This window comes from Chiloscyllium plagiosum, unplaced genomic scaffold, assembly GCF_037043375.1.
Source record: "Chiloscyllium plagiosum isolate Xiang-an unplaced genomic scaffold, Cpla_swu_hap1 HiC_scaffold_27, whole genome shotgun sequence".
NCBI lineage: Eukaryota > Metazoa > Chordata > Chondrichthyes > Orectolobiformes > Hemiscylliidae > Chiloscyllium > Chiloscyllium plagiosum.
In genome coordinates, this window is record NW_028270165.1 from 54,685,620 (window position 1) to 54,757,708 (window position 72,089).

The 72,089-nt window shown below is 46.5% G+C and overlaps 2 non-coding genes across 2 annotated transcripts; both read left to right on the forward strand.

Annotated features, from left to right (window-relative positions):
• Positions 1 to 30,217: 30,217 nt before the first annotated feature.
• Positions 30,218 to 30,289, forward strand: trnae-uuc (transfer RNA glutamic acid (anticodon UUC)). Its single transcript has one exon. It is a non-coding gene; the product is annotated as a tRNA-Glu (tRNA).
• A 17,942-nt stretch (positions 30,290 to 48,231) lies between these two features.
• On the forward strand, positions 48,232 to 48,303 carry trnae-uuc (transfer RNA glutamic acid (anticodon UUC)). Its single transcript has one exon. It is a non-coding gene; the product is annotated as a tRNA-Glu (tRNA).
• The last annotated feature ends 23,786 nt before the right edge of the window (positions 48,304 to 72,089 follow it).

Below are 72,089 nucleotides of genomic sequence, written 5' to 3' on the forward strand. Positions count from 1 at the left end.
TCGAGAAGCATGCGCAGTATGCCCAGTGGAGATGCTGGTCCAACTGCCAATCGGAGAGAAAAAAAGGCTGGAGCCAGACTTGTTTGTTTTCTTGGGGCTCAACAGTTTATTCCTTTTGCATTTTGTCTGGCTGCTCAACTTTTGAATGTCGTTTCCCCAGGGTAGAGGAAAGCCAAAACTGGAGGGGCAAAGGTTTAGGGTGAGAGGGAAAAGGACCGAACTGGTAACATTTTCATGCAGAGCGTGGTATATGTATGGAATGAGCTGCCAGACACAGTGGTCGAGGCTGGAACAATTACAACATTTAAAAGGCATCTGGATGGGTATATGAATAGGAAGGGTTGAGAGAGATATGGGCCAAATGGTGGCAAATGAATCACCAGATTAATTTAGAATATGTGGTTGGCATGCACCGAAAGGCTTATTTCCCTGCTCTGCAACTCGATGACTCTATTTCTAATTAATCTGATCCAACTTCACAAGACGAGGAATTGGCCATTTCATCCTGACAGCCTGTCCTCAACTGTGGCCTAATTGCACAGATTTTAATGCAAGTTTCAGAAAAATGCAGCTTTTTAAAACAATAATTGAATTTGCTTTCAAACTTTACTGATGTTTTTGAAAATATCATTTTAGCGATTCTCAATGTTAAAGATCAGCCATTTCTCACACCACACCCTCCCATCTCCCAGGTGGAGTCATCACCATCCACGCTCTCTCTATCCTTAGAAGGGCTGATACAGTGATCGAAGAGGGCTCGAAGCACAAGAAAGGATGAGGATGGGGGTGCAGGTAGAGAAATTGGACGGGAAACAGAGGCTCGGGGGAAGAGAGAGAGAGAAATGGACCCGGGGACAGAGCATTGGAGTTAGAGAAACACTGGGGGTGCACAGGGTGGGGGCAGAGCGTTTGACAGAGAGAGAGAGAGAATGGACGTGGGTCAGTGGGTGGGGAGAGAATGGAAGGGGGCAGAGGGTGGGGGAGAAAGAGAGCAACAATGAATGTTAGGAGAGGGTGGGGGGAGAGAGCGGGAATGGATGGAGAGCAGAGGGTGGGATAAGTGAGAGAATGGAGGGGAGCAGAGAGTTGGAGGAGAGAGAGAATGAGTGTGGGGAGAGGGATTGGATGGAGGAAGGCAGAGGGTGGACGAGAGACTGGACTAGACAGGGGGAAGAGGGTATGGAGATAGAATGGACGGAGAGGATGGCATGTGTGTGAGAGGGGGGACGCTAGGGATAGCGAGAGAGAATAGACAGGGAGCGCTGTGGGCATGATTCGGTCTTGATTGAATGGGGAGTTGATTATTGCGTCCCACCCACTCCCAGCATCCCCTTCTTTGCACAAGTGAAGTGCAGATTATTGTGAATGACGCGAGAGAGAATCTGGAGCGTGAGCGCAATTCCCCTCAGATCCTGGCATCAGCAAACCACTGCCTTTCTGTTTTAAATACTAAATAAAGATGTGGGCAATATACTGGGAATGGCAAGAAGTGACCAAGAAACTGAACCGAGAGTCAGCGCTTTCCGGTGAGGGGAGCTAGGCAAACACAGGAGAATGGAAGGATGAATTCGAGTTGGAATCCATTGAAAGGTGGAGGAAATGGGAGACAGAGATTTCGGGTAGGAGATAGGGAAAGCTGCTCGGTACAAGCTAGAATTCTCTTATCCTATTTCCTGCCCTGCACTGACAGCAATGATCTGTTTTCTCAAGGTATCAGCAGAGAAGGACTTGCTGTTCAGGCGTGCACAAGAAATTTACTCTGGGCCTGAATATCAGCAGTATTTGAATCCAGAAGGGGAAATTATTTCGAACATCAACGTGACTTGAGAAGCCCCGTGATTACACGCATGGGAGTGTTCCAGGGTTCTGACTGTGCAGAGAACTTTAACCCTGTAGCGAAATGTGGACTAATGTTCTCGCTGTAGACAAGCCCTTCTTTGGATCGTTGAAGCTGCTGAGACGCAATGACCCCTGCACCGTGGAAACTCTGTGGAAGCAAATTCAATTCCCCAAACGGGCTGGAGTGTCACCAGGACTGGAATGAAGTCAATCGATTCCTTCAATCCAAGACTGTGGGCGGCGCGGCAGTAGCTCAGTGGTTAGCATCGCTGCATCACAGTGCCAGGGAGTTGAGTTCGATCCCACCCTCAGGGTGATTGTGTGGAGTTTGTACTTTTCTACCCCCTCTCCCTCCCCCTACCATCTCTGGGTGCTCTGGTTTCCTCCAAAGGTGTGCATCTTAGAGTGAATTGGGCATTCTAAATTCAGGGATTAGCTGTGGAGGTTATTGGGTGGGATGCTCTAACGGGGGTCAGTGTGGATTGTTGGGCCAAAGGGCCTGTTTCCACAGTGTAGGGGGTTTGATGATTCCCCCAACGTGTCTGCAGCCTGGCGTCCAGTTGCATCTCATTGAGCTGAAGGTTCTCCAGCATGTGTTTTCCCTAGTTTCCAGCAGCCAGAACCTCCCACCTTCTGCAAATCGAAAGACAAATCCCACCCTGCCCTCTCCAATGTGTGCGATGTAACTGCTTATTCAGTTTTAGTGGCCCAGCAGAGGCTGGTAGCCAAGTTCAGAACACATGAGGATGGCCTCAAACAGGACCTTGGGTTCATGTCACATGACAGGTAACCCCACTTCACTGTCACGCTCTCTCACACACACTCAAAGCATACACTCTCACACACGCTCACATTCACACAGATCACTCTCTCAGACACACACACATATACACCCTCTCACAGGCTGATACTCTATCACTCACACACTTTCTCAAGCTCGAACACAGACACACATACTCCCATGCATGCACACTTACATATAAGGCTTTTGTGTGATTTTGAATTTGCAGAATTATATTTGCAGATACATTGTGCGCTTTTTGAGCAAAATACAATCTGCAGGCAGTCAATCCATGTGAGATTTTATAAATTCCTACTTTGGAAACAGAACCAGTCTCACTCAAGATTGGGATACAGACCTTAAGTTGTCCCGAGAATGTGTCTTCAAACAAGTTCTTGGATTTACATATTAATGAACCAAAACCTGCAACCCATTCTAAAAGATGAAAGACTTCACAACAATCTAAGTTTGTTCGATATCATTTCTGTTGCATGAAACTGCGATCTTTTGCTATAAATTCTCCTATGATCCTGCGCCACAAACACCTGATGAAGGAGCAGTGTTCCGAAAGTTAGTGCTTCCAAATAAACATGTTGGACTATAACCTGGTGTTGTATGATTTTTAACTTTGTTTCTCATGAATACATCGCACACCTGCCGGTGCTGCCAGTAAACGTTACAATGTCGATGAAATGATGCAATACCTGCAGAGATGAAAAATTTACAATTTCTAACGATATTAGCTACTCATTTACTGCTCCTTCTGATACATGACATTGGAAACTTAGTGCAAGAGGTTGAAAGGAATGAGCAGCTTTAAAACAAAAATCTATTGGATCTCATAGCTTTCATTGACAGTCTGAGACTGGGGTTAAGTTCAAGTAACCTTTATTGCCACCCAACTTGGTTACAGCTTCAGATCTCCCCAGCAAAAAAAAAGTATGTGAAAAGAAGCTTTTTTTTTAAACATCTCAAAGCTCACACACTCCTCCCAACTCCACTTCCTTTACTGCTGGTCAGCGCCGAGTTGTCCCTTTATAATTGGATCCTTGGTACAGCCTTAAGCTAAAGGAAGTATTGCCTCACTCAGCAATTTAAACCCGCACACTGTATTCATTTAAGTTACTCCCACTCATTTGCCATGGGGGGGGGGGGGGCAGTCAAGAGTCAACCATGCTGCTGTGGGTCTGGAGTCAGGTGTAGGTCAGACCGGGTAAAGGATGCAGTCGAGATGACTGAGTGAATCCTTTCCCACAATGGCAGTTTCCTTTCCTAAAAGGGACATAAGTGAATTAGATGGCAGTTTCTCCCCCCAAAAATGGATTCATTATTAGATTCAGAACTCCAAATTTCTGACCGAATTCCAATCTCACCATCTGCCTCGGCGGGAATCAAACCCCGGGAATCCCCGGAACTGGGTTGATAGTCCAGTCGACAATGTCACTCAGCCGTCGCTCCTTCAATCCCCCTGCAATGGCACATGAACTCAATAGACAATAGGTGCAGGAGTCGGCCACTCTGCCCTTCGAGCCTGCACCACCATTCGTTATGATCATGGCTGATCGTCCTCAATCAGTATCCTGTTCCTGCCTTACCTCCATAACCCTTGATTCCACTATCCTTGAGAGCTCTATCCAACTCTTTCTTAAACGACTCCAGAGGCTGGGCCTCCACTGCCTTCTGGGGCACAGCATTCCACACAGCCACCACTCTCTGCGTGAAGAAGTTTCTCCTCATCTCTGTCCTCAATGGCTTACCCCTTATTTTTAAGCTGCGTCCTTTGGTTCGGGACTCACCCATCAGCGGAAACATTTTTCCTGCCTCCAGAGTGTCCAATCCTTTAATAATCTTATACGTCTCAATCAGATCCCCTCTCAGTCTTCTAAACTCAAGGATATACAAGCCCAGTCGCTCCAATATTTCAACATAAGATAGTCCTGCCATTCCAGGAATTGACCTCGTGAACCTACGCTGCACTCCCTCAATAGGCAGAATGTCTTTCCTCAAATTTGGAGACCAGAACTGCACACAATATTCCCGGTGCGGTCTCACCAGGGCCCTGTACAGCTGCAGAAGAAACTTTTTGCTTCTATACTCAATCCCTCTTGTAATGAAGGCCAGCATGCTATTAGCTTTCTTCACTACCTGCTGTACCTGCATGCTTGCCTTCATTGACTGGTGTACAAGAACACCCAGATTTCTTTGTACTGCCCCTTTACCGAACTTGACTCCATTTAGGTAGTAATCTGCCTTCCTGTTCTTGCCACCAAAGTGGATAACCATACATTAAACTGCATCTGCCATGCATCTGTCCACTCACTTAACCTGTCAAGGTCACTTTGTAATCTCCTAACATCCTCCTCATATTTCACCCTGCCACCCAGCTTTGTATCATCAGCAAATTTGCTAATGTGACTATTAATACCATCTTCCATATCATTAATATATATTGTAAAAAGCTGCGGACCCAGCACTGATCCCTGCAGTAGCCCACTGGTCACCGCCTGCCATTCTGTAAGGGAGACATTTATCACTAGTCTTTGTTTCCTGTCAGCCAACCAATGTTCAATCCAAGTAAGTAGTTTGCCCCCAATACTATGCGCCCTAATTTTGCTCACTAACCTCCTATGTGGGACTTTATCAAAGGCTTTCTGAAAGTCCAGGTACACTACATCCACTTGGATCTCCCTTGTCCATCTTCAGAGTTACATCCTCAAAAAATTCCAGAACTCGCTGGTGGCTCCGCAGGTGGGAGGAGCGGGTGAAGCCCTTTCCACACTGAGAGCAGATGAACGCCCTCTCCATGATATGGACCCTTTGGTAGATTACAGTGTAGATGTCTGAGTGAACGCCTTCCCGCACACAGAGCATGTGAACGGCCTCTCCCTGGTGTGGATCGGCAGGTGCCTCCACAAGTTGCCCACATGACTGAAGCTCTTCTCGCACTTAGGGCAGGTGAACGGCGCCTCTTTGCTGTGGACCTGCTGGTGGGTCAGCAGGGTGTAAGAATCGACAAATCCTTTCCTGCACTCAGAGCAGGTGAACGGCCTCTTCCCCAGGTGAACCCGCTGGTGTTTCAGGACGTGGGATGCATCGATGAATCGCTGCCCACACAGAGAGCAGGAGAACGGCCTCTCCCTGGTGTGAACCTGCTGGTGTGTCTGCAGGTGGGACGACTGAATGAATCATCTCCCACAATGGTGGCAGATGAACGGCCTCTCCCTGGTGTGAACTCGTTGGTGTGTCTGCAGGCTGCACAGCCAACTGAATGCCTTCCCACACACTGAGCAGGAGAACAGCGTCTCCCCAGTGAGAACGCGTCTGTGAGTGTCTCGCCCCAATGGGGAAGGGAACCCTTTCCCACAGTCCCCACATTTCCATGGTTTCCCCATGAGGGGAGCATTCTTTGTGTCGCGCTGGGTTTGAAATTCAAAACAGAATGGATACATAGACTCTCCCCACTGTGAGGGTTGAGATTTTGATCCCCCAAGCTGAGTAAATTGTTTGACGCATTTTTCACAGACTGGTACTGAATCTCCCTCACTCGGGTGTCTCAGTATTATTCCTGCCAAACGAGTATTCAAAATCTCTCACACAGACAAAAGCAAACATTTCTTCTTGAATTGAATGGCTGCTGATATTCAAGCCCCAATGATTCAAGTGGCTCTGTCAGAAGATGACGTATCATTTGTTTTCAGATTTCTTTCTGCATGTCTTCCTCCAAAAAAAAATCACAAATTGAGTGATCACTGTCAGTACTGTTAAATGAACATAACATCGGTGGCAATTCCTGTATATTGCCAGATGAGTGCTGACCATATATTATGCAGAACGCAGAAAACCCTCATGCAACAAGATAGCCTTCAGTGTGTTTGGAGGAAAACTTAATTTAGATTGCAATAACCTGGAACAAGCTGTCGACAAAGGTGCTGGAAATGGAGCTGAATCACGAATATGATAATGAAATGTCAAGACTGCTTGGGAAAAGAAAGCCAGTGAAGTTACTGAATGACTTCCTGCTGTCCTAGTAAATACAAAAGAGACAAGAGATATAGAACGTAACTCTATTTCTGCATTAGAAGGTGAAAAATCAGAGCCACAAAGTTTTTATAACAGACAACAATATCAGATATACACCATATGAAGCAACAGATGTCTACATTTGAAACCAATGTGCCAATCCCTTAAATACTGCTCAGTTCCATGAGAAACGACCCTTATAATTTTGAACATGAGGAAAGAAGTAAACCTTTTCCAGGGTACAAACTCTCTACGTGCCAAACCGAGGGAATACACAAGGAAAATGTCTTTGAGAGGGACAGAGAGCATCTGAGCACCTTTGGAGAGCCTGCTCCCTCCATGGAGTCACTCCAGTTGCTACAAGTGAACAGTCTCCACCCAACACAACCCCCCCCCCCCCCGCCTCTCTCTCTCCCCCTCCCAGGATGAGGAATAGAAAGGGGGAGACGTTGCTATGCTCCCAGATGTTGCCCAGAGGGAGGGAGTATCACTCTGAAATTGATAGGGCTACCTCTACGTTGAGACGTCCACAATGGGGGAGGGAGGGCACATTGGGAGGGGAGGACACTTTGCAAACTCCTTTCGCTCTCCTCCACGTCAATGCAGTTTGAGTTCAAGCAAAGCACAGGGTTTAATTTTAGCTTTACACTCTCAGAAAACCTCCACCTCTGTGAATCCAACGCTTTACTCCCCCCTCCACTCCATGGAAATATCGATTTGAGAGATTCCAGAGTTGGACTTGATACCATACCTGCTGTCGGGGGTTTAGTAAAAGCTGTTTATTTTAATGAACCATTTCAATTCAACCTCATGCTTGCCATTCAAATACTAATTTTACACAGAGGGTGGTTGATGTGTGGAATGAACCTCCTCAGGAAGCGGTGGATGCGGGTACAATAAAAAGACATTTGTTTTAGTACATGAATAGGAAAGGTTTGGAGGGATACAGGCCAACAGCAGACAGGAGAGACTGATTTATTTTGGGATTATGGTTGGCATGGACTGGTTGGACCAAAGGTCCATGACCATGCTGTATGACTCGATGGTAAGTTCAGAGTTCCTTGAAAGGGGAGTCGCACATAGACAGCATAGTGAAGAAAGTGTTTGATGTGCCTGCCTTTATTGGTCAGTGCACTGAGTGCAGGAGTCGGGAGGTCATGTTGCGACTGTGGAAGACATTGGTTAGGCCACGTTTGGATTATTGCAAGAAATTCTGATAACAGCGATCCCACCCTGACACACCATAAACCAGAGATAGTCACTGAAATTGACTCTGATACAAAATCAAATCATTAAATCGCTGCAGTGCAGAAAGAGGCCATTTGACTCATTGAATGCATTGTGTACAGGAGTTGGGAGGTCATGTTGTAGCTGTACAAGACATTGGTTCACTTACTTTTCGATTCTTGCATTCGATTCTGGTCTCCCTACTGTAGGATAGGAACGATGTTGTGAAACTTGAAAGTGTGCAGAAAAGATTGTTAAGGATGTCGCCAGGGTTGGAGCGTTTGTGGTATAAGGAGAGTCTGAATAGGGTGGGGCTGCTTCCCTGGAGTGTCAGAGGCTGAGGGGTGATCTTATGGACATTTATAAAATCATGAGGGGCATGGATAGGGTAAATAGGCGAGAGGAAGTGGTGGAGGCTGGTACAATTACAACATTTAAAAGGCATCTGGATGGGTGTGTGAATAGGAAAGGTTTGGAGGGATATGGGCCAAATGCTGGCAAATGGGACACTAGATTTATATAGGACATCTTATCAGCATGGATGTGTTGGATCAAAAAGTCTATTTCCGTGCTGTATATCTCTATGTCTATTTGATAACAGATGCTTTATTTCTGTTGATGTAAATATTGTTAGGGAGAGGGAATTCCTCAAGTCGGGGACGATAAGAATCCTGGGACACCCCTCATTCTGGTTTACTATCTAATGAACACACTTTAAGCACCAAATGTGCATTTATGTCTCATTTTGTTTCATTTTTCTTGTTTTATTCCCTGCTCCGATGATTCTCTCAGTCTGGATGGTTCTCAGGCTGAGAATATTGTGGATTGGGCCTTGATCGACTGAATGTTTTCTTGCTCTGGAAGGTGTAAAAGGGGCTCAAAGTTTCAGCAGAAAGCCAGCTGAGCTGAGAACAGACAACATCTTTCTCTGGGAACAGGGGGAAGAGGACAGAGAAATCAGGACCTGAAATCGGAGCTGACACCAGAGTCCCATGTTATTAGTGCTTTGATTAGCAGTGCCAACCCTCGACCTTTACCTCACTTCTTATTCAACTTGAATGCCACGTACCCCCTCAATATTTAGATCCAATCCTTGTCATCCTGAAGCCATGTCCCTGTAAGGAGTCTCAGATCATAATTATTCTCTTCAATGTGTGCAGCCAATTCATTCAGTTTTGTTACATTGCAGCACACATTCAGCCATACAGTCTTCAGTTTCAATTCTTGTGTTCTGTAGAATCCAGTTTTGATTGATTAGATTAGATTCCCTACAGTGTGGAAACAGGCCCTTCGGCCCAACAAGTCCACACCGACACCTGAAGAGTAACCCTCCCAGACCCATTTCTTTCTGATTAATGAACCTAACACTATGGACAATTTAGCATGGTCATTTGACTTGACCTGTACATCTTTGGACTAGGACATTTACTTTCCGTGTCCCTTTCTATCATTCATGATGTTCATTTCCACATCACTACATTGCTCACCTGCCTTGATACGGATTGGCCATAAAAAATGCATGTTCATACATTCCCAGTAATAGAAGCAGGAGTAGGCCATTTGGTCCATCGAGCTACTCCACCATTCATTAAGATCATGGCTCATCTATCCATCGTCTCAGCTCCTCTGACCTGCATTATCCTGACTATTCTAAATTCACCTACCATACAAAATCCCATCGAACTATGTCTTGAATATGGCTGCTTCTACTGCTTCCTTGGGCAGAGAATTCCAATGATTCACCACTCTCTGGGAAAAGCAGTTCCTTCTCCTCTTTCTTAAACCTACTCCTCTTAATCTTGTGACCTAGTCTCACCCACCATAGAAACAACTAGGTAGGGTGGGTCTGGGTGGCATGCTCGTCGGATGGGTCAGTGTGGACTTGATGGGATGAATGGCCTGCTTCCACACTGTAGTGATTCTATGATTTACCGCAGTTGTGTTTGCAATGGACCACAGCACCAGAGCCTCCCACCTTCTGCAAATCGAAAGACAAGTCCCACCCTGCCCTCTTGTACATGTGTTATCTAACTGCTTAATCATTTCTAGTGAATCCAGCCCACGCCTCCCGCTGCTGCCAGTAATCTTTACAAAGCTGATGAGACAATGCTATACCTGCAGTACTGAAAATCATAAGGCTTCTAACGATACCAGTTGCTGATTCACCACTCCCACTGATGGACAGCATTGGAAATACAATGTTGGAGGCTGAAAGAAATGAGCAGTTTAAAACAAAATCTCACATAACCCTTCACCAGGCTCCCTGCTCAGCACACTTTACTTAAATCACTTCAACTCCACATTGCAACAAATTCCCACTTTCCACCAATATCCTGAATGTCCTCACTCACTCAGTTGCTGTCTCACAAATGAAAGATTTCATTGTAGCTTCTGCTCCCAGTCAGGACAAAACATCTTTGAAAGCTGCTCTGAAAGTCCAGTCTTCACAATGACACTTCTGCTTTCCTTCAGTCCAAATTGTCCGTGCTGACCAGATATCCCAAATTAACATAGTCTCATTTGTCAGCACATAACCCATACCCCTCTCAATTCTCCCTATTACCAGATGCCTTTTGAAATGCTTTAATTATACCAGCCTCCACCACTTCCTCTGGCAGCTCATTCTATACACACAACACCCTCTGCGTGAGAAAGGTGCCTGCAAAGTTCCTTTTAAATATTTCCCCTCTCACCTCAGACCTATGACCTCTAGTTTTGGACTCCCCTACTCTGGGGAAAAACTTTTCGCTATTCACCCTATCCATGCTCCTTATGAACTTCTATAAAGTCAACCCTCAGCCCCCAATGATCCAGAGAAAACATCGCAGTCTATTCAGCCTCTCCATATAGATCAAACCCTCCAACTCTGGCAATAGCCTTGTAAATCTTTTCCAAATCCTTACAAAGGTTCGTAACACTTTTCCTGTAGCAGGGAAACCAGAACCAAATACAGTATTCCAAAAGTGGCCTAATCAATGTCCTGTACAGCCGCAACATGAGCTCCCAACATCTGTATTAAAATGCATTGACCTATTAAAGCAAATATACCAAACACCTTCTTTGCTACCCTGTCTACCTGCGACTCCACTGTGAACCAGCACTCCATGGTATGTTTATTCAACAACACTCCTCATTAAATGTGTAGATCCTGCCCTGATCTGCCTTTCCAAAATCCATATTTCAAAATGGGGTCGAGAAACGTATAAGCCGTGATTGAATGGTGGAGCAGATCTGATGGAATAAATGGCTTAATTTCTGTGCCTATGTCGTATGGTCTCTTGCTGTCCTGGACACAGTGAGAGAATTGGAAGCAGGAATAGGTCATTTGTCTTTCCAGCTTTCGCCAGTATTGAACAGTTCATAACTGGATATAAATATACCTGCATCTAGATGGATAGGCTAGGACTTTTTTCACTGGAGCATCAGAGGTTGAGAGGTGACCTTAGAGAGGATTATAAAATCATGAGAGGTATAGATGAGGTGAACGGCAGGTATTCTTTCCCTAGTGTGGGTGGTTCAAGATGAGGGAGCAAATTTTGAAGGTGAAGAAAGAAATATTTTATAAAGACATGAGGGGCACCTTTTTTTAAAAAGATAAAGAGTAGTTCGTTTGAGGAATCAATGTCCAGAGGAGTTGCTGGATGCAGGTACAGTTACAATGTTTAAAAGACATTTGGATAAGTACATGAATAGGAAAGGTACGGAGTGATGTAGGCCAATCATTGGCAGGTGGGACCAGTTTAGTTTCAGAACACCGCCAGCATGGACTAGTTCAACTGAATGGTCTGTTTCTGTGCTGTATGACTCTGTAACTGTTCTGTACTGGTTTTCAAACCATTTTCTTGCCTTCTCCCATAACTTCTTTGTTCTTCAAAGTCACATGAATTCAGTCTTGAATACATTCACTAACCGACCTAACTGCAGGAAGATAGCCCCACTTCTGAACTCAATTCCTCTTGCTGATATACCACTTGCTTTGCTCATTGCTTGCTGCACTTTCTGACAACTGGCAGTGACTGGTGAAGAAGGACACTGAGGCCCCTTGGTCTATCCACACATCACTCCTGATGAAGGGCTCGTGCCCGAAACGTCGACTCTCCTCCTCCTCAGTTGCTGCCTGACCTACCGTGATTTTCCAGCGCCACAATATTCAACTCTGATCTCCAGCATCTCACTTTCGCCACATCTCAACAGATCACCATTTAAACAATGCACCTCCTTTCAGCTTTTATTTATACTGCAAAGGCTAGAACTTCACATTGTGGTACTGCATTTTCCATGTGTTTGCAAGTTGACACACAGACCAGGATCAACTTTTCCAGAGTCTGGCCCCTCCCTCGGTTCACTCTTGAACCCCAGAATGAAAAGGTGGTGAGAAAAACACTGTTGTACTCACAAATGTTAGACAGAGGAAGGAAGTTACAGTCTGGGGTGAAGTTTAACCTTATGCAGAGAGAAAAGAGCAGCAGCAACTTCAGAGCTCATGGTCCAACCTCCGCATTTCCACAATGGCCTGCTCTGATTGGCAGGAGGACCAGACTCCAAGATTGTCCACTGCTCCACGGAAAGGCGCTCGCCTGCCGTTTCTGCGTACTCCCAAGAGTTTCTGCAGTGCTTTGCTGACACTGGCGGTCATGCGCAGTGCTTGCTGACACCGCGGAGCATGCTCAGTGTGCAGGAATTTGTTACAAATTTAAAAGTTAAAAATCACAAAGCACCTGGTGATAGTCCAACAGACTTATTTGGAAGCACTAGCTTTCGGAGCCCTGCTCCTTCATCGGCTGATTGTGGAGTATAACATCATAAGACACAGAATTTATGATCTTACGATCTTATATTCCACAACCACCTGATAAAGTAGCAGCGCTTCGAAAGCTAGTGCTTCCAAACAAGCCGACTGGACTGTAACCTGGTGTTGTGTGATTTTTAACTTCGTACACATTAGTCCAACACGGGCACCTCCCGATCATGACAAATAATAAGCGTCCAAATGCGAATACGAGAGAAAAATGTCGAAGCTATTTTATTTTGCTGATTTATTTTCCCTGTGCCTCGACATTTTATTTCTTTTGCATTTTGTCTGGCTGCTCAACGTTTCTGTCTTTTCCCCTGGATAGAGGTATTCCAAAACTAGAGGGTAAAGGTTTAGGGTGTGGGGAAAGATTTTAAAAGATCTAAAAGACTAGGACGAGAACATTCACCCCTTACTGGGGGAAAGTGAGGACTGCAGATGCTGGAGATGAGGGTCGAGATTGTGGAGCTGGAAAAGCACAGCACGTCAGGCAGCATCCGAGGAGCAGGAGACTCGACGTTTCGGGCAAAACCCTTCGTCAGGAAATAGCCATGGGGAACTGCAGGGCTGTAGCGTAAACGAGTGAGTCATAGTGGGATGCTGTTGGGAAGGGCTGAAGAAGGGCCTGTGCCCGAAACGTCGAATCTCCTGTTCCCTGGATGCTGCCTGACCTGCTGCGCTGTTCCAGCAATAAAGTTTCAACAAGGGCTGAAGAAGGGCTTATGCCCGAAACGTCGATTCTCCTGTTCCCTGGATGCTGCCTGACCTGCTGCGCTTTTCCAGCAACACATTTTCAGCTCTGATCTCCAGCATCTGCAGACCTCACTTTCTCCTGCTGTTGGGAAGGTCGGTGTGAATGGCCTGTATGGATGATATGGTTCCACTGCCTTTGCCACGCGTATTTTGAGAAATGTGGGAAGAGTGGTTTCCAGTTCGTGGGACATTGACACGAGTCCTGGAGAAGGTGGCATTTGTGCTGTCTCTCTCTTTACATTCTGCCCCCTGTCTATTTTCTCCCCATCCACTGCCCCTGCCCATTCTCTCTCCTCACACTGCACCCTCTATTCTCTCCCCCAACCCTCTGAACCCCTGTCCATTTCCCTCCCTTCTCCACCACCATCAGCGACCCCCTCACCGCCACCTCCCCCCCGACCCCCACAATCGTCCTTTCTCGTGCCTCAGCCCTCTTTGATCGCTGTATGAAGTCTTTCTCAGGGAAGAGAGAGAATGGGTGGTGATGACTTTACCTGGGAAACACAGCATGTGAGAAATAGCTGATTTTTAAAATTGAGATTAACTAAAACCATATATTCAGAAACTTCGTTAAAGTCGGGAAGAATGTTATTTTTTTTCAAAAAAAAAGCTGCACAAATCTTTCTGAAACTTGCATTGATGTATGTGCAGTTAGGCCACAACAAAGGACAGGCTGTAAGGAGTGAATGAGTGAATAAAAGACAAGTCCAACCTTGCTCTCGAGGAGAAGGTGAAAAATGCAGATGCTGGAGATCAGAGTCGAGAGTGTGGTGTTGGAAAAGCACAGGTCCGGCAGCATCCAAGGGGCAGGAGAATCGAAGTTTCGTGCATCGACAATTGGCATTCGGCCATCGCTACTTCAACCCCCCTGTGATGGCGCGTGAACTCGCTGGTGCCTCCGCAGGTGGGAGGAGCAGGTGAATCCCTTCCGGCACTTAGAGCAGGTGAACGGCCTCTCTCCAGGGTGGACCCGCTGGTGGGTCAGCAGTGCAGCTGACTGAGTGAAACCCCTCCCGTACCTGGGGCACGTGAATGGCTTCTCTCACTTGTGGATTCACTCATGCGTCTGCAGATGGCTGATCCGACTGAAGCCCTTCCTACACACTGAGCAGGTGAATGGCCTCTCCCGGTGTGAATGCGTCTGTGAGTTTCCAGCAGGGATGGGGAAGGGACAGACCCCACATTTCCAAGGTTTCCCCTTTTGAGGGAGCTTTCCTTGTGTTGCTCTGGGATTGAAATTACAAACAGAACGGGTGTATAGCCTTTCCCACCTTGAGGGGTGAGACTTTGATTCCTCCAAGCTGAGTAAATGGTTTGAAGCACTTTTCACAGTCAGCGCACTGAATCTCCCTCACTCGGTGTCTCAGTATTCTTCCTGCCACAGGACTGTCCAAAATCTCTCAAACAAACAAAAGCAAACATGCCTTCTTGATTGGAATGGCTGCTGATATTCAAGTCCCAATGAATCAAGTGGCTCTGTCAGAAGTTGATGTTTCATTTGCTATAAGATTTCTTTCTGCACGTCTTCCTACAAAGAAAAATCACAAAATAAGTGATCACTGTCAGCACAATTAATGAACATAACATTGGTGGCAATTCCTGAAGATTGCGGGATGTCTGCTGATCACATATTAGCCAGGCCACAGAAACCTGAAAACCCTCATGCAGCCAGATAGCCTTAGCTGTGCATGGAGGAAAACTTCATTTCAGTGACAATAACATGGAGCAAACTGCCGACAAAGATGCTAGAAATGGAGCTGAATCAAGGAAATGAAAATGAAATGTTAAGGCTGCTTGAGAAAAGAAAGGCAGTAAAATTGCTAAATGACTTCCTGCTGACCTATTAAATAAAACATTATGACAAAAAAAGGACGTAACTCCATTACTACATTAGAAGGTGAATAATAATTACAAAGAAACTTTTACAACTGCCAACAATATCAGATATACACCATATAGAACAAAGAACAAAGAAAGTTTACAGCCCAGGAACAGGCCCTTCAAGCCTGAGCCGATCCAAATGTACTGTCTGAACCTGTCGGTCAATTCCTAAGCATCTGTATCCCTCTGCTCCCCACTCACTCATGCATTTATCCAGACGCATGTTTAATGAATCGACCGTGCCTGCCTCTACCACCTCTGCTGGCAACGCGTTCCAAACGCCCACCAACCTCTGTGTGATGTAACACGCGTTTTCGCTTTGAATAAGTGCTGCCCTTGCCGCGTTCATTGTAACGGGAGCTCTGCCCCATCCGTTATTCAGGCAGTCGGATCTCGTTTCATGAAGCTGCTTTTTGAGAGTATTGACTGGCCGTTTTTGCACAAGGCAGTATAAGAAATAAGGGCTCGTCGGGGATTTGAACCCGGGATCTCTCGCATGCCCACGCACAAGAAGGCCCGAAGCGAGAATCATACCCCTAGACCAACGAGCCACAGGCCCCAAGTGTCCTACCTTTTTTGAGCAATGTGCCAATCCCTTAAATGCTGCTCAGTTCCTTGAGAATCTAACCTTTTAGTTGTGAACATGAGGAAAGGAGCAATTCTTTTCGAGGGTGCAAACTGTATACGTGCCAAACTGAGGGAATACACAAGGAAAATAGCTTTAAGAGAGATAGAAAGTATTTGAGCACCTTTGGAGTGTCTGCTCCCTCCCTGGATTCACTCCAGTTGCTACAAGTGAACAGTGTTTCACCCACCCCTACCTCCCCTTCCCCCTCGCTGCTGGAGGATGGTATATGGAAAGGGGGAGACATTGCTTTGCTCCCAGATGCTGCCCAGAGGGAGGGAGTTTCACTCTGAAACTAATCGGGCGACATCAGCATTGTGACGTCAACAGTTGAGGACGGGCCGGACAGCTGCCCTGCAGTTGAGGCACGTGTGGAGGGGAGGGCACTTTGCAAATCCCACTCTCCTCCAAGTCAACGCAGCTTGAGTTCAAGCAAAGCAAGGGGTTTAAATATACTTTAGAAAACCTCCTTTGTGCCGTGGGAGAACTCCTGCCGCCGGAAATGCAGAATTACAGATTCATAGTAACAGAAGCAGGAGTAGAGCATTTGGTCAAGCCTGCTCCGTCATTCATTAAGATCACAGCTCCACCAACCTGCACTATCCCGACTACCTTTAATTCCCCTACCATGCAAAAATTAAACAAACTGTGTCTTCAATATACTTCATGAAGCTGTCTCAACTGCTCTCTTGGGCAGAGAATCCCATGGAGTCTCAAAGAGTGACACAGATGTACAGCACGGAAACAGACCCTTCATTCCAACTCATCCATGCAGCCCAGATATCCTAACCTAATCTAGTCCCATTTGCCAGCACTTGGCCCAAATACCCATAAAACCTTCCTACCCTCCAACCTCCAACCCTGGCAACATCCTTGTAAATCTTTTCTGCACCTTTTCTAGTATCACCACATCTTTCCGATACGAAGCAGAACAAAATTACATGCAATATTCCAAACGTGGCCTGACCAATGTTCTGTGCAGTGGCAACATGAGCTCCCAACATCTATCCTCGATGCTCTGACCAACAAAGGAAAGCACACAAACGCCTTATTTACTATCAAATCTGCCTGCGTCTCTAATTTTAAGGAACTATCAACCTGAACTCCAAGGTCTCTTTGTTCAGCCACACTTTCAAGGAACTTACCATTAAGTGTAAAAGTCCTGCTCTGATTTGTTTTTCCAAAATGCAGCACCTCATATTTATCTACATTAACCTCCAACTGCCATTCCTCAGCCCATTGGCCCATCCGATCAAGGTCCCGTTGTGATCTGAGTTAACCTTCTTTACTATCCACTACACCTCCAATTTTGGTGTCATCTACAAACTTGCTAACTATTCCTCCTCCGTTTACATATGAATCATTTATATAAATGAGAAAAAGCAGCGGACCCAGCATCAATCCTTGTGACACACCATTGGTCACAGGCCTTCAGTCTGAAAAGCAACCCTTCATCACCACCCTCTGTCTTCTGCCTTCTAGCCAGTTCTGTATCCAAATGGCTAGTTGTCCCTGCATGCCATGAGATTAAACCTTGCTCACCAGTCTCCCATGAGGAACCGTGATGAACGCCTTCCTGAAGTCCATATAGATCACATCCATCGCTCTGCCGTCATCAATCCACTTTGTTACTTCTTCAAAAAAACTCAATCATGTTCATGAGACATGATTTCCCAAGCATAAAGCCAGGCTGACTATGCCTAATCAATTCTTGCCTTTCCAAATACATGTAAATCCTGTCTCTCAGGATTCTCTCCAAAAACTTGCCCATCACGGATTTCACGTTCACTGGTTTATAGTTCCCTGGCTTTTCCTTCCCACCTTTCGTAAATAGTGGAATCACGTTAGCCACCCTCTCGCCTTCAGGCACCTCACCTGTGACTAATAATGATACAAATATCTCAGTGAGAGGCCTAGCAATCACTTCCCCAGTTTCCCATAGAGTTCTTGGGTACTCCTGATCAGGTCCTTGGGATTTATCCACTTTTGTGCATATCAAGATATCCAGCAATTTCTCATCTGTAATATGGGCATTTTTTCAACATGTCACCATCCACTTTCTCACATTCTATATCTCCCATGCCCTTCTCCACAGTAAACACTGATGCACAATATCCGTTCAGTATTCCGCCCCACACCCCCATCTACTTCAGCTCCACTCAAAGGCCGCCTTGCTGATCTTTGAGGGACCGTATTCTCTCCCTTGACATCCTTTTGTCCTTAATGTATTTATAAAAACCCTTTGGGTTATCCATGACTCTATTTGCCAAAGCTATCTCATGTCCCCTTTTTGCCCTCATGATTTCCCTCTTAAGTATGCTCGTACTGCCTTTACACTGTAAGGATTCACTCGATGTCTCTGTCGATACGTGATATATGCATCCTTCTTTATCTCATTTTCTCTAATCATTCAGCATTCCCCAACCTACCAGCCTTTCCTTTCACCCTATACTGTCTCTGGACTCTTGTTATCTCATATTTGAAGGCTTCCCATTTTTCAGCAGTCCTTTAACTTGCGAACATCTGCCCCAAATCAGCTTTTGAAAGATCTTGCCTAATACCTGAGTCTTCTTCCAATTTAGAACTTCAACTTTTAGATCTGATATATTATTTTCAATCACTATTCAAATGTTAATAGAATTATGGTTGATGGCCCTTAGGTTTTGCACTCTCGCCAGTATGTACATCCACATTGTGAATTAGAAAATGTCCTTGTACACACTAAACAAATTCCTCTCTTTGGCAGATAGGTAAATGGGCAGGAGTTATACCTTGGGTCCACTCTTCCTTCATTCCCATCAACCCTAACCCCATTCCCACCCCAATAGTCCACTGGCACTTACCACTGCAACTGCCGAATGTGTGACACCAGCCCATTTACCTGCTCCCTCCTCACTATCCAAGGGCCCAAACTTACCTTCCAGGTGAGGCAGCACTTTACCTGCACTACCCACAACCCAGTGTACTGCATTTGCTGCTCACAATATGGGTTCATCGACATTGGGGAAAACGAAGCATAAACTGGGTGACTGCTGCACCGAACATCTACGTCTGCCTGCAAAAAAGACCCTGAGCTTCCAGTTGCCTGCCAATTCCACACCCCACCTTGTTCCCTCGCCAACATCTCTGTCTCAGGTTTGCTGTAGTGTTCCAGCGAAGCTCAGCACCAGCAGAACGAAGAGCACTGAATATTACACTTGGAGTCCATACATCCCTCTGGTCCCAATATCGAATTCAATATTACTAGGGCCTGAAATCCATAGTATCCTCGTCCCTTTCACAAACACCAAGCCTTGTTATCACATAGTCTGTCATTACACACTACCTATTCTTAGCCAGAACAGTTTCCACTCACCCTCCCACGCAGATCGTTATCAACTCCCTTTCCTGTCCACAGTTCTTCCCTCGCTTTGGGCTCTGTCCTGATCTATGATTTACCGCATCCACCTTCCTCCCACAATATTTCCTGCATATAAACCAACGTTTTCCCAATCACCATCAGTTCTGTGGAAGGGTCACCGGCAACTCCTGTTTTTTGTTTCTGACATACAGCGTCCACAGTTCTTTCACCTTTTTATTGAGGTAGAGTAGGAAATTGTTTCGAGAGACAGAAGGAGAGGAGGGAGAGACAGAACAGACATGAACGGTTGATCTCCGTTGTTAATCATAACGTAAAATCATTGCAGTCCGATCACTTCCCTTAAGCATGAATAGAGGTCGATGGCTATGCGTGAGCTTGTGGCGCAACAGTCGCGCGTCTGACTTCAGATCAGAAAGTGGCGTGTTCAAGCCACGTCAGGCTCACTGGAATCAACTGCTTATATTTCAAATTAAGAAAGGAATAGGTTCACTCCAGATAACTGTTAAGCCAAGTCTTCTTTCCGGTAACTTTCAATCACAAGTGAAGCTTTGCTGTCAGTTTGATTTGTGAACACTGTGTCAGGGAGGTGGTGTGCCCATTGTTTGGGTAAATGCTCAGCTCCCCCCGTTCATCACGGGATTTAAACACAGCCGCCTCCCTCTGGGCAGCCACTTCGTTCAGTTGGTGACAGCGTGGTGTCAATAACATAATACCAATACTTTTACAACATAATCCAGAGACTCCCAGCTTTATGTTTCAATCTATCAGGAGAGTGATAACGAGTTCAGATAGAAATGTTTCCCACCAACAGCAAATCCTTTCCTCTCACTGGACACAGTTAAAATTATCTTTATTCAATAGGAGAAGCGGAAACTCTCGTCTGACGGCCTCTCTCCACATTAACGGTGAGCCTGAATTTTATAAACGGTGTCAGTAAAATCCAATGCCGAACACTGATTTGGTTCAATCGATTTTTTTGCCAAGCGTAATTCACCGAGACGATGCTGCTGTGTGAAACAGCGTGGGGATTTACTGCAGGGCCTCCTGCGCATGGGACACACCGCAACTGATGTGTTTCACCTTCACCAGTTTATTCCCATCTCAGAGAAGAGAGGTTTGATGATTTGGATCATAGCAGCCAGACAGAGGACAGGAGAAGAGCACTCAGACCTTCACAAGCTTGTCACAACAGCTGGGTCATCGTGGCCCGTGTGTCAGTATGGGATAGTAATCTGCATCTACTGACTGGAAGCACAGCAAATTGGAGTGCTGGTGGGACTATCGCACAGGAGACAACGGCTTCGACCTATCAACCGGAGTGGCTCCCAATGCGCAACTCCGCTCACCTCAACTGAATAACTGTAAACAAATTACTCCGTGATTCAAAGGAATACTCGGTTTTGAATCTGCATTGTGTCATGTACCTTCGAGAATGACGTCAAAACACCTTCATTGCTGTGATGGAGTATCCTGTTGGGCAGAATATATCCGTTGTCAAATTTCCTACGTTCTGTTGGTCCAACTCCGATTTCACTCAGAATCACGGAATGTGTGACAGCGCAGACTGAGGCCATGCAGCCCACCTTAGCTCTGCTGGCTCAACACAATATGTAAATAAGTGTCTCATTCTGTCGCCTTCTCCCTGTAAATCTGCACAGTGTCACATTGAACATGCCCACCGAATTCCCTTTTGTGTCCATTGAATCTACCTCTTTGTCACTGCCATACAGGAACTTACTGACCCCACTCCCTGTGCGAAAACGGTCTTCCTAATGTCACTTTTGCTTATTTTCGTGATGACTTTCAATCTCTGCCAAATCGTTCTCGATCTTTTCAGGCCTGGGAGCATTTTCATTACATTATTTCCTCTGTCTAAAACCCTCATGACGTGGAACACTTCAATCAGGCCAGCTTTCAGTCTTCTGTTCACCAAAGAGAGCTGCCCCAAATTTCCAATCTACCTTCATGACCAACATTCCTCATACACGACACCATTCAGTTCAAACTGTTCAGCGCCGTCTGCAATCACTTCACTTCCCCGCTTCCTGAAGTATCACCCTCAGAATTGAGCAGTCATGCAGCTGGAGTTTCCATTCAGAGTCGGATTGCGCGGGCGAAAATCTGCAATACTTGTTTTCACTTTGAACAAGTGTTTCCCTTCGCCGTGTTCTCTGCAATGGCACCATAAGACCATAAGGCATAGGAGTGGAAGTAGCCATTCGGCCCATCCAGTCCACTCCACCATTTAATCATGGCTGATGGGCATTTCAACTCCACTTATCAGCATTCTCCCGTAGCCCTTAATTTCTTGTGACATCAAGAATTTATCAATCTCGGCCTTGAAACCATTTAGCGTCCCGGCCTCCCTGCACTCCACGGCAATGAATTCCACAGGCTCACCACTCTCTGGCTGAAGAAATGTCTCCGCATTTCTGTTCTGAATTTACCCCTTCTAATTCTAAGGCTGTGCCCACGGGTCCTAGTCTCTTCGCGTAACGGAATCAATTGCTTAGCGTCCACCCTTTCCAAGCCATGCATTATCTTGTAAGTTTCTATTAGATCTCCCCTTAACCTTCTAAACTCTAATGAGTACAATCCCAGGATCTTCAGCCGTTACTCTTATGTTCGACCTACCATTCCAGGGATCATCCGTGTGAATCTCGGCTGGACACGCTCCAGTGCCAGTATGTGCCTCCTGAGGTGTGGGGACCAAAACTGGACACAGTACTCCAAATGAGGCATAACCAGAGCTTTATAAAGGCTCAGTAGCACATCGCTGCTTTTATATTCCAACCCTCTTGAGATAAATGACAACATTGCATTCGCTTTCTTAATCACGGATTCAGCCTGCATGTTTACCTTTAGAGAAGGTAAACCTCTGTCCCATACCTAATTCAGGCAGTCCGATCTGATATAATGAAGCGGTTTTTGAGAAAACTGATCCGGCATTTTTGCTCAGGTTAATTTAAGAAATGAGGGTTCGCCTGGGATTGGAACCCGGTATCTCCCACACGTCTGTATAAGCTAGAAAACCCAAAGCTAGCATAACCAAAGCTAGCATAATACCCCGAGACCAACGAGCCACCAACCATGGGCGCAGCCAGCTCCTGAAGCAACTGAGACTTGCTCAGTACGAAATACATTGTACATTGCTCCCAGAATTGCAAGCAGGGAAGATTTTCAAGAACATCTGCTTCTCAATCTGTCTCCCTGCTCCCAGGACGCTGCTGTTTGCCCCGTCCCTAGGAACCGGGCTCTCTCCACTGGTGGATAATTGAACCTTTTGTTTCCACTTGCAAGCTGTGTTGGTGGAAGGCAGAGCCCATTCACTCTTCTGCTCTCTCTCTCACTATTACGTGAGGCAGGAGAAGTCAGTTACAGTCATGCGTAGGAAATGGGCAACTTTGAACTTGTTCCAAAGGTCCTGTTAACGGAGACACAGAAAGATGCTGTGCTGTCGAGACAGAGAGAAATGGAGACCGGAGACTCTTCCCTCAAGTAAATTGATATGAGTACATTTTTGTGCAGCCTGCTTGGTGTTCAGAATTTGTCGAGACACAGCAATCCTGCAGAGAGTCTTTTCTTACACGGGCGTCGGTTTCTTTACAGCAGGATTGGACCAAACCAGCAAGTCATGTGTTACAACTTCACCGGTTCATTGCCATCTGAGAGAAGAGGTTTAACACTTGAGGTCAGGACACACCGACAGAGAACAGGACCAGACAACTCAGAACTCCACAAGTGTGCCAGCGCAACTGTATAAATTTGACTTGTGTATCGATGTGACATATTTAACTCAGATACCCGAAGTTTTGGGAAGCAGATGACAAGGTAAAGGAGAGAGCAGAGCGCCGTTATACGGGAAAGCTGCGAAAGACCACATTGAGTGAATAGGAGAAAATGGTTTCACTTCTGAGTTGTGATCCCAACATGCACCCGCTGTGCCATTCTCCTGCATTGCACGGCAGCTTTTCCAGAGAAGTATTCAGCTTTTCATCTGGCGTGTGACTTGCACGTTCGAGAATGACATCAAAAGATCTTCACTGCTGTCGTGTCATGTGCTGTTGTGCAGACATATTGTCGATGTGCAAATATAAACTCAGAGAGCAATCTACATTGGAGACTCTGAACCAGCTGAAACTTGCTCAGTGTGAAATACATTCCACATTGCTCCAAGAATTGCAGGCACCAGAGTTTCCAGAACATCTGCTTGTCATTCTGTCCCCGGGGCGCTGATATTTGTCTCATCCCCAGGAACTGGACTATATCCACTGGCGGATAATTAAACCATTTTATTTCTACTTGCACGTTGTTCTGGGGAGAGAGAAGAGTCCATTCGCTCTTCTGCTTTCTCTCTCAATCCCTAAGGGTGAGAGGTATCACCTACACTAATGCGTGGGAAGTGAGTAACTTTGATCGTGAATTTCCTCCAAACGTCTGTTATCAGAGAGATAGAAAGATGCTGTGCTGGCGGGGCAGAGAGAAATGGAGACCGAGGACTCTTCACTCAAGTAAATTCACATGAGTACATTGTTGTGCAGCCTGCTTGGTGTTCAGAATTCCTCACACGCAACAATCTTACAGGAAGTTTATTGCAAAGTCAGCATCGCTTTCTTTGCTGCGACCGCGCAGCAGTTAACATCTGAGCTTCAAGTGTCCCAGATGAAGAGAATCCGAGTGAAACCTTCACTCACTGAGAGTCATCCCCACGGCCCTGAGCTGAGGGACTGCAGGCAGTCCAACACGGAAGGGACGGTTAAAAATGAATCATTGTTGCTCCCTCAGCCTCTCTGTCCCAGAGACAGGCAGTGGGACGGCATATATGCGGAGCATCATTCTCCCGCCGACAGAGGCGGTTCAGCCCATTGAATCCACGGCGACTCTCTGCCACTTGTCTCTCTCTGAGGTGATTCACAATCAGTGATACCTGTCCTAATAGTAAAGGACTGTGTCTGAGTGGTGATACAGTTTCTGAGATGCTGATCGTCTTGTCATTCACGTCCGAACCGGCGTGCCGAATTACTGCAGGGAATGGACGAAACTGCAAGGCATGTGTTTCAACTTTATCAGCTCATTGGCATCTCGGAGAAGTGGTTTTACGAATTAATTCATAGGAAACCGACGAGGAACAGGAGAAGACCACTCAGACCTCCAAAAAGCATGTTACTTGAACCGTGTGAGTTTCCCGAGTGTATCGATATGATACACGATATTCAGGCAGTCGGTGCAAAGGCAAGATACAGAATAGAGCACAGCACCATTACAAATGAAATCTGCTCAAGGAGACATTGCGCAACAGCGGAGGATGGTGATCCATCAACCTCTGGGATATGAGCCTCGCACACTACCGCTACGCCACTCTGCTCCCGCGCGCCTTGTGTTTTCCACAGGTCCCTTCGAGACTGATGTCGAAGATCTCCACTGCTGTCGTATCGTATGCTGTTATGCAGACGTATTGAGGCTGTGTAAATATAAACTTTTTTCTGAACTCCCACATTCTGTTGGTCGAACTGTGATTTCACTCTGAATCACAGCTTGTATCACAGCGCAGCCGGAGGCCATGCGGCCCACCTTCGCTCTGCTGGGTTGACACAGTAAGTAAACGTGTGTCTCTTGCCTTCTCCGTGTAATTCTGCACATTGTTACTTTAAACATGACCACCGAATTCCCGTTTGCATCTATTGAATCTGCCTTTTTGTCAGTGTCAATTAGGGATTTACTGACCCCAACCACTCTCTGTACGAAAGCGTTCTTCCTAATGTCACTTTTAGTTCTTTTCCTCATGACTTTAAAACTCTGCCGAATCGTTGCCGACCCTTTCAGGCGTGGGAGCATTTTGACTACATTACTTTCTCTGTCTAGACTTCGCATGACTTGGAAAGCTTCAATCAGGCCAGATTTCAAACTTTTTTCTCCGAGGAGAGCTATCCTAATTTTCCAATCTTGCTTCATTGCTGATATTCCTTAAACACGACACCACTCACGTCAGCGCAATTTTCCATCATTTCACTTCCTTGCTTTCTGCCCAATTCGTACTCCAAGCAGGTAAAATCAATGACTGCAGATGCTGGAAACCAGATTCTGGATTAGTGGTCCTGGAAAAGTACAGTAGTTGAGGCAGCATCCGAGGAGTAGTAAAATCGACGTTTCGGGCAAAAGCCCCGACTTTAGCGAAGGTGCTTTTTGAGAAGGTTAACCGGGCACTCTTGCACATGTCAGGAAACGCGGACTCGTCCGGGATTTCGCGCAAGTCTATGTAGTAGAAGACCCCAAGCGAGAATGATACCCCGAGACCCACGAGCCACACCGAGAGCACACAAGCACCCCCGCTCCACCTTTTTAACCAGCTGAGTCTTGCTCAGTGTGAAATACATTTGACATTGCTCTGAGAATTGCAAACGGCAAAGAGTTTCCAGAACAATTGCTTCTCATTCTGTCTCCCTGCTGCTGTTTGTCCGGGACCCTGGAACCGGCCTCCCTCTCCTGGCAGAAAATTAAACCGTTTTTATTCTAAACTTTTCTCTGGCACCGGAGTGACCCGTGACAAGCATTTCCCTCCTCAACATAGGGTACAGAGAACAGGAGAAGACCACTCAGACCTCCACGAGTGTATCATCTCAATTGTGCACATTGGGCCAGTATATCAATGTGAAATATTTATGTCGACGTTTTTTGAGAAAGAGATGAGAAGGCGAGGTGTAGAACAGAGCGCCGTTATACGGGAAACCTGCTGAAGACGACATTGACTGAATAGGAGAGATGGTTTCCCTTCTGTGTGATGCTCTCATCACGCACCCGCAGACATATCGCCGTCGTGCAAGTATAAACTCTGTCTAAATTCCCACATTCTGTTTTTACGAACTGTGCTTTCGCTCAAAAGCACATAATTTCAACACTCGCAACGTTCAAACTTTACAAACTTGTCATAGATATATTTAGCGAACACCTGGAAGAAATTCTTCCAAACTTACCTGGGGAATTTCGGTTTGAGGGCTCTTAAACTTTAAGTGGAAGGACGGGAAGTTTGCCTCGAGGCTGCGTAATGTGGAGATGTGTTCCCCAAGTTAACTGATAGTTGTTGACCATCCCAGTGCTTCCCGATGCAGGGTTGCCCTGACCCACCGGGAGGTTTCTTTGGTAAACTGTCCCGGGGGCTTCCAGCCGTACCGTGACGTCATAGGGCGAGTTCCCGGTGATGGCCTGCAGCTGCTGTGATACAATAATGATGCTGGCCCCGGAACATGAATACGAATTAGTTCATGAGTCACGTGGTACTGAATCATTCTATGGAATATTCTTTCAACATCACGGATTTATAAATGAGAGGAGGCAAGTGGGCAGGGCTTACACCTCGGGTCCACTCTTCCTTCACTCTCAACATCCCACACCCACCTCCCATTGTCCCACGGCACTTTCCGCTGCAACCGCCGAATGTGTAACACCTGGCATTTACCTGCTCCCTCCTGAATATCCAAGGGTTCGAACATACCTTCCAGGTAAAGCAGCACTTTACCTGCACATTTGTCACAAACTAGTCGACTGCATTCGTTGCTCACAGTGTGGTTTCCCCAAAGTAACATGAAGCATAAACTGGGTGACTGCTTCGCAGAACATCTCGGTTCTGCCCGCGGAAAAAAGGCCTTGAGCTTCTGGTTGCCTGTCACTTTAACACGCCACCCTGTTCCCTGGCCAACATCTCTGTCTCAGGCATGTAGCAGTGTTCCAGCAAAGCTCAGCTCCTGATGGAAGACCAAAGCCTCATTTTCCTCTTGGAGATCCTATAGCCCTCCAGTCTTCAACATCGAGTTCAATATTGTTTGGACGCGAACTCCCCCATGCCCTTGACCCCTACCACACCCACACGAGGCCTTGTTATCACATAGTCTGCTGTTACACACGACTTATTGTTACCCAGGAACAGTCTCCATTAACAGTTAGTCACCCTCCTACACAGATTGTTATTCACTCCTTTGGCCCTCCATTGTTCTCCCTCTGAACTGTTGGCAAAGAGAGCAATGTGGACTGATATCCCTGAGCCAGCTGTTTGTCCCATCTCCAGGAACATGGCTCCCGCCACTGGTGGATAATTAAACTATTTTGCTGTTGCGCTGTGAGGACATTGTGTAAATATAAACTTTTTCTGAATTCCCATCTTCCGTTGGTCGAACAGTGAAGTCACTCTGAATCACAACACGTGTCACAGCGCACTTGGAGGCCCACCTGCTTCTACACAGAAAGTAAACGAGAGTCTCTGTTCGTATCATTGCCTTCTCCCTGTAAATCCCCACATTGTTACTTTGAACATGACCACCGAATTCCCTTTTGTGTTCTTGAATCTGCCTCTTTGTCGCGGTCAGACAGGGATTTACGGATCCGAACCAATCCCTGTGCGAAAATGTTCTTCCTAATGTCACTTTTACTTTTTTTCCAAATGCCTTGAAATCTCTGCCAATTTTTTGGGAAATTGAATGGATTCTCAATCCTGCACATGAGGCTGAATTGATTAAATTTCTAACGTAAAGGACTGCGAATGCTGAGAATTCGAGACAGAAAGAGGAAGTGCTGGAGAAACTCAGCAGATTTGGCAGTACCTATGGGAGAAAACAGAGTTCTGAAATATTGTCATTGATTCTCTTTCCACCGATGGTGCCTAAGCTGCTGAGTTGCTCCTGCAATTTCTGTTTTTGCTTTGAACTGAAAGTTCAATTCATCTTTCGGGATGAAACAGCCAGACTCGCCATGTGCAAGTATTTAACCCTTTCGAAACCTGTGAAGTGATTGGATTCAAACAAACTCAGCAATAATTCACTCTTTCTCAGCTCCACAGGCAGAGAGACCTGGTAAATGAAGCTGTCAGGGTGGTTCTGTATTGGTGGGCCGAGTGGTTAATGCGACGGACTTGAGATCCATTGCGGTTTCCCCACGCAGGTGTGAACCCTGCCGACTACAGTTTAGAACTGTCGTCAGAAAGAAAGGGAGATTGCTCCACGTTTTTTTTAAAGATGCAAATCAGTGGAGGGGTGAAATATTTCAATCACATTGGGACTGTTCGGGAATCTGCAACCCACTGCCTGTCAGGGTGGAACAAGCAGATACCCACAGAGCTGCTTTTGAGGCTATGAGCCAAGTGTTTAGAAATGAGACTCGAACAGTGAGAGGCGTGAAGTCGTGATCGAAATGAAGCAGGCACCTGAGGATTAATATGTTTTATTTGCCAGTGAAAGATACTGCTTCACAAAGTTGGGCCTGTGGAAGGGAATCAGTGACGGTGATTATCTTTGGTTATTCACCTTGTGAAGGTTCCCATTGCTGCGCATGTCCGTGTTAACGTCAGAACTCTGCAGCATGGCGGCGTTAGATACGCACAGGGCCGGGGGCGCAATGGATGACGCATCTGACTCCACCTACCTGTTTGAAATGCAGCTCACAGCTTCTTCACACACCCCAATTAATCTTTCTCATTGTCCTGAAGCCGGCATACGGTTTGAATTTCCGATCTGCGGGAACGAGACTCTTTTCACTGTCTCGCGTCAGGAAGTGTCCCTGAGAACATCAGAGTCAGGTCACAGCGCTGTCAGAGGAGGGGAGCTGAAATAGCCCCACACGCTGCTCATGGACACATTTCACTTTTTCCAACTCATCGCCCCAACCACTGCGGCTCCTTGGAGTGGAAAGGAAACAAATACCAAAATCCAGTCTCAGCTTTATGAATCTTCAGAAAATAAGAAATTTGTTCATCCCTTCGGATTTTCTATCCTGGACTGACAGGAATGAGGTTTATCACTCTTTTAGGAGAACATTGCAAGTGGATGTTTTGCAGAAAAGCCCCAAAATACAATCTGACATTGACACTTGATTAATCGGGACCTGGATGTTATCGGCCTTTGAATATGTGTGTTGTGCTCAAGAACTTTGTTGTTCACAGTTTATAATGTTTATCTTCCCAGTCCCCTGTATCACTTGCTGAAAATGTTTAATCTGCGCCGTGTAATCCTTTCACTATCTGCTAATCAGCACAGCATTTCTTTGTTTTACCTAAATTATCTTGATCTTGCATATGTCAAGCCTCAAGCCAATTTCACTGGAAACCTCCTCCAGTTCAAAAGCCAAATGTTAATGATGGCTCTGTTTTCTGTCACGTAACCAATTTCAGATCGATGTTGTTAATGTTTCTTTTATTCCTTCAGATCCAGGTTTCGCTCACAGGGCTAGAACAGAACTGTCACCAAATACATTTACCAATCTACGTTCATCCTATCGATTGTATTAGCATCATCAACACTTCTCATCAAAATAACTCGAGAGACTTTCATCACAATTTTCTGTGAACAGTTCTACATTAGCTTTGCTGAATGAACCCCAAATTTCATGAAGTGGCTCCTTATTTTCGGCCAAAATTATTAATCTCTCTCTACGTGGAAATGGATCTTTCTCACCCGCTCTATCTCTCATCAATGTGTGGAGTTCAGTTCAATTTTCCATCAGCCTCCTCTGTTCTGATCAAATCCAGGGGAACAGGAAACATTGGGGTTATGATGCGGCCATGACAAGCCCAATACTCACCTTTCCTGTTGGACCCATTCCATGAGAAATATTAGACCACAACTTGGGGCCTCGAGTTGTGGCCGAACATTTACGTTGCCGCCTTACACATCCTTTGCGGGCTCTCCCGCCCATGTTGGAATCCTGCTGAATGTGCTTTCTTCGCTGGCGATTTTAAATGACTTCCTGTTGGTTGCATTATGCTCAAACTTCACAAAACCCGTCTCAATAAAGCCACGTTTTCTCACGTCTGGGAATTTATTGCCATGCAGGAAACTCGAGTTCTGAACAAAAACCGTAGCACACTCAAAACGTCGGCTCTGTTCACCTTTCCACAGATTCGATTTCCGGGCAGGGAAGAAATTTTCAGAGGAGTTGTCGGCATGCATCCCTGTCTCCCTGGTAGTCTAGTGGTTAGGATTCGGCGCTTTCACTGCCGGGGCCCGGGTTCGATTCCCGGTCAGGGAAGCAACTTTCTGGGCGTTTATAGGTTGTCCGTTCTTCTTAAATGTGCTGTGCAGTTATTTATTGATTTACGCAGTTCCTGGATGCTGCAGTGTGTCGTGGCTTGTTGAAATAATGTCCTGATTGAGATTTGTTTGTATGTGTCGGGATGATTGCTTCTGTAGTTAAGTTCTTGGTTCGTGTGCGTTGTTTTCCTGTCGAGGCTGTTTTGAATTTACCATTGACTGTTCATTCTCCTGTGACATCTAGAAATGGCACTTCGTTGTTGTTCTCCTCTTTTGCGAATTTTATGCCAGAAAGGAGATTGTTGATGGTGTTGTTGGATTCTTCTAATTTGTTTCATTTTGTGCTGACAAAAGTGTCATCACTGTAGCGGACCCAAAGTTTGGGTTGGATCGTTGGAAGGGCAGTTGGTTCGAGTCTCTGCATTATTGCTTCTGCGAGGAATCCTGATACTGGTGGTTTCATGGGTGTTTCGTTGATTTGTTTGTTAGTCTTGTTACTGAATATGAAGTGGGTGGCAATGCACAGTTCCACGAGGTTGACAGTGTTTTCTTTGCTGATGAAGTTGGTGCTGTGTTTGTGTCTTTGGTTCTTCGAGTAGTGTCTTCAGTTTTCTTTGGCCACGTTGATGTTAATGGATGTGAACAGGGCTGTTATGTCAAAGGACAGCATTATTCCATCCTCTTCTATTTTGGTGTCTTTGGTGTTCAGGAATTCTTGGATGGAGTAAATGGAGTGGCGTGAATCTTCGACTTGGTGTTTTCGTCTTCTGTCGAGTTCTTTGACTTTTCTGTATATTGGTGTTCCAAGCAGTGAGACTGTGGGCCTGAGGGTTTGAGGAGGAGGAGAACAACAACAAAGTGCCATTCTTAGATGTCACAGTAGAGCGAACAGTCAATGGGGGAACTTCACACTAGCATCTACAGAAAAACAACACACACAAACCAAATACTTAACCACAGAAGCAATCATCCCAACATCCACAAACGAAGCTGCAGCAGGACATTATTTCAACGAGCCACTACACACTGCAGCACAGAGAAACTACGAAGAACAGAAGAGAAATACGTATATAGTGTATTTAAGGAGAACGGGTACCCAATAAACCCAGTCCGCCGATTTCTCATTGATGCTTCCAAGCTGACTCTCAAAAATTCGGTTTGTCCTTTCATTCTTTCCTGTTTGTTTTTTGCGGGTTTTGAAAACCTTCGTAATCCTCTGACTGAGTATTGGAGTTGGGAAGTTATGTTGTGGCTGTATAGGACATTGGTTAGACCACTTTTGGAATATTGTGTGCAATTCTGGTCTCTCTCGTTTCAGAAGGATATTGTGAAATTTGAAAGGGTTCTGAAGCACCAATGGGTCCACAGAGGGGAAGAGGCCCTTCTGCTGCCCTGAGTGTGGGAAGGCCTTCAGTGATTCCTCTGCCCTGCTGACGCACTAGTTGGTCCACTCCAGGGACGGCTGTTCGCCTGCCCTGAGTGCGAGATGGCCTTCAGCAGTTCTTCCCACCTGCTGAGACACCAGTGGGTCCACACTGAGGAGAGGCCGTTCTTCTGCCCCGAGTGCAGGAGGGGCTTTGCTCTTTCCTCCGACCTGCTGGCCCTTTGGTGGGTCCACATGGGGGAGATGTCGTTCAGTTGCCCTAAGTGCAGGAAGACCTTCAGCAATTCCTCAGCCCTGCTGAGGCACCAGTCCGTCCACACCGTGGAGAGGCTCTTCAGCTGGCACGACTGTGGGAAGAGGTTCATGTTTTCCTGCAACTTGCGGAAGCACCAGCGGGGACACCAGCGCTCCCAGCAAACAGATCCCACCGGTGATGCTGCCTTCGGTCACACCCCAGGACTGAACCTCCTGCCAGTTCTGACAGTGGGTGCAGTGGGAGAGTAGGTGGGATGTTTTTGTTTTCTGCTGGACTGCAATTGTCTTCTCCACCCCCCACAACCACAACCCCATGGTGCCTCAGGGTTAGCACTGCTGCCTCATGGCACCAGAAACCCAGGATCAATTCCACCCTAGGGGGTCTGTGTGCAGTTTAGGGAGGGTAGGAAAATGGATCTGAGTAGGTTACTCGTCGGAATATCAGTGCAGATGTGTTGGGCTGAAGGACCTGTTTCCACATTGTAGGTGTTCTACGATCCTATGAGCTTTGCTTTCAGGGGAGACTGCTGATCATTGAGCCCGGGACTGCACATTGCCAATGAAATGATCCAGAGAAACCTAAGACCGCAAGACCATCAGAGGAGAAGTTAGGCCATTCGGCCCGTCGAGTCTACTCTGAAATTCGTTAGTGACAAAAGTAGTGCAGATGAGATTAGCTTCAGTGTGGAAACAGGCCATTTGTCCCAACAAGTCCACACCGACCCTCTGAAGAGTAACTCATCTAGACCCATTTCCCTCTGACTAATGTATCTAACTCTGTGGGCAATTAAGCATGGCCAATCCACATGACCTGCACATCTTTGGTTTATGGAAGAAAGCAGGATCACCCACAGAAAACCCACGCAGACATTGGGAGAAAGTGCAATCTCCTCACAGACAGTCACCAAGGCTGGAATCAAACCTGGGTCCCTGGTACTGTGAGGCTGCAGTGGTAACACTGAGCCACTACATGTAGCCCGAAGTAGGCAAGCAGGAGGTTGTGAGAATTCAGCAAGCCAGGCAGCACCAGGATGTGGAGTCTTCAGCGTTTTGAGTATTAACCCTTCTTCAGGACTGAAATGTTGACTTGTCTATGAGAAACGATTTACGGGAATGTTGCAGGGGTTTGGAGGATTTGAGCTAAAGGGAGAGGCTGAATCGGCTGGGCTGTTTTCACTGGAGCATTGGAGGCAGAGGAGTGACCTAATAGAGGTTACAAAATCATGAGTGGCATGGACAGGGTAATAGACAAGATCTTTTCCCTGGGATGGGGGAGTCCAGAACTAGAGGGCAGAGGTTTAGGGTAAGAGGTAAAATATATTAAACGGACAACTTCTTCATGTAGAGGGTTGTATATATATATGAAATGAGCTGCCAGAGTATATGGGTCAGGTGCTGTCAAATGAGACTACATTAATTTAGGGTATCAGGTCAGCATGGACAAGTTGGACCGAAAGGTCTCTTTCCATGCTGTACGTGTCTTTGACGACTGGTCCTGATGTAAGTTTAAAATAAAGTCCAAGTAACTTTGAATAGTTCAATCTTGTTGAGCTCACCTCCTGAAAAGTTTCAAATGAATCCCGCTGAGAGATACTGTTTAAACAATGCTGAGTTGGACAACGTATCCCATCAAGTTCAACACAAACCCAGATTTGAAAAAGTCAGAAGTCAGAACATCAAGGGGACAAAAACTGAGAGAGATCTAGGGTTGCGGGCTATTAGCTCCTAGAAAATGGAGTCGTGGGTAGACAGGGTGGTGAAGAAGGCTTTTGGCAAGCTTGCTTTCATTGGTCAGAGCATTGAGCACAGAGTTGGGACGTCTTGTTGCAGCTGTCACGCATGCCACACAACAACGATTGGCGTGGCCCTGCCCCCCTCTGACTGGCTGTCCCTTTGAATATCTGGGGGAAGATTCGACCCACCTGCCTGTGTTTGGCTCATATGTACTCATCCAAATAATTTTAAACATTGTAACATTACCTGCATCCACCACTTCCTCTGACAGTTCATTCCATACACGAACCACCTTAAATTTAAAAAACGTTGTCCCCATCCCCGTCCTTTTTAAATCTTCTCCCTCTTATCTTAAAAATATACTCCCAAATTTTGAAATCCCCTATCCTTAGGGAAAAGACCAAGGTTATTCGACTTATCTTTGTCCCTCATGACTTCATAAACCTCCATAACCTCCACCCTCAACCTTCTACACTCCAGTGAAAAAAAGTCCCAGCCTATGCCGTCTATAAATCATTCTGGCAAAATCATAGTTAAAAAAGGTGAGCTTTAAGAATTGGCTGAAAGGGCAGTGAAGATTCAACCAGCTGACAGTGGATCTGAAATCACATGTAGATCAGACCAGGTTCGGACAGCAGGAAACCAGATAAGTTTTTACAACAAACCTCAACGGTTTCATCATTAGTCTCTTAATTTCAGATTTATATTGAATTCAGATGCCACCATCTGCCGTGGTAGATTTTGAACCCAGGTCCACAGAACATTACCTGGGTGAATAGTCTGGTGACAATAAAGTCGGCCATCACCTCCCCTGAACACATTTGCTTATTGTCTTTCGCGGTAACAGAGGACCAAGATGTTTCAGCAGCTGCTAGGTTGTTGGTATGACACAAGGGAAAATCAGCACTCTCAGTAATGGCACATACTGAAACCAGGACCCTGTATCAGAGGTAAGGGCGCGGGAATCATACGAAATAGGAACAGGAAAATGCCAATCAACCCCTTGAGCCTGCTTCTCCTTTTAATAGGATTGTGGCTGATCTGACATTCCCCACATGCACTTTCCTGCCCTTTTACTGTAACTGTTCATCCCCCGACTGATCACGAATCTATCGATCCTAGTTTTAAATGTGACATGAAGGTTGTTACTTGAATGGGGGAGGGGGGACCTCAGGTCGAACTTGGGGACGAAAACAATGGCTTCACACTTCACAATATTTAACTAAGGGAATGTTTATAGTTTATAGTTAAAAATTCCTGAAGAAGGGCTCATGCCCGAAACGTCGATTCTCCTGCTCCTTGGATGCTGCCTGACCTGCTGGGCTTTTCCAGCAACACATTTTCAGCTCTGATCTCCAGCATCGGCAGTCCCCACTTTCTCCTAGAGAATCCCATGGAGTCTTACAGAGTGACACAGATGTACAGCACGGAAACAGACCCTTCAGTCCAACTCGTCCATGCAGCCCAAATATCCTAACCTAATCTAGTCCCAGATGCCAGCACTTGGCCCAAATCCCCATAACACTTTGCTATTCATATACACATCCAGATGCATTTTAAATGCTGTAATTATGCAGCCTCCATCATTTACTCCAGCAGCTCATGCCATACATGCATCACCCTCTGCGTGAAAAGGTTGCCCCTTAAGTCCCTTCTTTCTCATTCCCCTCCCCTCCCAAAAACCATGCCCTCTAGTTCTGGACTCCCCCACACCAGGGAAATGGATTTGTCTATTTGCCCTATCCATTACCCTCATGATTTTATAAACCTCTATAAGGTCACCCCTTAGACTCCGACGCTCCTGAGAAAAGAGTCTTATTCAGCCTCGCCCTATAACTCAACCCTCCAACTCTGGAAACATCCTTGTAAATCTTTTCTGCACCTTTTCTAGTTTCACAACATCTTTCCGATAGGAAGCAGACCAAAATTACATGCAATATTCAAAACGTGGCCTGACCAATGTTCTGTACAGTGGCAACATGAGCTCCCAACATCTATCATCGATGCTGTGACCAACAAGGAAAGCAAATCAAACGCCTTCTTTACTATCCAATTTGCCTGCGTCTCTACTTTAAAGGAACTATCAACCTGAACTCCAAGGTGTCTGCTCAGCAACACTTCCAAGGAACTTACCATTAAGTGTAAAAGTTCTGCTCTGATTTGTTTTTCCAAAATGCAGCACCTCATATTTATCTACATTAACCTCCATCTGCCACTTCTCAGCCCATCGGCCCATCTGATCAAGGTGCCGTTGTTATCTGAGGTAAGCTTCTTTGCTGTCCACTACACCTCCAATTTTGGTGTCATCTACAAACTTACTAACTATACCTCCTCTGTTCACATACAAATCATTTATATAAATGACAAAAAGTAGCGGACCCAGCATCGAACCTTGTGATACCCCATTGGTCACAGGCCTTCAGTCTGAAAAGCAACCCTTCATCACCACCCTCTGTCTTCTGCCTTCTAGCCAGTTTTGTATCCAAATGGCTCGTTGTCCCTGCATGCCATGAGATTAAACCTTGCTCACCAGTCTCCCATGAGGAACCGTGATGAACGCCTTCCTGAAGTCCATAGAGATTACGTCCATCGCTCTGCCCTCACCAATCCACTTTGTACTTCTTCAAAAAACTCAATCATGTTCGTGAGACATGATTTCCCAAGCATAAAACCATGCTGACTATCCCTAATCAATTCTTGCCTTTCCAAATACATGTAAATCCTGTCTCTCAGGATTCTCTCCAAAAACTTGCCCGACACGGATGTCTGGCTCACCGGTCTATAGGTCCATGGCTTTTCCCTACCACCTTTCTTAAATAGTGGCACCACATTGGCCACCCTCTAGCCTTCTGGCACCTCACCTGTGACTGTTGATGATACAAATATCTCAGTAAGAGGCCCAGCAATCACTTCCCCAGTTTCCCACAGAGTTCTAGGGTACTCCTGATCAGGTCCTTGGGATTTATCCACTTTTATGCATATCAAGATATCCAGCAATTTCTCATCTGTAATATGGGCATTTTTTAAACATGTCACCATCTACTTTCTCACATTCTATATCTTCCATGCCCTTCTCCATCGTAAACACTGATGCATAATATCCGTTCAGTATCCCCCCTACCCCCCGCCGCCCCATCCCCGCCGATCTACTGCAGCTCCTCACAAAGGCCGCCTTGCTGATCTTTAAGGGGCCATATTCTCTCCCTTGTTATCCTTTTGTCCTTAACGTATTTATAAAAACCCTTTGGGTTATCCGTAACTCTATTTGCCAAAGCTATCTCATGTCCCCTTTTTGCCCTCATGATTTCCCTCTTAAGTATGCTCGTACCGCCTTTATTCTCGAAGGATTCACTCGATCTCTCTGTCGATACCTGACGTATGCATCCTTCTTTATCTTAACCAAAATCTCAATTTCTCTGGTCATCAAGCATTGCCTACACCTACCAGCCCTTCCTTTCGCCCTAACAGGAATATACTGTATCTCATATTTGAAGGCTTCCCATTTTCCAGCAGTGTTTTAACCTGTGAAGAACTGCCCCAATCAGCTTTTGAAAGATCTTGCCTAATACCTGAGTCTTCCTCCAATTTAGAACTTCAACTTTTAGATCTGACATATTATTTTCAATCACTATTCTAATGTTAATAGAATTATCGTTGCTGACCCTTAGGTTTTGCACCCTCGCCAGTATGTACATCCTCATTGTGAATTAGAAAACTTCTTTGTACACACTTAACAAATTTCTCTCTTTGGCGGATAAGTAAATGGGCAGGAGTTATACCTTGGATCAACTCTTCCTTCATTCCCATCAAACCTAACCCCTTCCCACCCCAATAGTCCGACGGCACTTTACCTTGCAACTGCCGAATGTGTGACACCAGCCCATTTACCTGCTCCCTCCTCACTATCCAAGGGCCCAAACTTACCTTCCAGGGGAAGCGGCACTTTACCTGCTCTTCCCACAACCCAGTCTAGTGCATTTGCTACTCACAATGTGGTCTCATCTACAATAGGGAAAACGAAGCGTAAACTGGGTGACTGCTGCACAGAACATCTACGTTCTGCCCGCAAAAATATCCTGAGCTTCTCGTTGCCTGCATATTCCACACCCCACCCTGTTCCCTGGCCAACATCTCTGTCTCAGGTTTGCTGCATTGTTCCAGCGAAGCTCAGCACCAGCAGAACGAAGAGCACCGAATATTTCACTTGGGGACCATACATCCCTCTGGTCCCAATATCGAATTCAATAATTCTAGGGCCTGAAATCCATAGTATCATCGTCCCTTCCATACACACCAAGCCTTGTTATCACATAGTCTGTCATTACACACTACCTATTCTTAGCCACGAACAGCCTCCATTCACCCTCCCACGCAGATCGTTATCAACTCCCTTTCCTGTAAAACAGTTCTTCCCTCGCTTTGGGGTCTGTCCTGATCTGTCATTTACTGCATCCGCCTTGCTCTCACGATATCTCCTGCGTATGAAAGTTTTCCTGATCACCATCAGTTCTATGGAAAGATCACCGGCAATTACTGTTCTTTTTTGTTTCTGATATGCAGCGTCCGCAGTTCTTTCAGCTTTTTGTTGAGGTAGAGTTGGAAATTGTTTCGAGAGACAGAAGGAGAGGGGGGAGAAACAGAACAGACATGAACTGTTGATCTCTGTTGTCACTCAAAATCATTGTCATGCGATCACTTCCCTTAAGAATGAATAGAGGTCGCGGGCTGCGCGTGAGCTTGTGACGCACCGGTAGCACATCTGACTTCAATGCAGGAGGTTGCGTGTTCCAATCGCGTCAAGCTCCCTGTAACCCACTTCTTACACTTCAAATCAAGAAAGGCGTACGTTCACTCGGGATGTCTGTTGAGCCAAGTCTTCTTTCCGGAAACTTTCGATCACACGTGAAGCTTTGCTGTCAATTTAATTTGTGAACTCTGTGTCAGGAAGGTGGTGTGCCCATTGTTTGGGTAAATGCTCAGCTCCCCCAGTTCATCACGGGATTTAAACACAGCCGCCTCCCTCTGGGCAGCTGCTTCGTTCATTTGGTGACAGCGCGGTGTGAATAACATAATACCGATACTTTCACAACATCGTCCAGAGACTCCCAGGGTTATGTTTCAATCTATCAGGAGAGTGACAGTGAGTTCAGATAGAAATGTTTCTCACCAACAGCAAATTCTTTCCTTTCACTGGACACAGTTAAAATTATACTTTTTCAACAGAAGGAGCGGAAACTCTAATCTGACGGCCACTCTCCATATTAATGGTGAGCCTGAATTTTATAAACGGTGTCAGTAAAATCCAGTGGCGGACACTGATTTGTTCCAGTCGATTTTTTTGCCAAGCGTAATTCACCGAGAGGATGCTGCTGTATGAAACAGCGTGGGGAATTACTGCAGGGCCTCCTGCACATGGAACACACCGCAACTGATGTGTTTCACCTTCACCAGTTTATTCCTATCTCGGAGAAGAGAGGTTTGATGATTCGGATCATAACAGCCAGACAGAGGACAGGAGAAGAGCACTCAGCCCTTCACAAGCTTGTCACCACAGCTGGGTCATCGTGGCCCGTGTATCAGTATGGGATAGTAATCTGCATCTACTGACTGGAAGCACAGCAAATTGGAGTGCTGGTGGGACTATCACACAGGAGAAAACGGCTTCGACCTATCAACTGGAGTGGCTCCCAATGCGCAACTCCGCTCACCTCAACTGAATAACTGTAAACAAATTACTCCGTGATTCAAAGGAATACTCGGTTTTGAATCTGCATTGTGTCATGTACCTTCGCGAATGATGTCAAAACACCTTCATTGCTGTGATGGAGTATCCTGTTGGGCAGAATATACCCGTTGTAAAATTTCCTACGTTTTGTTGGTCCAACCCCGATTTCACTCGAAATCACGAAACGTGTGACAGCGCAGACTGAGACAATGAAGCCCACCTTAGGTCTGCTGGCTCAACACAATACGTAAATAAGTGTCTCATTCTGTCGTCTTTACCCCGTAAATCTGCACATTGTTACATTGAACATGCCCACCGAATTCCCTTTTGTGTCCATTGAATCTACCTCTTGGTCACTGTCATACAGGAAGTTACTGACCCCACTCCCTTTGCGAAAACGGTCTTCCTAATGTCCTGATGACTTTCTATCTCTGCCGAAACGTTCTCGATCCTTTCAGGCCTGGGAGCATTTTCACTGCATTACTTCCTCTGTCTAAAACACTCATGACGTGGAAAACTTCAATCAGACCAGCTTTCAGCCCTCTGTTCACGAAAGAGAACTGCCCCAACTTTGCAATCTACCTTCATGACCGACATTCCTCATACACGGCACCATTCACTTCAACTTGTTAAGCGCTGTCTGCAATCACTTCACTTCCCCGCTTCCTGAAGTATCACCCTCAGAATTGAGTGTAATACAGGTGGAGGATTCATTCAGGCTCGGATTGCGCGGACGAAAATCTGCAATACTAGTTTTCACTGTGAACAAGTGTTTCCCTTCGCCGTGTTCTCTGCAATGGTACCATAAGACCATAAGACATAGGAGTGGAAGTAGCCATTCGGCCCATCAAGTCCACTCCGCCATTTAATCATGGCTGATAGGCATTTCAACTCCACTTACCAGCATTCTCCCCGTAGCCCTTAATTCCTTGTGACATCAAGAATTTATCAATCTCGGCCTTGAAGCCATTTAGCCTCCCGGCCTCCACCGCACTCCGCGGCGATGAATTCCACAAGCCCACCACTCTTTTGCTGAAGAAATGTCTCCGCATTTCTGTTCTGAATTTACCCCCTCTAATTCTAAGGCTGTGCCCACGGGTCCTAGTATCTTCGCCTAACGGAAACAATTTCTTAGCATCCACCCTTTCCAAGCCATGCATTATCTTGTAACATTCTATTCGATCTCCCCTTAACCTTCTAAACTCCAATGAATACAATCCCAGGATCCTCAGCCGTTCCTCGTATGTTAGACCTGCCATTCCAGGGATCATCCGTGTGAATCTCCGCTGGACACGCTCCAGTGCCAGTATGTCCTTCCTGAGGTGTGGGGACCAAAACTGGACACAGTACTCCAAATGGGGCCTAACCAGAGCTTTATAAAGGCTCAGTAGCACATCGCTGCTTTTATATTTCAACCCTCTTGAGATAAATGACAACATTGCATTCGCTTTCTTAATCACGGATTCAGCCTGCATGTTTACCTTTAGAGAAGGTAAACCTCTGTCCCATACCTAATTCAGGCAGTCCGATCTGATTTAATGAAGCGGTTTTTGAGAAAAGTAATCCGGCAGTTTTGTTCAGGTCAATTTAAGAAACTGGGGTGGGCCTGGGATAGGCACTCGGCACCTCCCACACGTCTGTATAAGTAGAAAACCCAAAGCTAGCAAAACCAAAACTAGCATAATACCCCGAAACCAACGAGCCACCAACCTTGGGCGCAGCCAGCTCCTGAAGCAACTGGGAGTTGCTCAGTACGAAATACATTGTACATTGCTCCTAGATTTAAAAGCAGCAAAGAGTTTCAAGATCATCTGCTTCTCAATCTGTCTCCTTGCTCCCAGGACGCTGCTGTTTGCCCCGTCCCCAGGAACCGGGCTCTCTCCACTAGCAGGAGAAAATGAGGTCTGCAGATGCTGGACATCAGAGCTGAAATTGTGTTGCTGGAAAAGCGCAGCAGGTTAGGTTGCATCCAGGGAACAGGAGAATCGACGTTTCGGGCATAAGCCCTTCTTCAGGAATGAGGAAAGTTTGTCCAGCAGGCTAAGATAAAAGGTAGGGAGGAGGGACTTGGGGAAGGGGCGTCGGAAATGTGAAAGGTGGAAAGAGGTCAAGGTGAGGGTGATAGGTCAGACTGGAGTGGGGGTGGAGAGGTCAGGAAAAAGATTGCAGGTTAGGAAGGCGGTGCTGAGTTCGATGGATTTGACTGAGACAAGGTGGGGGGAGGGGAAATGAGGAAACTGGTGAAATCCGAGTTCATCCCTTGTGGTTGGAGGGTTCCTAGGCGGAAGATGAGGCGCTCTTCCTCCAACCGTCGTGTTGTTGTGGTCTGGCGATGGAGGAGTCCAAAGACCTGCATATCCTTGGTGGAGTGGGAGGGGGAGTTGAAGTGTTGAAGGGTGGTTGGGTTGGTTGGTCTGGGTGTCCCAGAGGTGTTCTCTGAAACACTCCGCAAGTAGGCGGCCTGTCTCCCCAATATAGAGGAGGCCACATCAGGTGCAGAGGATGCAATAGATGATGTGTGTGGAGGTGCAGGTGAATCTGTGGCGGATATGGAAGCTTCCTTTGGGGCCTTGGAGGGAGGTGAGGGGGGAGGTGTGGGCGCAAGTCTTGCACCTCCTGCGGTTGCAGGGGAAGGTGCTGGGAGTGGAGGTTGGGTTGGTGGGGGGTGTGGATCTGACGAGGGAGTCACGGAGGGAGTGGTCTTTACGGAATGCTGATAGGGGAGGAGAGGGAAATATATCCCCGGTGTTTGGGGTCTGTCTGGAGGTGGCGGAAATGACGGCGGATGATGGGCTGTACATGGAGATTGGTGGGGTGGTAGGTGAGGACCAGTGGGGTTCTGTCCTGGTGGTGGTTGGAGGGGCGGGGCTCATGGGCGGAGGAGCGGGAAGTGGAAGAGATGCGGTGGAGGGCATCGTCGACCACGTCGGCGGGGAAATTGCGGTCCTTGCGGTCTCCACCAGCAGATAATTGAACCATTTTGTTTCTACTTAAAAGCTGTGCTGGTGGAAGGCAGAGCCCATTCGCTCTTCTACTCTCCCTCTCACGATTACGTGAGGCAGGAGAAGTCAGTTACAGACATGCGTAGGAAATGGGCAATTTTGAACTTGTTCCATAGGTCCTGTTAACAGAGAGATAGAAAGATGCTGTGCTGCCAGGACAAAGAGAAATGGACACCGGAGACACTTCCCTCAGGTAAATTGATATGAGTACATTTTTGTGCAGCCTGCTTGGTGTTCAGAATTTGTCTTGACACAACAATCCTACAGAGAGTCTTTTCTTACACGGGCGTTGGTTTCTTTACTGCAGGAATGGACCAAACCAGCATGTTATGTTTTACAACTTAACTGGTTCATTGCCATCTGAGAGAAGAGGTTTAACACTTGAGATCTGAACACACCGACAGAAAACTGGACTATACAACTCAGAGCTCCACAAGTGTGCCAGCGCAACTGTATAAATTTGAGTTGTCTATCGATCTGACATAATTAACTCAGATACCCGAAGTTTTGGGAAGCAGATGACAACGCAAGGAAAAGAACAGAGTGCCATTATACAGGAAAGCTGCTAAAGACGACATTGAGTTAAGAAGAGAAAATGGTTTCGCTTCTGGGTTATGATCCCAACATGCACCCGCTGTGCCATTTTCCTGCATTGCACGGCAGCTTTTCCAGAGAAGTATTCAGCTTTTTATCTGGCGTGTGACTTGCATGTTCGAGAATGACGTCAAAAGATCTTCACTGCTGTAGTATCATGTGCTGTTGTGCAGACATATCGTCGATGTGCAAATATAAACTCAGAGAGAAATGTACACTAGAGACTCTGAGCCAGCTGAAACTTGCCCAGTGTGAAATACATTCCACATTGCTCCAAGAATTACAAGCAGCAGAGTTTCCAGAACATCTGCTTGTCATTCTGTCCCCGGGGCTCTGTTGTTTGTCTCATCCCCAGGAACTGGACTCTCTCCACTGGCGGATAATTAAATCAATTTCGTCCTACTTGCAAGCTATTCTGGGAGCCGGAGAGGGGGGAGGATGGATGAGTCCATTCGCTCTTCTGCTCTCTCTCTCAATCCCTTGGGGTGAGAGGTATCAGTTACACTAATGCGTGGGAAGTGAGCAACTTTGATTGTGAACTTGCTCCAAACGCCTGTTATCGGAGAGATAGAAGGATGCTGTGCTGGAGGATCAGAGAGAAATGGACACCGAAGAATATTCCCTCAGATAAATTCATATGAATACATTGTTGTGCAGCATGCTTGCTGTTCAGAATTCCGCACACGCAGCAATCTTACGGAAAGTCTATTGCAAAGTGGGCATCGCTTTCTTTGCTGCGACCACTCAGCAGTTAACATCTGATCCCCAACTGTCCCAAACGAAGAGAATCCGTGTGAAACCTTCAATCACTGAGAGTCATCCCACGGCCCTGAGCTGCGGGACTGCAGGCAGTCCAACAGGGAAGGGACGGTTAAAAATGAATCATTGTCGCTCCCTCAGCCTCTCTGACCCAGAAACAGGCAGTGGGACGGCATAAACGCGGAGCATCATTCTCCCGCCGACAGAGGCGGTCCAGCCCATCGTGTCCACGGCAACTGTCTGTCACTTGTCTCTCTTTCTGAGGTGATTCTCACTGTGTAAATATAAACTTTTTTCTCACTTCCCACATTCTGTTTGTCGAACTGTGATTTCATTCTGAATCCCAGCATGTATCACAGCGCAGACGGACGCCATGCGGCCCACCTTCACTGTGCTGGTTCGACACAGTCAGTAAACGTGTGTCTCTATTCATATCATTCGTTTGCCTTCTCCGTGTATTTCTGCATATTGTTACCTTAAACATGACCACCGAATTCCCTGATGCTTCTATTGAATCTGCCTCTTTGTCAATGTCAGGGAATTTGCTGACCCTAACCACACCCTTCGTAATGTCACTTTTCGTTCTTTTCCTCATGACTTGAAAACTGCCGATTCATTGCCGATCCTTTCAGGCGTGGGAGCATTTTAACTGCATTACTTTCTCTGTCTGGACCCCGCATGACTTGGAAAGCTTCAATCAGGCCAGATTTCCAACTTCTGTTCTCCGAGGAGAGCTGTCCTAATTTTCCAATCTATCCTCATCGCTGACATTCCTTAAATACGGCACCACTGGCGTCAACGCAATATTCCATCATTTCACTTCCTTGTTTTCTGCTCAATGTGCACTCCAAGCAGCCCACCCTGGTTTAGCGAAGGTGCTTTTTGAGAAAACTAACCGGGCACTTTTACACAAACCAGTAAACGCGGGCGAGTCCGAGATTTGAACCCGGGATCGCTGGCAAGCCTGCGCAGTCGAAGAAACTCAAAGCGAGAATCATACCCAACAACCAACGAGCAACACAAACGTCATGCAACCACCCCCGCTCCACCTCTTCAACCAGTTGAGTTTTGCTCAGTGTGAAATACATTTGAGATTGCTCTAAGAATTGCAAGCGGCAAAGAGTTTCCATAACAGCTGCTTCTTATTCTGTCTCCCTGCTGCTCTTTGTCCCGGGCCCTCTCTACTGGCAGAAAGCTGAACCATTTTGTTTCTAAACTTTTCTCTAACACCGGAGTGACCAGTGACAAGCATTGCCCTCCTCAACACAGGATACAGAGAACAATAGAATACCACTCAGATCTCCACGAGGTTGTCATCTCAACTGTGCACATTGGGCCAGTATATCAATGTGAAATCTTTATGTCGAAGTTTTTGGGAAAGAGATGAGAAGGCGAGATGCAGAATAGTGCGCCGTGAAACGGGAAAGCTGCTAAAGACGACATTGAGTGAATAGGAGAGATGGTTTCCCTTTTGGGTGATGCTCCCATCACGCACCCGCAGGCATATCGCGTCGTGCAAGTATAAACTCTGTCTAAATTCCCACATTCTGTTTTTTCGAACCGTGATTTCGCTCAAAAGCACAATTTCAACACTCGCAAGATTCAAACTTTAACAAAGTGCTCATAGATATATTTAGCGAACACCTGGAAGAAATTCTTCCAAACTTACTTGGGAAATTTCGGTTTGAGTGCTCTTGAACTTTAAGTAAAAGGAAGGGAAATTTGCCTCGAGGCTGTGCAATGTGATGTGTTCCCCATGTAACCTGATAGTGGTTGACCATCTCAGTGCTTCCCGATGCAGGGCTGTCCTGACCCAGGGGGAGGTTTCTTTGATAAATTGTCCCGGGAGCTTCCAGCCGTACCGTGACGTCTTAGGGCGAGCCCCCGGTGATGGCCTGCAGCTGCTGTGACACAATAACGATGCTGGCCCCGGAACATGAATATGAATTAGTTCATGAGTCACGTGGTACTGAATAATTCTATGGAATGTTCTTTCAACTTCACGGATTTATATATGAGAGGAGGTAAGTGGGCAGGGTTACCCCTCGGGTCCACTCTTCCTTCACTCTCAACACCCCACACCCACCTCCCATTGTCCCACGGCACTTTCCCCTGCAACCGCTGAATGTGTAACACCTGCCCGTTTATCTGCTGGATCCTGAATATCCAAGGGCTCGAACATACCTTCCAGGTAACGCAGCACTTTACCTGCACATTTGTCACAACCTAGTCTACTGCATTCGTTGCTCACAGTGTGGTTTCCCCAAAGTAGCATGAAGCATAAACTGGGTGACTGCTTCACAGAACATCTCGGTTCTGCCGCAAAAAAAAGCCTTGAGCTTCTGGTTGCCTGTCACTTTAACACGCCACCCTGTTCCCTGGCCAACATCTCTGTCTCAGGATTGCAGCAGTGTTCCAGCAAAGCTCAGCTCCTGATGGAAGACCAACGCCTCATTTTCCACTTGGAGATCCTATAACCCTCCAGTTTCAACATCAATATTGTTTGGACGCGAACTCCCCCATGCCCTTGACCCCTACCACACCCACATGAGGCCTTGTTATCACATCGTCTGCTGTTACACACGACTTATTGTTAGCCAGGAACAGTCTCCATTAACAGTTAGTCACCCTCCTTCACAGATTGTTATTCACTCCTTTGTCCCTTTAATGTTCTCCCTCTGAATTGGTGGCAAAGAGAGCAACGTGGACTGATATCCCTGAGCCAGCTGTTTGTCCCATCTCCAGGAACAGGGTTCTCTCCACTGGTGGACAATTAAACCATTTTTCTGTTACGCGAACGTGAGGAGATTGTGTAAATATAAACTTTTCTAAATCCCCACCTTCCGTTGGTCGAACTGTGAATTCACTCTGAATCGCAACACGTGTCATAGAGCACTTGGAGGCCCACCTTAGCTCTGCGGGTTCTTCACAGCAAGTAAATGAGAGACTCTATGCGTATCATTCTCTTGCCTTCTCTCTGTAAATCTCCACATTGTTACTTTGAACATGACCACCGAATTCCCTTTTGTGTTATTGAATCTGCCTCTTTATCGCGGTCAGACAGGGATTTACGGTTCCGATCCACTCCCTGTGCGAAAATGTTCTTACTAATGTCACTTTTACTTATTTTTCCAATGCCTATAAATCTCTGCCGATTTTTTTGGGAAATTGAAAGGATTCTCATTCCTGCACATGAGGCTGAATTGATTTAATTTCTAACGTAAAGGACTGCGGATGCTGAGAATCCGAGTCAGAAAGAGAAACTGCTGGAGAAACTCAGCAGGTTCGGCGGGACCTGTGGGAGAAAACAGAGTTGTGATGTATTGTCTCTGATTCTCTTTCCACTGATGGTGCCTGACCTGCTGAGTTGCTCCTGCAATTTCTGTTTTTGCTTTTAACTGAAAGTTCATTTCATCTTTCGGGATGAAACAACCAGACTCGCCATGTGCAGATATTTAACCCTTTCAAAACCTGTGAAGTGATTGGATTCAAACAAACCCAGCAATAATTCACTCTTTCTCAGCTCCACAGGCAGAGAGACCTGGGAAATGAAGCTGTCAGTGTGGTCCTTTATTCGTGGGCAGAGTAGTTAATGCGACGGACTTGAAATCTATTGCGGTTTCCCCACGCAGGTTGAGTTGTCTGGACATCATTTAACAGATGTATTTAATGTAAGGTAATGTGGCTAGGGTTTCTGCACACGTTGTTTCAGCTTTTGTCAATTTGTTGATGAGAAATCGGCAGACTGGGTTTATTGGGTCCGCAAAAGTGAGGACTGGAGATGCTGGAAGCCAGAGTTTAGATCAGAGTGGTGCTGGAAAAGCACAGCAGGATAGACAGCAGGAAAATCGATGTTTCGGGCAAAAGCCCTTCATCAGGAATAGGGGCAGGACGCCTCCAGGGTGGAGAGATAAATTGGGGGTGGCGGGGTGTGATGGGGCGAAGGTAGCAAAGAGTAAAATAAGTGAGTGGTGGTGGGGATGGAGCTGACAGGTCAGAGAGGAGGGTTTAGCGGATAGGTGGGAAGGGAGATTGGCAGGTAGGACAGGTCATGAGGTCAGTGCTGAGCTGGAAGGTTGGAACTGAGGTATGGTGGGGGGAGGGGAAATGAGGAAACTGGTGAAGTCCACATTGCTGCCCTGGTGTTGAAGTGCTCCGAAGCGGAAGATGAGGCGTTCTTCTTCCAGGCGTCGGGTGGGGAGGAAGCGGCGGTGAAGGAGGACCAGGACCTGCATGTCCTCGGCAGAGTGGGAGGGGGGTTGAAATGTTGAACCACGGGGCTTTGCGGTTGATTGATCCGGGTGTCCCGGTGATGTGACTTGACCCTCCAGTCTCCCCAATGTTGTAGAGGTCGCATCGGGAACAATGGGTAAAAAAAAATGCATTGGTGGATGTTCAGGTGGAAGTCTTCTTACGACTACGGCCAGTGTTCGATTCCCGGGCAGCGAAGCAATTTTCAGTAGAGCAGACAAAGCTGTGTCAGTGTCTCCCTGGTGGTCTAGTGGTTAGGATTCGGCGCTTTCACCGCTGCGGCCCGGGTTCGTTTCCCGGCCAGGGAAGCCATTTTCAGCGTGACTATTGGCGAACCATTCTTCCTAAATGCGCTGTGCAGTTGCTTATTGACCTTCATAGTTCCTGGGTGCTGCAGTGTGTAGTGGCTCGTTGAAATAGTGTCCTGATTCGGATTTGTTTGTATGTGTCGGGGTGGTTGCTTTTGTAGTTAAGTTCTTTGTTCGCGTGCATTGTTTTCCTGTAGAGGCTGTTTTGAATTTACCATTGACTGTTCGCTCTACTGTGACATCTATAAATGGCACTTTGTTGTTGTTCTCCTCTTTTGCGAATTTTATGCCAGTAAGGATATTGTTGATGGTGTTGTAGGTTTCCTCTAATTTGTTTCTATTTGTGCTTACAAAAGTGTCATCACTGTAGCGGACCCAAAGTTTGGGTTGGATCGTTGGAAGGGCTGTTTGTTCGAGTCTCTGCATTATTGCTTCTGCGAGGAATCCTGATACTGGTGGTTTCATGGATGTTCCGTTGATCTGTTTGTTAGTCTTGTTACTGAATATGAAGTGGGTGGTAAGGCACAGCTCCACAGCTCCAGTGTTATCTTTTGCTGATGAACTTGGTGCTGTTTGGTGTTTGTGTCTTTGGTTCTTCGAATAGTGTCTCCAGTTTTCTTTGGCCACATTGATGTTAATGGATGTGAACAGGGCTGTTATGTCAAAGGACAGCATTATTCCATCCTCTTCTACCTTGGTGTCTTTGGTGTTCAGGAATTCGTGGATGGAGTAAATGGAGTGGCGTGAATTTTCGACTTGGTGTTTTAGTCTTCAGTGGAGGCCTTTGTCTAGTCTGTATATTTGTGTTCCAAGTAGTGAGACTATGGTCTGAGGGGGGGGGGGGGGGGGGGGCTCCTGGTTTGAAGAGGAGGAGAACAACAACAAAGTGCCATTCCTAGATGTCACAGTAGAGCGAACAGTCAATGGGGAACTTCAAACGAGAGTCGACAGAAAAACAACACACACAAACTAAGCACTGAACCGCAGAAGCAATCATCCCAACACCCGCAAACGAAGCTGCATCAGGACATTATTTCAACGAGCCACTACACACTGCAGCACAGAGAAACTACGAAGAGCAGAAGAGAAAGACGTATATAATGTAGTTAAGGAGAACGTGTACCCAATAAACCCAGTCCGCCGGTTTCTCATTGATGCTTCCAAGCTGACTCTCAAAAATTCGGTTTTTCCCTCCATTCTTTCCTGTGTTATTTTTTGTGTTTTGAAAACTTTCCCAATCCTCTGACTGAGTGTTGGAGTTGGGAAGTTATGTTGTGGCTGTACAGGACATTGGAATATTGTGGAATACTTTTGGAATATTGTGTGCAATTCTGGTCTCCCTCCTACCGGAAGGATATTGTGAAATTTGAAAGGGTTCTGAAGCACCAATGCGTCCACAGAGGGGAAGAGGCCCTTCTGCTGCCCTGAGTGTGGGAAGGCCTTTAGTGATTCCCCTGCCCTGCTGATGGACCAGTTGGTCCACGCCAGGGACGGCTGTTCTCCTGCCCTGAGTGCAAGATGGCTTTCATCAGTTCTTCCCACCTGCTGAGACTCCAGTGGGTCCACACCGAGGAGAGGCCGTTCTTCTGTCCCGAGTGCAGGAAGGGATTTGCTCTTTCCTCTGACCTGCGGGCCAACTCGTGGGTCCACATGGGCGAGAGATCGTTCAGTTGCCCGAAGTGCAGGAAGACCTTCAGCAATTCCTTAGCCCTGCTGAGCCACCAATCCGTTCATACCGGGGAGAAGCCATTTTCCTGCCCCGAGTGCGGGAAGGGCTTTACCTGCTCATCCGCCCTGCTGAAGCACCAGTGTGTCCACAGAGGGGAGAGGCCCTTCAGCGGGCACGAGTGTGGGAAGTGGTTCATGTTTCCTGCAACTTGTGGAATCACCAGCGGGGGCACCAACGCTCCCAGCATCAGATCCCACCGGTGTTCTGCCTTGGGTCACCCAATGGTCTGAATCTCATGCCAGTTCTGACAGTGGGTGCAGTGGGAGAGTAGGTGAGCTGTTTTTCTTTTCTGCTGGACTGCAATTGCCTCCCCCAGCCCCAACAACCATAACCTCACAGTGGCTCAGGGGCGTCACGGTGACTCAGTGCTTAGCACTGTTGCCTCATGGCACCAGGAACCCAGGATGAATTCCTCCCTTGGGAGTATGTGTGCAATTTGTGGAGGGTAGGAAAATGGATCTGACTGGGTTACTCTTCGGAGGCTCAGTGCAGATGTGTTGGGCTGAAGGAATTGTTTCCACACTGTAGGAGTTCTACGATCCTATGAGCTTTGCTTTCAGAGGACACTGCTGCTCATTGGGCCTGGGACTGTACATTGGCAATGAAATGATGCAGAGAAACCTAAGACCGCAAGATCATCGGAGCAGAAGTTAGGCCATTCGGCCCGTCGAGTCTACTCTGCCATTCGTTAGAGTCAAAAAATGGCAGGTGCGATTAGCTTCAGTGTGGAAACAGGCCATTTGTCCCACAAGTCCACACCGACCCTCTGAAGAGTAGCGCACCCAGACCCATTTCCCTCTGACTAATGTACCTAACTCTGTGGGCATGGCCAATCCACATGACCTGCACATCTTTGGTTTATGGAAGAAAACAGGATCACCCAGAGAAAACCCATGCAGACACTGGGAGAAAATGCAAACTCCTCACAGACAGCCACCCAAGGCTGGAATTAAACCTGGGTCCCCGGCGCTGTGAGGCTGCAGTGGTAACCAATGAGCCACTACATGTTGCAACCTGAAGTAGGTACGCAGGAGGTTGGGAGAATACAGCAATGGAAATGTGTTGCTGGAAAAGCGCAGCAGGTCAGGCAGCATCTAGGGAACAGGAGAATCGACGTTTCGGGCATTAGCCCTTCTTCAGGAAATGTGCCTTGACCCTCCAGTCTCCCCAATGTTGTAGAGATCGCATCGGGAACAATGGATTTAAAAAAAATGCATTGGTGGATGTACAGGTGGAAGTCTTCTTACGACCACGGCCAGTGTTCGATTCCCGGGCAGCGAAGCAATTTTCAGTAGAGCAGACAAAGCTGTGTCCGTATCTCCCTGGTGGTCTAGTGGTTAGGTTTCGGCGCTTTCACCGCTGCGGCCCGGGTTCGTTTCCCGGCCAGGGAAGCCATTTTCAGCGTGACTATTGGCGAACCATTCTTCCTAAATGCGCTGTGCAGTTGCTTATTGACCTTCATAGTTCCTGGGTGCTGCAGTGTGTAGTGGCTCGTTGAAATAGTGTCCTGATTCGGATTTGTTTGTATATGTCGGGGTGATTGCTTTTGTAGTTAAGTTCTTTGTTCGCGTGCATTGTTTTCCTGTAGAGGCTGTTTTGAATTTACCATTGACTGTTCGCTCTACTGTGACATCTATAAATGGCACTTTGTTGTTGTTCTCCTCTTGTGCGAATTTTATGCCAGTAAGGATATTGTTGATGGTGTTGTAGGCTTCCTCTAATTTGTTTCAATTTGTGATTACAAAAGTGTCATCACTGTAGCGGACCCAAAGTTTGGGTTGGATCGTTGGAAGGGCTGTTTGTTCGAGTCTCTGCATTATTGCTTCTGCGAGGAATCCTGATACTGGTGGTTTCATGGATGTTCCGTTGATCTGTTTGTTAGTCTTGTTACTGAATATGAAGTGGGTGGTAAGGCACAGCTCCACAGCTCCAGTGTTATCTTTTGCTGATGAACTTCTTCCTGAAGAAGGGCTAATGCCCGAAACGTCGATTCTCCTGTTCCCTAGATGCTGCCTTACCTGCTGCGCTTTTCCAGCAACACATTTCCATCTCTGATCTCCAGCATCTGCAGACCTCACTTTCTCCTCAAAGAATACAGCAAGCCAGGCAGCACCAGGATGTGGAGTAGTCGGCGTTTTGGGTATTAACCCTTCTTCAGGACTGAAACGTTGACTTGTCTATGAGAAACGACTTACGGAATGTTGCTGGGGGTTGGAGGGTTTGAGCTACATGGAGAGGCTGAATAGGCTGGGGCTGTTTTCACTGGCGCATCGGAGGCAGAGGAGTGACCTCATAGAGTTTACAAATTCATGAGAGGCATGGACAGGGTAATAGAGAAGGTATTTTCCCTGGGATGGGTGAGTCCAGAACGAGAGGGCATAGGTTTAGGGTGAGAGGCGAAATATATTAAAGGGACAACGTCTTCATGCAGAGGGTGGAACATATATGAAATGAACTGCCACAGGATATCGGTCAGGTGCTGTCAAATGGGACTAAATTAATTTAAGATTTCAGGTCAGCATGGAAAAGTTGGACCGAAGCGTCTATTTCCATGCTGTATGTGTCTCTGACTACTAGTCCTGATGTAAGTTTAAAATAGAGTCCAAGTAACTTTGAATAGTCGAATCTTGTTGAGCTCACCTCCTCAAATGTTTCAAATGAATCCCTCCGAGCGATCCTGTTTAAACATGCTGAGTTGGACAAGATGTCCCATCAAGTTCAACACAAACCCAGAGTTGAAGAAGTCAGAAGTCAAACGATACCATGGGGACCAAAACTGATTACAATATTCCAGGTGCAGCCTCATCAACGTCCTGTATAACTACACTATAACTTCCCAACATCTATACTCAATTCCCTAACTGATGAAGGTTAGTGTACTCAAACCTTTCTTCACTGCCTTGTGTAGCGATGTTATCAGAGATATAGGATCTGCTTTAAACTGATCCACAAACCAGCTCCTGGGAGCACAGAAGCAGAGTAGTGCTGCGTGAGTGTGCTGGGCAGATGACCCAGAGGTCGACGGGTCAAAACCATATGATGCTATTGCTCAATGTCTCCATAAGCTGCTTTCCTTGGCAAGTTGCTCTGTTCTGTATCTTGCCTTTGCATCTGCTTCCCAAAGCTTCTTCATGGCAGGAGTGGCAGTGGCAGCTGGAGCCCAGGAGTTCAACAACCCACTGGAGCTGGAGGAAGGTCCGAGTTCAAAGATGCTGGAGGCTGAATTTGCTCAAGGCTTGTAATTATTAACTTATTTAAATGGTATCTACTGTGTGGGGGTATGGTTTACGTTAAAACGGGAGGATCATGTCAGAGTGTTTGTTTATATTTAGCAGTTGTAGTTCGGAAAGTACACTCCCTGGGGGAGCGCCTTCTATGATGCTGCATTTCTTGCCTTCTGCCCTTCCCCCATTTGTTATCTCCCATCTTGATTTTATATTTTTTTGGTCAAATTTAATTTCACATTCATCAGCCTTGGTATTCACTGTGTATTATTGATTAATCTGTTGGATTGTTGTAAAACAAAATTAATGGTGTAATTTCATTTATGTTGTCTGAGTTTGACATTGAATGTGCAGGTGTGAATGCCAGTAAGTTGTGAAAATAAATCAATAACTTGTGATTTTATAGCAAAAAGAGCAGTTCACCGCAATCAATGGCATTGTCTCATTTGAAGGTGATGAGTTGAGCCTGACCAACAAACCGTTTCATGCAGTCACCCAATTTAATTAAAATTTTCTTCAACTTAATTGAAGTTAATAACTCTGGCATGCTAAAATTTACACAATTTGTTTATAAGACTTACTTTTTTATCCATTGCTCTGCCACATTGGGGAGACTGGATGCCAGTTTGCAGAACATTTCAGGGAGCAGCTCGAGGACTCCAAAACGAAACGACCCCACCGCCCTGTGGCTGAATACTTTAACTCCTCCTCCCAATCCGTCAAGGGGATGCAAGTCCTGGGCCGCATCTCCCTCCAAGATCTAGCTACCTGACGCTTGTATGAAGAACACTTCATCTTCCGCCATGGGACCCACCAACTACATGGGATCAATGTTGATTTCATCAGCTTCCATATTTCCCCACACCCTCACTCCCACATCATGCGCCTTCTCCCAGATCCAACCTTCCAACTCGGCATTGGCCTCTTGATCTGTCCTACCTTTTTATCTTGCTTCCCACCTATTCGCTCCACCCTCCTGTCTTACCTCTCCTGATCTCTCTCCACCTCAATCGACCTATTTCATTCACAGCTACCTTCCCACCATCCCCATCTCCTTCCCAATTATCTCTCAGCCCCCTTGGACCAACCTTCATTCCTGATGAAGAACTTATGCTCTAAACCAAGACTGTGGTGAAGGAACATCCTTAATAAGAAAGAGCTCCCAATTCAGATGTATTCCCCGTTTGTTTTCCCGTTCTTCTAGAAATAAGAAATGTGCTTTTCTTTCACTGGAAAGTGGTCTTACACTTTGCGGTGTCTGAAGTGTAATACCACTCCACTTCTTTGCCCACCTTTTAAGAATCCTTTCAACCTGATTTTCGGATAATGGTGGCAGTGACCAAAAGCAATCATTTCACTCCTCTTCAATGCCTCATTTCTCCTCCTATGCACCACTTTGACATGTTGTCTGAGTGTGCTTGGTTTTCAAAATGTAATTTAGCCATTGAAGTAAACAGGGTTAATCTTTATCGATCACTAGCTTTGTTTGCACTAACTGTAATTATCCACCAATTTGCTGTTTTTTGTTCCACCAAAGCTGGAAACAATGATCTGTATTTATGTTGCACTCAGGTGTGAAAAATCAACCCAAGAATCGTCATATTATTATAGTTGACTGAAGCTATAACAGGAGGCATTGTGTGGCAGTTTGAGACTAAAAACGTGGCTGGAAAGAATGTAGATTGATGAAAAAAGTCAAAAAGCAGAATCTCTGGCCACAATCTGTCAGTCTGGCTTGATTAAGTGGTGGCTCTTCAAAAGCACCTTCCAACCACCACCTCAACCACCAAGAGCAGGTAAGTGTGAACACAGCATTCCAACTGTGAAATATATCGCATTGCTTCTTTGTTATTGATCAAAATCCTGGAATTCGCTCCGGAATATTATTGCAGACCAAATCATAATTGTGAAGCAATTTAAGAGGCAGCTCAGCACCACTTTTTCAAGGACAGTTTGGGAAGGATTGTTGGCAGAGCCAATGATATTCACATCTCATGAAATAATAAGCAAAGAGGCATGGACAGAGGATTGGCTAACCAATGATACAATTAGGATAAGGGGAATGTTCAGGATAGCAAATTGTAACTAGTAGCCTCCCACAGGGATCAGTGCTGGGGCCAAAATTATTTACAAAATGTATATGAATTCCTTGGATAAGTAAAGTGAATGCACTATTGCCAAGATTGCAGAAAAGATGGTTGATGGGAAGGCAGGTGGTGAGAATGACATGAAATATCTGCAGAGGGATATAGACAGATTAAGCAAATGAGCAAACCCTTGGCAGATGGAATAGAATGTGGGGAAATGAGGTTGTGCACTTTGGCAGGAGGAAAAGTGTTGAATGTTAAATGGAGAAAGCTGTTGAATAGAGGGATTTGGAAGCCCATACCCATGCATCTCTTCAGACAAGTTCAGTGAATAATAGGGAAGGGAAATGGGAGGTTGCCCTTTAAATAGAGTATAAACGTAGGGAGGTTGTAGTGAACCTATGTCAGGCACCAGTCAAGCCACAACTGAGCACTGGGAGGGTCCTTTACCTCAGGAAAGATATACTGGCTTTGGATGCTGTCCAGAGAAGGTTGACCAGGATGAGACCAGGGATGGAAAGAATCTCATATGAAGAGAAGTGAATAGGTTGGGCCTGTACTTATTCAAATTTAGAAGATTTCGAGGTAACCTTATTTTCACATAAAAGATTCTGAGGAGACTTGACAGGGTTGATGTGGAAAAGTTTACCTTTGTGAGTGAGTCTAGCACCAGAGGGAATAACCTGCAAATGAGGGATTGCATGTTGAAGACAGATAGGAATTGTTACTGAGGGCAGTAAATCTGTGGAACATGTTACTACAGAGTGTTGTTGAGCTTGGGTCATTAAGTACATTCAAGGCTGTCAGATTTTTTTTAATCAGTGAGGGAATTGAGGATTATGGGGAAATGGCAGGGAAGTGGAGATGATGTTTACCAGAGCAAACGTGATCTGAATAAATGGCAGAATTGATTCAATGGGCTGAATTGAATAGTTAATAATAAAGGGGAAAAGGATACAACTGGCAACTACAGGCCAATCACTGTTGGAAAATTAGAGATTGTACGGAGTTGGTGGCATTTTGGCATTGTTACTGGAGTTAACATCTCGTGTTTCAAATTGATGCTGCTATGTCCCCGATGCACTTTCAAATAAATTAATATATCTGGAATATAAAGCTTATCGCTGTTTTGGTGATCTTAGCATTTGATATAAGGACCTATCTTGTAAAGGAAGGAAATCTTTAGTCCTTACCCAGTTAGGCGATTGTGTCACTCTTGATCCGCGGTAATGTGATTAACTCGTAACTGCCCTCTGAAATGGTACTTGGCTTTTCTGGGAGATAAAGTGTCACATCCCATGAATGAATAAAGGAAAATATTCAGGAGAAAATTGTGACTGAAGTGAAGATTGTGATCTAGTGATAATGGTTGAGTAACCCAGAGATCTAGGTCTCCTGAGAACAAAAGTTCAAATCCCATCATGGCAGCTAGTGGAATTTATGTTCAACTAATAAAAAGATCTGGAAGTGAGAGTTTATCTCAGTACTGGCCGCCAGGAAACCATTATTGATGAAAACAATGAACTGCTGATGTTGGAGATCGGAAACAAAAGACACAATTACTGGGGCATCGCAGCAAGTCTGGCAGCATCTGTGGAGAGAAAACAGTTAATGTTTTGAATCGAGTCACTTTTGAAGGGCCACTGGACACAAAACATTAACACTAATCTCTTTATAGACGCTGCCAGAACTGTTCTGTGTCTCCAACCATTATTGAATGATTGTTGCGAAATTATTCCTTTATGGAGGAAAATCTACCATTCATCAACCCTGTGCGTGCACAGGGACCGTGTGATTCCAGACCTATTACAGTGTGGGGTTGACCCTCAGCTGCCTTCTTGCATGTAGTCAATTACTCGGTCCAAGGGACATGAGGGACGGTGAGAAAATGTTGCACACGCTTACAACAATCACATACCACAAATTGTTTTACAAGAAAAGCATCGGTTAATGAAGGACAGCCAAGACAAATTGCTGTGGGAATGTCATGCCCAACTGATTTGATTTCCTTGCAGTAATACCATAATTGTAAGTATTTTTAAAAATCGTCTTCAGAGGTTACACCACTGTAAGAATACTGCATGCAATTCTGGCTGTCTGCTAAGCGAAGGATGTTGTGAAATTTGAAAGGGTTCAGAAAAGATTTACAAGGACGCTGCCAGGGTTGGAGAGTTTGAGCGCGAGGAAAAGGCTGAACAGACTGGGGCTATTTTCCCTGGAGCTTTGGAGGCTGAGGGGTGACTTTATAGAAGTTCATAAAATTATGAGGGGCATGGATAGGGTAAATAGGAAAGGTCTTTTTCCCGGGGTGGGAAGGAGTCAAAAACTAGAGTGCATAGATTTAAAGTTAATAGCAAATGGAGTTTAATATAGATAACCGTGAGTTCTCACAGTTTGGATAGTCAAATCAAGGTCGGAGTTTCATGGTGAATGGTTGGACCTGTAGTGGAACAGAGGGATCTCGGAGTAGGTTCACAGTTCACTGAAAGTGGAATCATAGGTAAAAGTATTTCGGCACACTGGCATTCATCAGTTAGAGCGTTGAGTATAGAAGTTGGGAATTTATGTTACAGTTATACAGAATGTTGGTGAGGCTGCACTTGGAGTATGGAATAGATTCCGTGCTATATTGAAGGCAGGAAAGAATAACAAACATATACTGATTAGAGAGCCATAAAACATGCATCTAAATAAGATAGTGAATTAGAGTAGAGATAAGTACCAAATAATAATGTTCTTCCGACAAGCATTTGTTTCATTTGTAGTATTCCGAACCAAGAGATCTCGGGCTGCATGTTCATAGTTCCAAGAAAGTCGAGTTACAGGTTGACAGGGTGGTGAAGAAGCCTTTCAGCCTGCTTCTATTCATCAGTCAAAGTATTGAGCATAGGAGTTTGGACATCTTGTTGCAGCTGTCACACATGCCACACAACACAAGGTGTGACCCTGCCCTTCTCTGACTGACCATCCCTTTGAATATCAGGGGGAAGACACCCCTTCCATTGTGATGGTCAGGAAAGATGCCTTACTTCAACAAGAATGTGGTGTACTCACAGACGTTTGGACAGAGAAAAGAAGTTGCAGTCTGGGGTGAAGCTCAATCTTCATTCAGAAAGAGAGGAACAGCAGTAGCTTCAGAAGCTCATGGTCCAACTTGCACATTCAGAAAGTAGAGGGGCTCTAATTGGCAAGAGGACCCGGCAAATTCTGGTCCTTCAGGGCTCCACATTGGTCAATCCCCTGTCACGGCACTGCCTGGACTGGGTGACGCGAGCAATGAGAGACAGTCAGCCTGGAAATGCAGGAATGTCACTGCCAACCACCGCGAATCCAATTGGCTATCTAAGGTGTGGCGCGCACACGCGCGTGCGCGCGCGCACACACACACACACACATACACAGACCATTGTGGGCATCACAATGTAAACGTTATCCAATGAGCTTCAGAGGGAAACTGTCTGTTCTGGGCAAAATCTGGGAGCAAAGCAATGTTTCCCCCTTTCCATTCCTCATCCTGGGAGGGCGAGAGAAGGGGGTAAGCACTGTTCACTTGCAGCAACTGGAGGCAGAGAGTATGAATCCAAACAGGGAGCAGACTCTGCAAAGATCGGTTTCAGTTGGCTTCTTCTGGAATATTGTGTGCAATTCTGGTCTCCCTCCAATAGGAACACTGTTGTGAAACTTGAAAGGATTCAGAAAAGATTCGTAAGGATGTTGCCAGTGTAAGAGGGTTTGAAACACAGGGCGAGGCTGAATAGGATGGGCCTGTTTTTCCTGGAGCGTCGCAGGCTGAGTGATTTTTTTTTAAAAAAGAGGTTTATAAAAACTTGAGGGGCGTGGATGGGGTGAATAGACAAGGTCTTTTCCCTGGGATAGGGGGAGTGCAGAACTAGAGGGCATAGGTTGAGGGCGAGGGGGGGATATTTAAAAGGGACCTTGCAGTCAACTTTTTCATGCAGAGGGCTGTGCATGCATAGAATGAGCTGCCAGAGGAAGTGCTCGAGGCTGGTGGAGGCATCTGGATGGGTATATGAATAAAAAGGATTTAGAGCGATATGGGCCAAGTGCTGGCAAATGGGACAAGATTAATTTTGGATATCCGGTCGGCTTGGACAATTTAGAATTAAGGGTGTGTTTTTGTGCTTTATGTCTCTGACTCTATGAATGGTGAAAAGTATTGGCATTCGTCGAAACATTTATGCAACAGAAAATTATAAGAGGGTAAAGATAAGCCTCATGTCATTGATCCATGAATCCTGGTGTAGTATGGATGTATTTCCAGTAATAGAGTCAGTATGACATGGAAGAAGTCCAAAACGAAGGATTCTTTTACAAAAATTCACACGTAAATCCGAGTCTTCTGGGAATCTAAGATAACCGTGTGTTAATATAAGATAGATAAGTCTGGGGTATATGGTACATATTCGATGGAATGTTTGTGGCTCTAAAAGCCTGATTTGCAGTTGTTTCTGGGATCGTAATATTGTACTGCAGCATATTGTATATCTTCAGTAAGAACGTCAATACCGCATGATAGGTGTCCATTCAGCAACTTGAGTCCATGTGAACTCTTCCTGGAGCATGCAATCCATTACATTACCTTGCTGTGTACATTTACATATAGATCAGCACAAAGATCTTGGGTATTAAGAGAGGAAAGAATGTTTAGGGTGTAGGTTTGCTCGCTGAGCGGTAGGTTTGATATCCAGGAAAGAATGTTCCACAGAAACTAGAATTGTGTGTTCTGATTATCTATTGTGGACTGAGAGCGATGACCTTTGCAATCTCTTTTCACAGGAATATTATAAGAGAAGAATTTGAAGGTAGAAATCTCAGACCAAACATCACATCAAAGTCTGACAGTCACTTGACTCACCAGGACGTGGATATTGATGGCCTTGACAACAAGGAGGAGACGGTCTGTCTGCTTAGTAAGGTTGTAAACGTCAGTGTGACTGGAAACTCAGAGTCGCACATACCCACACACCAGAGTAGTGACTGGAACAAGCTTTACAGACTGAATGAGAGTGTTCCAATTATCAGAGGGTTCACCAGTAACATCATACACATGCTGTAAGTGTGAGTGAGTTTTCAACTGATCATTGAACCTGGAGAAAGACGAGGACACCTGCACCATGGAGAAACCGTGGAAATGAAGGGAGTGTAAGGACGGTTTCCCTTCCCCGCCTGCACTGGACATTCATCAGCATTTCCACACTGGGCAGCGGCCGTTCACCTGCACTCAGCGCGGGAAAGGCTTCACTCAGTCGCATCACTTCCCGGTCCACACCGGGGAGAAACCGTTCATCTGTTCCATATGCTGAAGCAGATGGAGGACGTTTAAAAAAAATCCTGGATGGAGCATACTGCAGGTATACCTGAAATAGATACATTTGTCTCTGTCCCATTGAGTCTCCAGCACAGGGCCAGGCCAGGCTGCTTAGTTGGTCTCTGTGAGTGTTTATTCTCCACCTGAGCCTCCACCCACCCCTCTTCATTGCCTCCCATCTCCCCTCCATCAGCATACAGGTATCCCCCACTTTTCGAAAATTAACTTTACACTACTTGACTTTTACGAAAGACCTACATTAATAACTGCTTTCACAAACCTAAAGAAATCCGAAGAGGATTTTCGCTTTTGCAAAGAAAGGTATAATCTAAATTAATTCATGGTAATTGCTTCTTCGCTGTACTCCATGTCAGCTTACGAAACGTTTCATAGGAATGCTCTACTTTCAGATAGTGGGGGAAACCTGCAGTGGGGTGGCACAGTGGCTCAGTGGTTAGCACTGCTGCCTCACAGCACCAGGGACCCAGGTTCGATTTCTGTGGAGTTTGCACATTCTTTGCACATGGTTTCCTCCCACAATCCAAAGATGTGCAGGTCAGGTGAATTGGTCATGCTAAATTGCCCATAGTATTAGGTGCATTAGTTAGGGGTAAATATAGAATAGGGGATGGGTCTTGCTTGGTTACTCTTCCGAGGGCTGGTGTAGACTTGCTGGGTCGAAGAGCGTGTTTCCATACTGTAGGGAATCTAATACACTGAACCTGCTGTTTATTGCCCATGTGTGGTTTCTGTTCCTCTGTTCACCTCCCGTTCATGTGTCTATCAAGATACACCTTAAACGTTGTTAAGGTGCCTGCTTCCACTACCTCCACTGACAGTGCGTTCCAGGAGCCCCCACCACCCCTCTGTGTGAATCCCCCACCACCACCTCTCCCCAGACAGTCCCCTCTCGTCTCGAACCTGTGCCTTCTTTTAGTTGACCTTTCCACCCTGGAGGGCAAAAAAGCCTCTGACTATCATAGAATCCCTCGAGGGTGGAAACAGACGATTCAGTCCAATAAGTCAACAGCGACCCTCTAAAGATTAACCCACAGGGACTCATTCCCCGACCCCTATTACTCAATATTTACCCCCGACTAATGCATCTGACATACACATTCATGAACACTGGGGCAATTTACACACAGACAATCCAACTTAACCTGCCTGTCACTGGATACTATGAGTAATTTAGCATGCCTAATCCACCCTAACCGACACATGTTTGGAATGTAGGAGGTAGTTCAGTCAGACATGAGTGGTGAGGTGCAGGGAGAATGTGCAAACTGCACTCAGACAGTCACCTGAGACTGAAATCGAACTCGGGTCTCTGGCAATGTGAGGCATCAATGCAAACCACTGAGCTACCCTGCCACCTCTGTCCAGCCAATCTGTGTGTCTCATCGTTTTGTCGAGGTCTCCCCTCAGCCTCTGTATTTCCAGAGAAAACAATCCAGGTTTATGCCACTTCTCCTCATAACGAGAGCCCTTCAGACCAGGCAATGTCCTGGTGAACCTTGTCTGTACCCTCTGCCAGAGCACCCACATCCTTCCGGTAGTGTGGCGACCAGAACTGCATATAGTATTCCGAATGTGGCCAGAATAAATAGCTGTAGCATAACTCGCCAACTCTTACACTCAAGGAAGCGTGCTGGGTTTCTTCTTGACCACCGTACCCGCCTGCATTACCACTTCCACGGATCTATATGCCCAAATCCTTCTGTATGCCAGTTCTGCTATGAGTTCTGCCATTTATCATACAATTCTTATATTTCCTTCGTCTCTATCCAGCTTCACCTTAATTGTCTTTCTCTCTTCATCTCCCCCTACCCCCTCCCCTCCACCCCTCCACACATCAGCATATCATAAGACCATAGGATGGTCTTCATATTTTAGATCTTTCATTCCTGGACCATTCTCAAGAACCTCCTCTGAACACGTTCCAGGGCTATCCTTCCTGAGATATTTACGCCAAACTGCATACAGTACTCCAGTTGTGGCCTGACCGGAGCCTTATACCGCCTCAGAAGTACATCCCTGCTTTTATATTCAAGTCTGATCAAAATAAATGCCATCATTGCATTTGCCTCCCCAACTAGTGACTCAACCTGCAAGTTTACATTCAGAGAATCCTGGAGTAGAACTCCATTGTTCCATTGCACATCAGATTTCTGAATTTTCTCCCCATAATCCTTCTGTTCCAGAGTAGCAGCAGAGATTTCTAGACACATTGATTGTTTTCAGGTATACCAAGGGATCTTGGGAATTGCCAGTATCTCAGGAGGAGGCAGAGGGAAATGTAGTGTGGTCCTGTAAACTCCAGAACTTTCCAAACTGCTTGAGTCAGCAATAACTCTTTCTGGACTAAGAAACAAAAGGGCGACTGAGAAACTGTTACATCATAAGACCTCACAAGCAGAAATTAAGCCATTCAGCCCATTGAGTCTGCTCCACCATACAATCATTCTAAAGTATCAAGGGTTACGGGGAGAATTGGGTTGAGATACATATCAGCAATGATTGAATAGTGGAGCAGACTCAATGGGCTGAATGGCCGAATTTCTGCTAGTTAACCATCCCTGGGAAGAAGGATGCAAAACAACAAGCTGTTTCCTGGGACAGATGAGCGAAGTGTTTAATAACCTCATTGACTAAAGGACAATTAAGTTTGTCTGTGGAAGGCAGGCCCTGACGTAAAGGGTTTTTTTGCAGGACAGGCTGTATCAAACAAACCACTAAACCTCGAGGATAAGAAGGTAAGCTACAGACCGGAGATCTCCTGAAGCGTGGGGAGGTGGTATTAGAATCTGAAGAATCGTCACACCACAGATTTGAAAGTGAGGAATCTCCACCAGAATTTAACTCCAGAAAGATGCAGCAGCAGTACTTGGAAGAACAACACTGCAGTTAACCCCTGGACACTTCCCGATACAGATACTGTCGTTGGAAACTCAGTTAAATTCTGCCATCGATTGGGTGATAGCCAAGTTGGGGGTGAGGTTGAACTTGGTTACTTGAGAGGTTTTATTTTTGGTTGCCTCATACAATAAATTGTAAATCATTCTTTCAGCAGTTGATTCTATGTGCAGTTTCTGAGTCAGGAGCCAAATTAAGGCAATTCACCCACAACCACAGCAGGAGGCTGGGATTAATATTGACTCCATTGCATTCAGCAGGACGTCACATCAATACTGTTATAAAGCTGACACCACCACCACCGCAGATCTCAAACCGAAACACCCAGAGTAGCGCATCACCTTATAATCTGTAAATTTAGCATGAAACGTGGTGTAACCTACTCTAGCGATGAAAATAAATCCCCAACACTTTAAAATCAACAATCATTTATTTATTTATCTAACTCTCACGGTGAACAAATGAACAAAACTATTAACAAACTGGATACAGGCCAGGAGCAGATGGGTGGCACTAGTTTAGTTGGGGATCATGGACTGGCTAGTTTGAAGTGTCTGTTCCAGGCTGCATGACTCCATAGCAGTGAATGAATGGGAATCCATCCCAAAGACGATAAAGGTTTCAAGCACCACCTGAGGCAAATGTGTCGGCTCAATCCAGATAACTGAGGGCAGAGGGGCACTGTGAGGCTCAGTAGATCAGACAGTCCGCCAGCAAGTTCTCTCCGGGAGACTTGTCTCAAGAAAGGAAGTGGTTTCCTGTCCCATCAGCCAGATTATTCAGTTTGGATTAAGTCCTATATTTCCAACAAAACAGGCAGACAGGACAATGAAGAAGGCTTAAAGCACACTGACCTTCATCAGTCAGGGCATTGAGTATAGAAGTTGGCAAGTTATGTTGCAGTTAATCTGAACATTGATGAGGCTGCATTTGGAGTATTGTCATCAATTTTGATCACATTTCTATAACAAAAATGTTATTAAACTTGGAAGAGTGCTGAAGACATATAAAAGGATGTTGCCAGGACTCAAGGGTCTGAGTAAAAGGGAGAGGTTGGACAAGCTAAGACGTTTTTATTAAGAGCATAAGAGACTGACGGGGGTGGGGGCCTTATAGAAGTGAAGAGATCATGAGAGACATGGAAAGGGTGAATGCAGTCAATCTTCCCGGGGTTGGGGAATTGAGGGCTAGAGGGCTTCAGTTTAAGGTGAGAGGAGAAAGAATAAAAGGGAATGTGAGGGGCAACGTTTTCTTTACGCAGACGGTGGTACACATATGGAATGAGCTGCCAGCGGAAGTGGTTGAGGTGGGTACATTAACAACATTGAAAAGGCATTTGAACAAATACATGGATAGGAGAAGTATGGAAGGAAATGGGCCAAGTGCAGGGAAATGGGCTTAGTGTTGATGGACATTTTGGTTGTCATGGACCAGCTTGGGCCGATCGGCCTGTCTCCATACTGTAGAAGTCTATGGCACGTCTCTCTTTGTCGCTCCGACAGTGTTGAATTTCCAGATGAACATCTCACTAAATCAAGCCGAATAAAATCCAATCTCATTCGTCAACTCTGATGCGGAGGTGCTGGTGCTGAATTGGGGTGGACAAGGTCAGAAGTCACACAGCACCAGATGAAGTGATGAAGCAGCAGCACTCACGAAGCTTGCAATTTCAAATAAACCTGTTGCACTGTAACATGGTGTCGTGTGACTTCTGACTTCTTCAACTCTGGGTTTGTCTCAGACTTGATGGGATATTTTGTCCAACTCGGTATATTTAAACTGAATCGTTTTGAGGATTTTTTTTTTCGATTAGATTAGATTGCCTACAGCATGGAAACATGTCCTTTGGCCCAACAAGTCCACACCAGCCCTCCGCAGAGTAACCCAGCCAGACCCATTCCCCTATCACTATTCCTCTACATTTACCCCTGACTAATGCACCACACCTACACATCCCTGAACACTATGGAACAATGTAGCTGGGCCAATCCATCCTAAACTGCACACCTTTAGACTGTGGGAGGAAACCGGAGCACTCGGAGGTAACTCATACAGACGTGGGGGTGCAACGTGCAAGCTACACACAGACTGTCAACCAGAGGGTGGAATTGAACCCAGGTCAGCATCATGAGGTAGTGGTGCTAACCACTGAGTCACCGTGCCACCCCTGAGCCACAAGGTCAGAGGAATTGCTGAAAGCTTTACCGCACTCTGCGCAGCTGAAGGGCCTCTACCCCGTGTGGAACTGTTGATGGGCCAGCAGCTTAGAGGAATCGCTGAAGGCCTTCCCACCCTCTATGCAGCTGAAGGGCCTCTCCCCAGTGTGGACCCGCCGGTGCCTCAGCAGGTTGGACGAATCGCTGAAGGCATTCCCGCATTTGGGGCAGCTGTATGGCCTCTCCCCAGTGTGGACTCGCTGGTGCTTCAGCAGGTCTGAGGAATGACTGAAGGCCTTCCCGCACTCGTGGCAACTGAAGAGCTTTTCTCCTGTGTGGAATCGCTGGTGAGTCTGGAGGTTGTCCACCCAGGTGAACCCTTTCACACACGGAGCAGTAAAACGTCGTCTCACCAGTGTGTATATGCTGGTGGGCCAGCAGGAACAGAGCAAGTAAAGCCCTTCGCCCGCTCGGTGCAGGAGAACGGCCTCTTCCCAATGTGTTTGCACTGATGAGCCTCGTGGACAGATGGGACACGGAAGCCCTTCCCGCAGTCGCCACACTTGCATGGTTTCTCAACGGGGCGGGATTCCTCGGGTTTCTCCATGGCAGAAGCTTCAGCTGCACACAAACGTGTGTACAGCCCCTCCCCGCTGTGAATTCCTCTTTCCAGGCCGTATCACTGTTTTAGACTCCACACTCAGTGCTCTGCAATAGTAGGGTCTCTCAACCAGTCCCACTGATGCTGAAACACGTACTCAAACAGGAACCAAAAAGAAAGCATTGCTCCTTCCACAGAATCATAGTTGGAAATTGTGTGGTCCTGATGGATTGAGTGACTGTCAGACATTGACGTGAATGTGAGGACGCTGGAAAGTCAGAGTCAAAAAGTGCGTCGCTGGAAAAGTGCAGTGCGTCAAGCAGCACCCGAGAAGCAGGAGAATCAACGTTTTGGACATAAGCCCTTCATCTGTTGATTTTGAAACTTCCGTCTTCAGATCTTCAGGTAGTCTGTAAGAAGAGATTACAACAGTCATCACTGCCAGTCCGGTTAAGAATGAGACATCAAGGCATTGACAACGACATCAGAGAGAAACTGAACATATAGATGCGGCAAATGTTAGTGGCAAGCCAGAGTGATAGAGATATGTAGCACAGAAACAGACACTTCGGTCTAATTCATCCATGCAAACTAGATAACCTAACCTAACCTCGGCCGATTTGCCAGCATTTGGCCCATATCCTCGAAACCCTTCCTAATCGTATACCCATCCAGATGTCTTTTAATGTCATAATTGTACCAGCACCCACCACTTCCTCTTGCAGCTCTTTCCTTAAACACACCACTTTCTGCATGAAAGACCTGTCCCTTAGGTCCCTATTTTAAGTTCTTTTGCTTGAGATTCTTACACACGTGATGCAACTGCAATACGCCAAGTTCTGTGAACAACTAAACTTTTTTAAGCAAATTCAGTACAAGCTGTGGAGAAACTCTGAACACTTTTCACAATGCTTGCACACCACAGTACCAAAAACCCCAAACCTCTTAGACATACAGTAAAACTGAAACAGAGGCTTACAGTTGAAGTTAGAAGGGCAGCAGGAGAGAGTGTTTCGCAGCCTTTCTCCACACAGTCCTGTGCTTAACTCACCCAAACAAGACTTCAGCTTTCAGGACTGATTACTCCCCTTTCATTATATAGATCACTTCTAAAACATAAAAGCTTTCGCCTCAAGTCTCATCTATTCACATATAATCGAAAATGCCTCCCACTACCCTTTTTCATCTCTGTACTAAACCAGTCGCTTCAGAGCCCGGGTCGTTTTACCAACACTCTGACAAAAAACCAAGGACACAGCATCTTTGAGAAGAAGGACTAGCTTTTAGAAAAATGACCAGCTTTGTGACAGAGGTATCGAGGCCAAACACTGGCAGGTGGGATTAGATTAGAACATAAAGTGGAGTAGTTGGACTGAAGGGACAGTTTCTGTGCTGTTTGACTCAGTAAGAGAGAGAAGCAACAGCAGAAGCTTCATCACCTCATGGCCGGCCTTCGCAGTCAGACAATGGTGGGGCGGGGGGGTGTCTCTGATTGGGAGGAGGACCACGCTCCTTCCGGTCCTCCAGGACTTCCTATTGGCCCATCAAAGGAAGGTCACGTGCAGTTTCCGCAGACAGCAAAGAGCATGCGCAGGTTTTGCTGACACCAGTGAACATGCGCAGGATTTGTTGTCACCGAGGAGCATGCGCAAGATGCTGTGTGAAGTTGCTGGTGTTACTGACAGGTTTTGTGCCCAAATGACAATCGGAGAAAAGAAAGGCTTGAGCGACATTTTTTATTTACCCTGCGGTTCGACATTTTATTCCATTCGAATTTTATTTGACTACTCATCTTTTCCCCAGGTTAGGGGACTCCCAAACTGGAGGGCATAGGTTGAGGGTGAGAGAGGTCTTCTCCTGTTCTGCGTCGGTTTCCTAGGAACCTTAGTCCAAGAACTCCCCACCTACGTTCGGGACACCACCCATGCCCTCCACCTGCTCCATGATTTTCGCTTCCCCGGTCCCCAACGCCTTATTTTCACCATGGACATCCAGTCCCTGTACACCTCCATCCCCCATCACGAAGGACTCAAAGCCCTCCGCTTCTTTCTTTCCCGCCGTACCGACCAGTTCCCTTCCACTGACACCCTCCTTCGACTGACTGAACTGGTCCTCACCCTGGACAACTTCTCCTTCCAATCCTCCCACTTCCTCCAAACGAAAGGAGTAGCCATGGGCAACCGCATGGGCCCCAGCTATGCCTGCCTCTTCGTAGGATATGTGGAACAATCCATCTTCCGCAACTACACTGGCCCCACCCCCCACCTTTTCCTCCGCTACATCGATGACTGTATCGGCGACGCCTCATGCTCCCACGAGGAAGTTGAACAGTTCATCCACTTCACCAACACCTTCCACCCCGACCTCAAATTCACCTGGACAGTCTCAGATTCCTCCCTCCCCTTCCTCGACCTTTCTATTTCCATCTCAGGCGACCGAATCAACACGGACATCTACTACAAACCGACCGACTCCCACAGCTACCTGGACTACACCTCCTCCCATCCTGCCCCCTGTAAAAACGCCATCCCATTCTCCCAATTCCTTCGACTCTGCCGCATCTGCTCCCAGGAGGACCAGTTCCAAAAACGCACAACCCAGATGGCCTCCTTCTTCAAGGACCGCAACTTCCCCCCCGACGTGGTCGACGATGCCCTCCACCGCATCTCTTCCACTTCCCGCTCCTCCGCCATTGAACCCCGCCCCTCCAACCGCCACCAGGACAGAACCCCACTGGTCCTCACCTACCACCCCACCAATCTCCATGTACAGCGCATCATCCGCCGTCATTTCCGCTACCTCCAAACGGACCCCACCACCAAGGATATATTTCCCTCCCCTCCCCTATCAGCATTCCGTAAAGACCACTCCCTCCGTGACTCCCTCGTCAGATCCACACCCCCCACCAACCCAACCTCCACTCCCGGCACCTTCCCCTGCAACCGCAGGAGGTGCAAGACTTGCGCCCACACCTCCCCCCTCACCTCCCTCCAAGGCCCCAAAGGAAACTTCCATATCCGCCACAGATTCACCTGCACCTCCACACATATCATCTATTGCATCCTCTGCACCCGATGTGGCCTCCTCTATATTGGGGAGACAGGCTGGCGACTTGCGGAGCGTTTCAGAGAACACCTCTGGGACACCCGGACCAACCAACCCAACCACCCTGTAGCTCAACATTTCAATTCCCCCTCCCACTCCACCAAGGATATGCAGGTCTTTGGACTCCTCCATCGTCAGACCACAACAAAACGACGGTTGGAGGAAGAACGCCTCATCTTCCGGCTAGGAACCCTCCAACCACAAGGGATGAACTCGGATTTCACCAGTTTCCTCATTTCCCCTCCCCCCACCCTGTCTCAGTCAAATCCATCAAATTCAGCACCGCCTTCCTAACCTGAGATCTTCTTCCCGACCTCTCCGCCCCCACCCCAGTCTGACCTATCACCCTCACCTTGACCTCTTTCCACCTATCACATTTCCGATGCCCCTCTCCCAAGTCCCTCCTCCCTACCTTTTATCTTAGCCTGCTGGACAAACTTTCCCCATTCCTGAAGAAGGGCTTATGCCCGAAACGTCGATTCTCCTGTTCCCTGGATGCTGCCTGACCTGCTGCGCTTTTCCAGCAACACATTTCCAGCACTGAATCGCAAGACTCAGCTGGTTCAAGAGGTAGAGTGGGGGCGAAGGCGCATTAGGTGTGTGGCTCGTTGGTCTAGCGGTATGATTCTCGCTTTGGGTCTTTGTCGACGCAGACGTGCGAGAGGTCCCGGGTTCAAATCGCGGACGAGCCCGCGTTTCATGACTTGTGCAAACGTGCCTGCGTAATTTTCTCAAAAAGCACCTTCGTTGAACGAGGTTGGGCTCCCTGGCGTATCACTGGGACAGAAAGCAGCGAAGTGAAATGATTGGCGATAGCGTTGAATAGGTTGACGTGAGTGGTGAGGTGTTTGAGGGATGTCAGCAATGAGGCTCGATTGGAAATTTGGGACAGCTCTCTTCGGAGAACAGAAGTTTGAAATCTGGCCCGATTGAAGCTTGCGAAGTCTAGACAGAGAAAGCAATGTAGTCAAAATGCTCCCACGCCTGAAAGGATCGGCAACGATTCGGCAGACTTTTAAAGTCATGAGGAAAACAACCAAAAGTGACATTAGGAAGAACGCTTTCGTACAGGGAGTGGTGGTTGGGGTCAGTAAATCCCTAACTGACACTGACAAAGGGGCAGATTCATTTGACGCAAACGGGAATTCGGTGGTCATGTTTAAAGTAACAATGTGCAGAATTACATGGAGAAGACAAGAGAATGAAACGAATAGAGACCCACGTTTACTTATTGTGTCGACCCAGCAGAGTGAAGGTGGGCCGCATGGCGTCTATTCAGAGTGAAATCACAGTTCGACCAACAGAATGTGGGAAGTTAGAAAAAGTTTATATTTACACAGCCTCCATATGTCTGCGCAACACCATATAAGACGACAGCAGTGGAGATCTTTGATATCAGTCTCGAACGTGCCTGCCACGCGCCAGACGAAAGGCTGAAGGTACCTGTGGAAAAGGGTGCGGTGCGTAGGAGCAGCGTGGCGCAGCGGGAGCGTGCTGGGCCCTTAACGCAGAGGTCGATGGATCGAAACCATCCTCTGCTATTGTTCACTGTCTCCTTGAGCGACTTTCCTTTGTGATGGTACTCTGTGCAGCATTTAGATTTCCTGAGTGTCTGAATGCCCCGTATCATACCGACACTGTCGCGAAACTCACGCCGTTCAAGAAACGTGCTTTTGGAGGTCTGAGTGGTCTTCTCCTGTTCTTCGTCGGTTTCCTATGAACTGAATCGCAAAACCACTTCTCTGATAGGCCAATGAGCTGATAAAGTTGAAACGCATACCTTGTGGTTTTGTGCCTTCCCTGCAGAAGGTCGCCACGCCGGTTCCGACGTGAATGACAAGACGATCCACATGTCAGAAACCGCATCCCGGGGACAGAATGACAAGCAGATGTTCTGGAAACTCTTTGCTGCTTGCAATTCTTGGAGCAAAGTAGAATGTATTTCACACAGAGCAAGTTTCAGCTGGCTCAGAATCTCCAGTGTACATTGCTCTTTCCCGCCAGCTCAGAGAGAGAACAATAGGAGGGTCAAAGGAGTGAATAACGATCCGTGTGAGAGGGTGAATAACTGTTAATGGAGACTGTTAGTGGCTAACAATAAGTAGTGTGTCGTAGCAGACTATGTGATAACAAGGGGCTCGTAGGTGTGTGGTAGAGGTCAAGGACATGGGGGATTTCAGGCCCTAAAGTCATGCAACTCGATCTTGAAGACTGGAGGGCTGTAGGGTTTTGAAGTGGAATATGAGGCGTTGTTCTTCCATCTGGACCTGAGCTTTGCTGGAACACTGCTGCAAGCCTGAGACAGAGATGTTGGCCAGGGAACAGGGTGGCGTGTTAAAGTGGCAGGAAAGCAGAAGCTCAGGGCCTTTTTTTGCGGGCAGAACCGAGGTGTTCTGCGAAAGAGTCATCCAGTTTATACTTCATGCTCCGTTGGGGAAACGACACTATGAGCAGCGAATGCAGTAGACTAGGTTGCGGCAAATGTGCAGGTGAAGTGCTGCTTCACCTGGAAGGTATGTTCGAGCCTGGAAGGATATTCAGGAGGGAGCGGGAAAATTGTGCTTCAGAGTGAAGTCACGGTTCGTAAAAACAGAATGTGGCAATTTAGACAGAGTTAATATTTGCTTGTCGGCGATATG